General features: G+C 39.2%; 1 protein-coding gene across 3 annotated transcripts; it reads left to right on the top strand.

Annotated features, from left to right (window-relative positions):
• The first annotated feature begins 27,283 nt into the window (after positions 1–27,283).
• Positions 27,284–66,086, top strand: PCNX4 (pecanex 4). Of its 3 annotated transcripts, XM_007519262.3 has the most exons (11): positions 27,284–27,728; positions 39,263–40,007; positions 45,102–45,281; positions 45,376–45,875; positions 46,218–46,318; positions 46,425–46,544; positions 50,074–50,434; positions 54,705–54,805; positions 59,627–60,666; positions 63,777–63,963; positions 65,363–66,083. In XM_007519262.3, the coding sequence occupies exons 2-11, from the start codon at positions 39,319–39,321 to the stop codon at positions 65,609–65,611; spliced, it is 3,528 nt and encodes a 1,175-aa protein (XP_007519324.1). In that variant the 5' UTR covers positions 27,284–27,728; positions 39,263–39,318; the 3' UTR covers positions 65,612–66,083. The 3 variants fall into 3 exon arrangements, with proteins under 3 accessions (XP_007519324.1, XP_060030853.1, XP_060030854.1); XM_060174870.1 differs by lacking the exon at positions 45,102–45,281 and having other exon boundaries at positions 65,363–66,082; XM_060174871.1 differs by lacking the exon at positions 27,284–27,728 and having other exon boundaries at positions 39,567–39,685; positions 65,363–66,086.
• Positions 66,087–67,137: the final 1,051 nt, after the last annotated feature.

Here is a 67,137-nt window from a genome sequence, read left to right as displayed (position 1 = left end):
ATCAGTTGTTGTAGAGCCCTAAAGATGTAAACACAAACACTATTTTCCTCCAGTTATTTAGCTTCAGATATGTATTTTTGTGTGTATATATGTATGTGTATTTATGCATTATTTGTTCTTTCCTCCCAGCAAATGTCTTTGTAGACTTTATTTTCCATGCAGTTATATGCATGATTATATAACATACAAGACAATTCTACAACCTGAAAACTAAAAATTTGATTTTCCCCCAGAAATTAGGGAGTTTTATGCATGAATACTACCCTACAATACTGAACTGAATACAGATGGTATTAATGTCACCTTCTGATTTCTGTATATGAAGATTATCTGTAGTTAATTGTTCAATGAAACTTTTTTTTGCAACCAGCATTATTGCTGGTGCTCAGTGCCTATATGAAGACTCACGGCTACCAGAGGTCATTCCACCCCCCCTTTTTTTATTTGATAGAGGGTGAGAAAATTAGAGAGAGAGGCAGAGAAAAGAGATACCTGTAGCACTGTTCTACTGCTTCTGAAGCTCCCCAGCCCCTCCACAGAGGAAAACCAGGAGCATGAACTCAGTTTCTTGCACATGGTAGTATGTACACTCTACTAGGTGCACCACCACCTGACCACAAGAACTTTATTCTTTACTTCTAATGTTATAATTTTGAATAAAATAACTATGACTGAGAGCATACTTTTGCCCAGAATACTTAGTGAACACTCTGTGCATGTTTCCTAAGTACTCATGACTAATTTAAAATAATCCTTATACTTAAGTAACAACATTTCATGATTTACTCATAAGATAACACACATTTGATAATTATTTAATATTAGCAGACATTCAATCTGTTAGTCATGTTACAGAGTGTAAGTTTCTATAAAATGCCCTATTCAGGAAGTCCTTAGGTTCCCAAACAGACATAATGGGCCTAGACCTCAAATAAATCCCTCTCTCCATTGTTACCGGTCATCTCTATCAGGAACAACAAAATAGACCCCTTTGTGGGCCCCCATAGGACCTTGCCCTCAACTTGGATCAACAATGGTAGAGAATGTTCCATCCTCCAAAGGGAGGCTAGACAAAATATTCTATCTTCTACCTGAAGATGGGTCCTGAATTTGGGGCAGCTTGGAATGTTCCTACTCATGACCACAGAATGTGAGCTCAGGTCTACAGGGATGCAGAGGTCACATAGGCTCCTAGCTGAATATGGGCCCCAGATTACATCAAATCGATGGGGTTTACAGTCAACAATATTTATACACCTTTCTCATATTTGGGAGCTACTCTCTTCCCTGATTCAGCTTTCTGGTCCTTTTTCCAGCCATGACATAGTCTCCCCATACTATAACTAGGATCCACCTGCATATCAGATTTCAGGCTCTGGGGGAAAAAAAGAAAAAGAAAAGAAAAAAAAACAAAAACCTAGTATAGCCACAGGCCCTTTGGAATTTAACTAAAATAGGCCAACTAGCTATCCACAAAATGGAGACCAACCCCAACTCTTCATCTGCACTATTCCAGCCTTTAGGTTAATGATTAGTCAACAATTTGTTTGGATTTATATGTTAACTCTCTTTTCAGCCACCAGGTTCCAGATGTTACCATGATGCCAAACAGACTTCCCTGGACAGACAACCCCACCAATGTGTCCTGGAGCTCCAATTCCCCAGAGATCCGCCCCACTAGGGAAAGAGAGAGGCAGGCTGGGAGTATGGATCAACCTGTCAACGACCGTGTTCATGGGGAAGCAATTCCAGAAGCCAGACCTTCCACCTTCTGCATCCCACAATGACCTTGGGTCCATACTCCCAGAGTGTTAAAGAATAGGAAAGCTATCAGGGGAGAGGATGGTATACAGAGTTCTGGTGGTGGAAATTGTGTGGAGTTGTACCCCTCTATCCTATGATTTTGTTAGTGTTTCCTTTTTATAAATAAAAAAATGCTATTACATAAAAATTAGTTTTCAAAGAGCAGAAACATTCACGACCAAATACTGTTAGCTATTATCAATGTAATCAAATCAATATCTTTTTCTTTATTGGGGGATTAATGGTTAACAGTCAATAGTAAAATACAGTAGTTTGTATTTATGTAGTATTTCTCAGTCTTCCACATAACAATTCAATCTAGGTCCTCCTCTGCCATCATGTTCCAGGACCTGAATCCTGTCCCCTACACCCCAGAGTCTTTTACTTTGGTGCAATACATCAAACCCTGTCCAAGTTCTTTTTTGTGTTTTCTTATTTTTCAGCTTCTCTTTTTTATTATTATTAGTGATTTAATACTGATAGGCAAGACTGTGGGATAAGAGAGGCACAGTTCACACAACTCCCACCACCAGTGTGCCATATCCCATCCCATCCACTGGAAACTTCCTCATTGTTATCCCTCTGAAAATATAGACCAAAGATCTCTATGGGGTGCAGAAGGTCAGAGGTCTGGCTTCTGTAATTGTTTCTCTGTTTGACATGGCAAATCAGTATTTTCACTGGGATGAACTGATTGAGTCTTTATTATTTTCCTGATATAACACTTAAATGTTTCTATGTGACCTACAAGTATTTAGCTACTACTTCTTATTCATTTTTCTTCACTTATATCAATTACTGGTTTTTAAAATTTTCCTAATCATTTTACTGTGTGTGGGGTTAATGGCTTATAGTACAATTACTGATGAATAGGAATTACTGAATTTTTTTTATATTTATTCCCTTTTGTTGCCCTTGTTTTTTATTGTTGTAGTTATTATTGTTACTGATGTTGTCGTTGTTGGACAGGACAGAGAGAAATGGAGAGAGGAGAGGAGGAGAAAGACAGATACCTGCAGACCTGCTTCACCACCTGTGAAGCGACTCCCCTGCAGGTAGGGAGCCGGGGGCTGCAACTGGGATCCTTGTGCTGGTCCTTGTGCTTTGTGCTACCTGCGCTTAACCCAACTCCCAGAATTAATGAAATTTTTAAAGATTTATTTACTTAATGAGAGAGACAGTGAGAGTGAGAGTGAAAGTGATAGTGTGGGAGAGAATGAGAACTAGAGCTCTACTGCAGATTTTGTGATGTCTGGGATCATACCCAGGTCCTCAGGTATACAAATTCTTCACTCTACTGATGATTCACCTTCATAGCCATTATTGAAGTATTTTTTAAAGAAAAATCTGAGTTACATCTTTAATTTGCACTGCCTTTTTGACCTTGGTAAAAATGAAATAGAACAAAAATTATCTTACTCTGTTAAGTGCCACAGAAGTCCTGTTGAGCTATTTCACCTATGTACAACAGTGTTATTAATAATATTTGTCTACTAGAATTTTATATATGAATCATGTTCCTATATTACTCTCATATTTATTTGTGAGTAAGATTATTTTGTGAACTACTGAAAATAACATTTCTTAAATTCAATTTGTGCATTTCTATTATTAAAACTTTTAGTGATAATGTTTCTTATAATTAAGTTCAAATGAATGATAATATAATAAAAATTAAATACTATACCCTAAAAACATATTAAAAGAAACTTAAAGATAATTTAAAGTATATTACATTAAAATTAAAATTTTCTCAGTTTATTAGATCTTGCATAATTTTAATATTTTGTTTTTTATTCACTGTATTTTAATGAGAAAGAAAGCTACAGAGATAGAGACCCTACAGCACTGTTCAGTTCTTGTTTATGGCAGTGAGGGAGAGCAAACCTAGAAATTCAAGCCTCAGGCATAGAAATCTTTTGCAGTAGAAGTCTTTTGCATAATCATTATGCTGTCTCTCCCCTGATATAATCTAATTTTTAAAATATTTTTATTTAATTATTTTTTATAGAAACGGACAGAAATTGAGAGGGAGGGAGGAAGAGAGAGGAAGAGATGGGAAGAGAGACAGAGAGACACCTGCAGCACTGCTTCACTATCCTTCCTGCAGGTGGGGACCATAAGCTTGAACCTAGGTCCATATGCATGGTAATATGTGTGCTCAACCAGGTGCACCACTGCTTGGAGATTCCAATTTATTTTAAGTCATTGACCTTAGCCATCAAACCTTGGGGCTTTCCAAAAGAACCCCAAGTGTGTGTGTGTAGAGTCTAGGGTTGAGGACAGCAGGAGGTCAAGTGTGAAATGAATGTAGCAAGAGTTCAAGTGTGAAATGAATGCTTGCCTGGAAGACTCCACTCCAAGATCCCTTAGGGCAACACTTAACAAGCAACAGGTGCAGACATTAGCAAATTGCACCCCTGGCCTCACAGGGGAAAAAAGCACTGGCAGCTTAACTAGCAGTCCCTGGACAAGTAGGGTGTCATTATTCCTGTTTTGACATTTAACATATTAGCTGTTACAAATGTCTAGGTATTTCAATGAAACTATCGTACCAAAAGTATTTGAGGCATCTGTTTTTCCAGCCTACTGACAGAAAAAAAAAATCTGTCATATTCATCTTGTTTTTAAATTTGATTCCCCCCTTTTTGTTGCCCTTGTTGTTTTATTGTAGTTAGTATTATTGTTGCTGTTATTGATGTCATCGTTGGATAGGACAGAGAGAAATGGAGAGAGGAGGAGAAGACAGAGGGGGAGAGAAAGATAGACAACTGTAAACCTGCTTCACCACCTGTGAAGTGACTCCCCTGCAGGTGTGGGAGCTGGGGGCTCACTTTGCACCATGTGTGCTTAACCTGCTGTGCTACCACCCCGACCCCCATTAGTTACATCTTAATTTTCCTTTTTTAATCTTAAAATTCTTATATTGTGGGGGTTAATGAATTAGTGTATCTGTTTACACGTGTGTGCCTAACAGGTGTCTGCTGCACACTTTTATCCCCCTCTCCTTATCAAGGGCCTCAAACCCCCTCCTTCCACAGACCCTCTATTACTTTCTTTTCCCAGAATCTGTTACTTTGTTGCAGTATCCTTCCCCCAGTCCAAGTTTCATCCATTGTTCCTCCCTTCCTAACTCTGTCTTCCAACTTCCACTTACATGAGGAGTTATCCTATATATTTTTTAAATTTAAAAAAATATTTTCCCTTTTGTTGCCCCTTTTTATTGTTGTTGTAATTATTATTGTTTTTGTTATTGATGTCACCATTGTTGGATAGGACAGAGAGAAATGGAGAGAGGAGGGGAAGACAGAGAGGGGGAGAGAAAGAGAGACACCTGCAGACCTACTTCACCTCCTGTGAAGCAACTCCCCTGCAGGTGGGGAGCTGGGGGCTTGAACCGGGATCCTTACGCTAGTCCTTGCGCTTTGCACCACCTGCGCTTAACCCACTGCACTACCGCCTGACTCTCTGAATTATCCTATATTCATCCTTCTTTTTTTGACCTATCCCACTGAACAATTTTTATTCTGTTTCCAGAATAGATGAGGCAGAGATTGAGATTTAAGAATTTCTGTTCTTCTTTCTAAGCCTTTGATGGTTGGTTATATCACTCTGTCCTTTCTGCCCTCCCTTTTTCCTATATAGTTGGTCTTTTATTGCTTTTGCTTGAGTTTCCATTTATATTCTCTTACAGATTATCTCATTTGAAGTTAGAGCTCCTTTGCTTCTTTTTCAGTAGGACTCCTTTCAATAGTTCTTGTTCAACAGGGTGGGGGTGGTGAATTCCTTCAGTTTCTATATGTTTGGGAGGCTTTTTATTTCTCATACTTGAAGAATAATCTGACAGTATATAGTATATGTGGTTGATAATTATTATCTCCTAATATTGTAAAAATGTCATTCCATTCCCTTCATGCTTCTCAATTTTGTGTTGAAAAATCTGGTAATAGCTTAATGGTTCTGCTTCTGTATGTCAGATTCTTCCTTTCCCTTGTACTTTGCGATATTTCTTCCTTATCCTTACTTTTGGACAATGCTACTATGCTATTTCTTGAGGTTGTCTGTTTAGAGTGCAGTTAGCTTTGGCTTCCTTTCAGCTTCTACTGTATATAGTTTTGGGCTATTATCTAGATGTGGGATGTTTTCTGCAATAAATTCTCTAAATATGCTCTCTGTTTCTCATTCTTTCCTGCTGGTGCTCACATGAGGTGGCTCCAACCAGGGGGGATAAGCCTTCAACTCTCCCTTACCAGTTCTAGAGACTGCGTGATATAGAAAGAGGCATTGGGAGATATTCTGGTACGAACATCTGTTTATTTGGAGATGGGTACGGGCCTTTATATTGAGTTAAACAAATAACATTTTTCACATGTGTCAGAAATTACAGGATTCTTAAAGGTCAGCTTGCCCCCATGGTAGGGGGTTGGTATGACAATAATTGATGAGATACATAAAGGTCAAGACAATCAGTTTCCATGATGCAGGCAAGTTAATTATTCAAAGGTATTTGAGAAAAGCATAGGGGTTAAACCAGTAAGGTGAGGTAGAGAAGGAGAAAAACAAAGCTTGATGTAAATCACAGATATCAAAGGACACAAGGAAATAGAAAGTGGGGTCTCACTGTCAGGGTACTGGCAAGGCTTGTGATTGAGTATGTACTCTTAATGTGATCAAAGGTGAAGTTATAGTGAAGTGTGAACGTTGAACTTCGAAGCAAGCAGCCACTTAGTCTGCTAGCAGGAGAATGAACTAAGTATGAGAGGCAGTAGGCATTCTGTGAGCTTGAGATACTAATAAGGAGAAACTGAGTCTGGGAGACTTTTCCTCTTGGATCATCTCTATAAGGAGAGAGGCTAAAAAGTGGGGTGTCTTTCTAGACCTCCATCCAAGGATGGGAGAGTTCCCCTAAGCTCTACCAAGCTTTCACAAAGTCCCACACTTTCCCTTAATCTTCAGAGACCCCTGAAACATACTTTCACATTCTTCCTTCTGATGGTGTCTGCTAACTCACAGAGGATTGCTTCATTTTAAAAAAACCTTTCTTAATTGCTTTGCTCTCCAAGAGTGTAGTTTTGTTGCTAGTTTTGCTATATATATAATTTTTATTTATAAAAAGGAAACATTGACAAAAACCATAGGATAAGACGGGTACAACTCCATACAATTCCCACCACCAGAACTCTGTTTCCCATCCCCTCCCCTGATAGCTTTCCTATTCTTTATCCCCTGAGAGTATGGACCAAGGGACATTATGGGGTGCAGAAGGTGGAAGGTCTGGCTTCTATAATTGCTTCCCTGATGAACATGGGTGTTGACAGGTTGATCCATACTCCCAGCCTGCCTCTCTCTTTCCCTGGTGGGGTGGGGCTTTGGGGAAGCAGGGCTCCAGGACACATTGGTGGGGTCGTCTGCCCAGGGAAATCTAGTTGGCATCACGATAACATCTGGAACCTGGTAGCTGAAAGAAGAGTTAACATATAAAGCCAAACAAATTGTTGACTAATCATTAACCTAAAGGCTAGAATATTGCAAATGAAGATTTGGGGGATCTCCATTTTGTAGAGAGTTAGTAGGCCTATTTCATTTATATTCCAAAGGGCCCATGACTATACTAGTGTTTTTTTTGTGTGTGTTTGTTTATTCTGAGCCTGACATCTAATAATAACCTGCAGGTGGACCCAGGTTATTGTCTGGGGAGATGATGTCATGGCTGGAAAAAGGACCAGAAAGCTGGATCAGGGAAGAAAGTAGCTCCCAAATATGGGAAAGGTGTATAAATGTTGTTCACTGTATGTCGGCTTTCTGGCGGGGTGATCTCCAGGAGAAAGGTAACAGACTGGTTCTTTCTCGCTCGCACAAGGGACAACACGAAGTAAAGACACTGGAGAGACTGCAGCGTGCTCAGATCTCAGATCTCACTTATTAGCAGGTGGGCAAAGGTTAGAAAACCAAACAAAGAACATATTTCAAACATGTCAGAAATTACAGGTTTCTTAAAGGTCAGCTTGCACCTATGGTAGGGGGCTGGTATGACAGGAATTGATGAGACACAAGATAGTTATTCTCCATGATGCAAGCAACTTAATTATCCAAAGGTATAAGAGAAGCATAGGGGTTAAACCAGTAGGGTGAGACAGAGAGAAGATGGATATCAAAAGGCCATATAGTTTGGAATTTCTCGTCTGGGGTCTGAGGTGTATGATGGAGTGTGTGATAAGGTGTGTTCTCCTCTGTGATCAGAAGGTGAGGTGAACTTTGAGTAAGTGAATCTTAAAATAGGCAGCCATGTGGCCTGCAGTTAATGGGGAGAGGTATTGAGGTTTCTGTGGGCTTGAAAGTCAAGAAGAGAAGAACTTAGTCTGAGAGACGGTTATTCCCCTTTGCTCACCTTGGTTGAGAAAGACTCACAAGAGGGTATCTTCTCAGACCTCCATCCAAGGATGGGGGGAGTTCTCCCTAAGCTCTATCAAGCTTACACATAGCCCCAACAAATGTAAACCCCATCGATTTGATGTAATCTGGGGCCCATATTCATCTTAAGAGCCTATGTGACCTCTGCATCCCTGTAGACCTGAGCTCACATTCTGTGATCATGAGTAGGAACATTCCAAGCTGCCCCAAATTCAGGACCCATCTTCTTCGGGTAGAAGATAGAGTATGCCTCCCTTCAGAGGACAGAACATTCTCTACCATTGTTGATCTGTGTTGAGGGCAATAGTTTTTCTATTCTATCCTCAAGCAAGTTTATTCTGGATATAAGACCTCTCAAGTAGGCTCTCATACTGTTAAGGCTATATTTTTTCTCTTATATTTCTTTGTGGAGCTCTCTTTGTGAAATTCTTAATTCTTTGGTGAATAGGTCTCAAGGTTCCTTAATTTGTGTTTATATAAAATGGTTGAAGTCCTGAATGACCTTCATAATGGCCTCAATAATTTCATAATTTGTGAAATCATAGTCAGACATGTTTTCATAAACCTTATGGAGATTAATATTTGAATTTTTCCATGTTTTTGTAGGGTGTGGCTTTACCTGGTTGTGTTTTGTGGTGGTGTGGTGGAGGAAGAGCATCTTCTTGGTTTACTTAAGTTCTGGCTGAAGTAAAGCCTGGGTGCGGGGGTAGCTCGATATGCTTCTTTTCCCATTCCTTTACTGACTGGTTATCCCACGCTCAAGATCTTGCTGTGCCTGCCTTTTACAGACTGTCCTGTGGTCTCTAACCACCTTGTACATTCTCCTCTGCGCTGCTGCCCAGCACTCAGTATCTATAAATCAAGATGGCCCCCCACCACTGGCTACAGCTGTAGCTCTGGTCAGGATTCAAACTGCCTCTGCTCCACAAAGTTCTGCCTACCACTTTTCATGTGTCTGTTGGCAGGCATCTGATTCTCAGGCTTTGTAGGCTGTGCTGTGAGATTTCAGGTTTGTTTATTGTTGTTATTGTTTTGTTTTATTATTATTGTTAGTGTCTTTTTTCCCCTTGGCAGATCTTCTGCTACTACTCTTTAGCCATGCCCCCAGGCATCTATTTATTAGATTTTTTAACTAAGTGCTTTTTTAAAAAATTAATTTTCTTTTTTAAATTTTTATTTATTTATTTACTATTAGATAGGGACAAATTGAGAGAGGAGGGGTAGATAGGAAGAGAGACCAGGGAGTTGGACGATAGTGCAGCGGGTTAAGCACACATGGCGCAAAGCACAAGGACTGGCATAAAGATCCAGATTGGAGCCACCCCCCCCCCCCGCTCCCCACCTGCAGGGGAGTCACTTCACAAATGGTGAAGAAGGTCTGCAGGTCTATCTTTCTCTCCCTCTCTCTGTCTTCCCCTCCTCTCTCCATTTCTCTCTGTCCTATCCAACAACGGCAACATCAATAACAACAATACTACAACAACAACAAAAAAAGAGCAACAAAAGGGAAAATAAATAAATAATAATTAAAAAAAGGAATAGAGACCAAGAAACATCTACAGCCATGCTTCATTACTTGTGAAGCTTTCCCCTTGCAGGTGGGGACCAGGGGCTTGAACCTAGGTTCAATGTGTGTGTTCAACTGTAATGTGTGCACTTACCCAGGTGCACCACCATCTGGCCCCACTAAGTGCTTTCTTAGGCAAATAAAAAACCCAATTCATCAGGATTGTTCCTTTTCTTGTAAGATACTAATTTTAAAATTAGACCTTTTTACTATATCAAAAATATTTCCATAGGCATTGAATAAAAATTCTTCAAATAATGTATTTTGGTAACTTTTAAATAGTAATTGCACTTTGATCAAACATTAAAAATGAGTGTTAAATATTGTTTATATTAGAATTCTACATTTTTCATCTAACTTTTAATTCTATAATTCTAATTTATTTCTAACTGCTTAAAAATATTTCATCCCTGGGGCCTGGGAGGTGGTGCAGTGGGTAAAGCAGTCAACTCTCACATATAAGGTCAATTCCCAGCAGCACATGTACCACAGTGATGCCTCTCCTATGTTTCTCATTAATCTTAAATTAAAATAAATAAAATATTTAAAAGAAATACCTCATCCTAGAAATTTCATTTTCTTTTATTTTTTTTTCCCTCCAGGGTGATTGCTGGGCTCGGTGCCTGCACCATGAATCCACCGCTCCTGGAGGCCATTTTTCCCCCTTTTTGTTGCCCTAGTTGTTGCAGCCTCGTTGCGGTTATTATTGCCATTGTTGACGTTGCTTTGTTGTTGGATAGGACAGAGAGAAATGGAGAGAGGAGGGGAATACAGAGAGAGAGGGGAGAGAAAGATAGACACCTGCAGACCTGCTTCACTGCCTGTGAAGCGACTCCCCTGCAGGTGGGGAGCCGAGGGCTCGAACCGGGATCCTTACGCTGGTCCCTGCGCTTTGCGCCACATGCGCTTAACCCACTGCGCCACCGCCCGACTCCCCAGAAATTTCATTTTAAAACATTACAGTTGGGGGTGGGGGTGGGGTTAGTGACTATCTTAATATTTTTATAAAGCATATGGTTTAGGGTTTTGTAACACATTTATAGCCACATTCATTTTAAAATAGCATCTATGTTTTAAATAAGATAAACAAAGTTTTGTGGCTATAGAGCTGTAGTCTTTAATTACGGGCTTGCATATTTTACATTTTGCTTACTCTAAAGCATTAGTTTACATTTTCCTTGAAAACTTATCCAAAAAAAGACTAATCTGAAAAAATATGTCTATAGCATTTTTTAGTTTCCATTTATTTCTTATTCCTTCATGTAGCTCTTCCTGAGAAAAGACATTTACAAACACTAGCAGCCCATTTTCACTTTTTCTATAAATTGCTTTAAAAGAATTCAATCATCCTTAATGGTGCATTTTTAGGTAAAGAGGAAACAGAACTAGGAAAAGTCAATTTGAACTTCTTTTTATTTTATTTTTATTTTTTTATTTAAGAAAGGATTAATTAACAAAACTATAGGGTAGGAGGGGTACAACTCCACACAATCAATTTTAGCTTCTAAATGAACAATTTTCTTCAGAGAGAACAGACATAAATAGGTTTATAAAACAGAGTAAAACACAGTGAACAGGGCACTCAAGGAAGTCAGATTTAATGGAAAGACCTTTTAAAGCTACATACAACTAGAATAATGGTCTTAATCCAGCCACCTCTGTTAAACTGTTAAAAGATAGTAAAAAAACAAGCTGTTTATAAAGTTTATATGTAGCTGTTGCATAGTATTGAGGAACAGTAGAATTAAGAGCTTAAAATCTAACATGGATAAATGTAGTCATACAATAAGATGGAAATAAAGTCATTATGGTAAAAACCATAACAAATTTACCTGGGATTATATTAAAATCCAAAATGTACATAATAATGCAATTTTACTTCAATTAAAAAATTCAAAATGGATAAGTACTAGTGCAGAAAACTAGTGGAAGTGGTATGCTTATATATACTCTTTTCTTCTTGAAAATATATATATATACTTCATTACTCTTTTAATTTGTAACTTTATATCTGACATCATTTTCTTCAACAGCAAGATGTTAATGTCACATTGGAGTTATGATATGCAATGTGGAATATAGTCTTGAATTCTGAAAGCTTTACTTTTTAATTAATCTTGTAACAAAAAATTGACAAATATTTAACTTGATTGTGAGTGAAATGTTTCTACAGTAGTTTTTTATATTGTACTCCTGTGATGTCTACAGAATTCTGGCATTCCAGTGATTTTCTAATTTAGTATTTAAATTATTTTTAGAACATTTAATTAGTATACTGTTATTGACTATACACTAATGAAATTGTGTTTGGTACATTGAGTTAGATAAAATGTTAATAATGTTATTTTAACCAATTTATTTTAACTAATAATATGTTTTAAATTATTTGTGATTATCATTCTATTTTTACTGAGTAGAACTAGCTTAGAGATTTTTCAAGTCAAGGTCTTATCAGCAAAAGAAAATAAACTAGCTTTGGATTTTGAAGGGGAAATTTACTGAAGTGTAGAAAGGTTAGGTAAATTGTAAATTCAAAAAAAGAAGCAAAAGCACAGTATATAGAATGGAAGAAAATGCTTATACACCATACATCAGATAAAGGATTATATCTAAAGTGGTCACAAAGCTCAGAAAAAGGGAAAACAGAATCTTCATCAGAAAAGATATTTAGGAGGTTGAGACATAATAAAAATGCTCAAAGTTGCTGTATATCAGAGAAATGCAAATAAATACAGCAGTGAGATACTACTTCATATCTAGAACTGGAAAACACCCATTTGAAGAGATCTGTGTACACTCATGTTCATAGCAGTACTGTTTGTAATAACCCAAATTTGGAAACAACCCAAATATCCAACAACAGAGGAGTTATTAAGAAAGTTGTGGTACACATACACAGTAGAATACCTGGCTATTAGAAATAATGAAATCTTCACCTTTGCCACATTCTGAATGGAACTTGAAGGAATCATATTACATAAGATAAACCAGAAGTCGAAAGACAAGTACCAGATGACCTCCCTCCTCAGAGGTGTAACTTAAGAAGAAAGGGAAGGAAGAAAAAAGATGGTAACTGGGGAGGGGGGGTGTTAAATAGCATAATGGTTATGCAAAGAGACTCTCATACCTGAGGCTCCAGAGTCCCAGGTTCAATCCTGACTGTACCATAAACCAGAGCTGAGCAGAGCTCTGATACAAAAAAAAAAAAATCAAGAAGTAAGCAACCAATTTGCAGCTCCAGGATCTCTCTCTGTGATATGGCAACAACAAATCGAGGAAATAAACTAACAAATGCATAAATAATGCTTGAGACACAGAAAACCCAAAGACAGAGGAAGAGAAACACAGGAACCATTTGAAAGGAGACAAAGAACAAGCCAAGTAGCTACCTATCCAGATTCCCCAGACCTTAGTTCCCAGCACCAGCACCACCATCTACATTTACAAGCCTGCCAGATCCCATGCATGGACTCCTGAGTGATTCTTGCACCCTAAAATAGCTGGTCTCAGCCTGCCTGAACTGAAAAGGGCCTCACCCTAATTTCTAATCTCAGCCAGAAGCCCATGGAGTCAGACATGGGCTTCAGTGGGCACAGGTCTCACTGTTCTGGCAAGTGCCAATTCCGACTCCCACATGTATGTACGAGGAAGTCAGAGCAACCACCCATCCCTGAGAACACAAAGTAACCTGAAGTGTGTTGGCAATAGACAGTATGGGAAGACCTACAAAATCAAGTCCATCAACAAATAAAAAAACAGGAAAAAAAAAAAAAAAAGAAAAAAAAAACTTTAATAAGCCAGAGATAATCAAAATCTTTCAAGTAGAACCTGGGAAATCTAGTCAATAATTTTGCCATGGAAATGATAAAATTCGTGGAAGAAAACCCCAACAAAAAGGGAAAACCAGCATACAAACCTCCGAAGGAAAACAAGAGTCAAAACCTAGAAGAAAGTAAAGAACCAAGTGCCAAAATAGAGGAATTAATTGAAGCATCAACTAAAATGAACACCACAGTAACACAGCAAACTAGCATAATAGCAGAGCTAAAAGCCACAACAGCAGGGCAAAGTCACAATTAATGAACTAAAAGCTACAATAGCTGAGCAGAAGGACAAAATAAAGGAACAAACAAACAGAGTTGCAGGTCTTTCAAGCAGAACAACAAAGACTGAAGAAAGAATCAACAAGAGTGAAGATGAAGCAGGGAAAACTAACAAAAAAAGTGGCACATCTAAAGAAGGAATAAGAGACAATGAAAACAGCACAGACATGTGTGATGACTTAGAACAAAATTAGAATTATCAGCTTACCAAAATGAAAGGAAGAAACAGAAAACAAATAATTGATGAAATAATGACAGAGAACTTTCCCCTGTTGAAAGGTGGAAGCTTAAGATAACATTATATTGTTCTTGGGAATGATTATTTATAGGAACAAGCAGGAGAACAGGGTGGAACAGTTCTGGAAAATGAATCAGAAAAATGTGGTGGGAAAAACAGGCAATTACTGAAACTAGCAGGGACTGGATGAGAAAACCTGAAAATTATAAGAGACCCCCCTGTCCTTACTGAAACCACAGAATGTTTGCTCAATCTTTGTTGTTTGCTCAATGTACTTAGAAATTCCTATAAGAGAAGGTCAGTGGCAAAGGTTGGGGTCGGCACCAGGAGCAGTTGTGTCTGCATCCATGACGGTCCCGACCCTAGCTGGCTAGCAATAAACTCCTTTTGCTTTTGCATACCCAAAACTGTCTCATGGTGGTCTTTGGAAGACACCCCCCCATACAACATTTGGGGGCTCATCCGGGATCTGGGTATCCCCTGAGACCACGAAGGCAAGGGGTAAGGAGTCTTCTCTGAATCTGTTTCTGTATCTGTAAGTCGACTACTTAAAAGTCGGAAGAAGATCAGGTGGACGTGCCATATGATCTCCGACAGGGGCGGGGTGGAAGATGTTCCTTCCCCCCATCTGGATCCCCCTGGACGGTGGACACCATTTGGGATATTGGATAGTGGGAAATCTGAGAAACCCCCCAGGGCCTGTATTCACTGCATTTTCTGGACGCATGTTGGTAGACCTCTGGTAGGATTTGTTACAGCGCACTTGTCTGCTGTCTTGTTTGTCTGTGTCTATATGTCCCCGTTTACTTTCATTTTGCAGCAATGGGCCAAATGGCGACCACCCCTGGTTACCTCAGAGTGACGGGACCAAATTTGGTACCAGCCTGGGATCATTCAGCTGAGGTTTGTCTGTGTTTGCCTCAGTTTGTCTTAGTTTGAAATGGGTATGGTCAGAAACAAAACTTAAAGCTTTCTGACCACCCACTGCAGCTGAGTTTCCTTGTTGTTTGTTATCTTAGTCATTGGTGTCCTAGTCTCCTCTTAGCTTAGGGTTTGGTTTCTGTTACTCCCCCACTGGGAGAACAGGCTCCTGGTCATTTAACATTTTTCTCTGGAGTACCTGCTTCCTGGTCTTTTTCTGTTTGGTATGGACCTGGTCTGATTTTTGTCTTCAGTGATCTTCAGCATGCTCTTCTGACTGACAAGTTGTGTTTTGTGGGTGAGTGTTTTGAATGATTGAGTTCTTTGGTGTGTGACCCATTTTGGGTTCAGGGTAACTCTCATACTGGATGCAGACGTCCAGAAACAGTTCTTGGCCCTCTTGGGTTTCTCATGGAGAGAGGCAGAGGGAATTTTTTTCCTCCTCTTTGTTTTTTCTAGGGCTAGTTAAGTTTGCCCTAGAAGCTGTAGACCAGAGAAAAATCTTGGTGTATAAATGTGAGATGTTTTGTTTTGATGTGTGAGTGAGAAAGGCTAAGCTAAGACAGTGCAGATCTGAATTTGTATTAGACCAGATATGTTGCTGTTTATATGTGTGTTTTAAGTTTGGTTTTTTGGCCTGATAAAAGATTTAATGATGCTTAGAGTGAATTTTCTGTTATTCCCTTTCCTCCTCATACTAAGTTTTTAAAAAAAGATTATAATCATACTTGAGAGTGTATAAATAAAATTAAAAAGAGGCTGGGGAAAAGTCTTGCCCCACTAACAAAGTAAGAGAGAAGGATCCAGAGCCTTCTGCCCCACCTATTGTCTGGCCTCAGCCCTGTAGCCCAGATGAGACAGCTGCCTAAAATCATGAGAGGTTAATAATATTAAAATGTTGTGATGTGTAAAAAATAAATTTTTTTTCAAATAAAAATTATCAAATAAATGTGGGGCTGTCTAATGTAGAGCTGTATAGACGTTCTAGCTAACTAGTTATCTACCTTTTTACATTTTATTCAAGAATTGTGCCCCTGGTTTCCCCGAGAAAGAACTTTAGATAATGAAATATGGGCGAGACTAGGTGAAAAGTTAAGACTGAAATAACTCCCCTATTTAAAAAGACTACAAAAAAAAAAAAAAAGACAGTTTCCAACACAGTTCCTATGTGATCACACACCTAGAGTGTGCCTTAATCTTGACTGTGTAACAAATGGCAGAAAGGTTATTGATCAACTAAAGAGGTAAAACTGGTCTGGATGAGGGAAATATAACACAATGGTTATGTTAATGATTTTCTTGCTTGAGGCATTTGTTCTGGTTTTTTTTTTTTTCTTCTGCTTTTAAAAATTATCTGGTTTGTTTTAGGACACTGTCAGAGATTTATTCTTGATAAATTAAGTTGGTCTGACAAAAGATTTGATATTTGGCAAATCCTGATTTAGCAAAATTATTTAGTCTAAGGTGATGTAAAGTAAAAGATTATTTTAAATATTTAAGCTATGAGGTTTATGTTAGCCTTTTAAATTGCCATATCAGAGTTTTAAAGTGTACATATTGGGTATTGACTTTATATACTATACTGGTATACCTGTTTGTTAAAAAGGCCTTCTAAAATTATATAAAGATATAAGCCAATTCTAGTCATTGGATTATCAATTTTAGTGAACTCCTAATTTGGTTTTGTGTATGTCTTACTGGTTACAAATATACGACTGCAGCAGTAACACCCCTTCAATCATACTGCTAGGTTCTCCTAGGGGGTCTCCAAGGGGCACTAAAATGCCCCACAAATCTCTTTAAGGTAAATAAAATGGCACTAAATTTGGCCTTTTGTTGCTCAAATCTGCCCCAGATACTAGAAGAAAGTTACAGAAGACAGAAAGATTTAAAAAAAAAAAAAGTTGGGGCAGTGCCCACAGAGAAAAAAAAATCAGTAAGATTAGGCTAAGGGTAGGGAAAGATCAATGATTTTACTGCAAGGAGAAAAGACACTGGAAGAAAAGCTGTTTTATCAACAAGTCATTTAGACTGCTTGTAGATGAACTTAAAGGCATCAGCCAGGGAGTGTTGACCCATGAACTTGGGCCATGGCACAGACCCCTCACCTATTTGTCAAATATTGGACCCAGTGGCTGCTGGATGGACAAAAATGCCTGAGGACAATAGCACCTGTGGCACATCTGGTAAGAAAAGCAGACAAGCTATCACTGGGGCAAGTCCAATGCCCACCTAACCTGCTACCAAGCTCTGTTCCTAGACCAGCCCTGAGTGAAATTCAGCGCTGCCACCAACCTGAACCCTACCACCCTGATGTCGGAGACGGATCCTGAGGCTCCCCCCCAAAAGCATGACTGCCAAGAGGTATGCCTTTGCTACATGATGTGTGCATGAAGCACATGGGGAGAGAAAATTCCTGACCTCCACCGGGAAGAAGATCGAGCACAAGTACCAGATACTGAACCTACTGGAGCCCACATGGACTCTGCAAGAAGCAGCCGTGATCCATTGTCCCGGATATCAGAAAAGAGACTGGAGGGCAGATGCAGCCGCTTGTCTAGCTACACAGCAAGCAGGGCCAGCCTTGACATTGAAAGACCCTCACTACAGTAAAGAAAAAAAAAAAAAGAGAGATAAGACAGGTGAGAGATTAAGACTAGAAACTAAGAAAAAAAAAAGGTAAAAAGACATTGGGAAGTAGATTAAACCAGAGACTTTGGGGTATAAGTACTTGCTGGTATTTATAGACACATTTTCAGGTTGGATAGAAGCTTATCCAATAAAGTCTGATGGGATATGGATGGTGAGCAAGAAAGTTTTTAGATAAAACAGTGCCCAAGTGGAGAGTTCCCTCTCACCATTGGTTCTGGCATCATGTCCCAGCTAGTGGCCTGAGAAATGGGAACAAATTGGAAATTTCATTGTGCTAATGAGCCCCATATCTCTGGGCAGGTAGAGAGGTAAATTAGACCCTGAAGGAGACTTGAGTTAAATTAACCCTTGAAACTGGCGAGGGATGGGTATCGCTCCTGTCCCTGGCCCTTCTGAGAGTGCCCTGCTTCCCATTTGTAAACAAACTGTCTGCCTTTGAAATTGCTTTTGGCAGACTGCTCTGTTGCTCTTGTCACTTATCCCACCAATGTTACCAAGTTCTTACAGAATTTCCAGTCTATATTGCAGGATAGTTGGAATGTTGTGCAACAAACCTGGGAAAGGACCGTCATCTGTTGGTATGCTTCTAAGACCCCTTCTGTTTCATTTGCTTAATCCCCCCTGCTTAACACTGTATTCTATTTACATAACCACTGTTAACTAAACACTACCCTGCCTGCAGGGCATTGGTTTAATCCCCACTGGTTCACCATGTCTTTTTGCTCCACCCCCTCGTAGTCACCCTGATTTCTACCACTGCCTTTTCGCACCACCCTCTCTATGTCACATCCTGTTTCCACCCTACTTGGCAAGTATATATATAAGGACAGGATTATGATTAGATATAGTTTAGAGCTTGGCTTAGATTGTGCTGCGTTCCACATGAATAAAGAGATACTGCATACAGCTCAGCCATGAGTGCCTGGTCGTCTGTCTCCTGCCCGCAAAGCTAGTCTGGCAGTCACCAGCTCTCAACAGATGCCACCAGTGGTTCCCCTTAAAAAGTAAAAATGGTTGTCTTTAAAAATCAGAGGGGGCTGGGCCTGTTATTCCTGAGACAAACGAAGAGTGTTGCTTCTACACGTCTACAGGGACAAAGCTGGTTTGAGTCATGGTTTAACTCTTCCCCCTGGTTAACTACACTGATTAGCACTTTTGTAGGACCTCTATCCATGCTATCACTTGTATTAACCTTTGGGCCTTGTGTTTTAAATAAGTTCATGGCTTTTGTTAAAAATCAACTGGATACGGTGCAGCAGCGGTTAGTATTAAGACAAAACCAGCTTCATCACTATCAGCCGGGTGGGTTATGTGTGGCACTAGGAGAAGAATGCTGTCTTTATACCAGCCACTCAGGTGTTAAGAATTCCATGGCACTCATAAGGAAAAGACTGAAGGAACAAGAACAGGCGAGGCAAGAATCTCAAACTTGGTATAAAAGACTCTTCAATTGGTCACCCTGGCTGACGTCACTAATATCAAGTCTGGTGGGACCTGTAGCCCTGCTTGCTATAGGACTGATAGTAGGGCCAGGTATTATAAATAAGCTTGTAAATCTAATCAGAAGTAGGATAAAAGCAGTCCAGCTGATGGTTCTCAGAACTCAATATCAACCAATAATAGAAACAGAAATCAACCCATCCTAAGAAAAAGGGAGAAATGTTGGAAGGTGGAAGCTTAAGATAACATTATATTGTTCTTGGGAATAATTATTTACAGGAACAAGCAGGAGAACAGGGTGGAACAGTTCTGGAAAATGAATCAGAAAAATGTGGTGGGAAAAACAGGAAATTATCGAAACTAGCAGGGACTGGACAGGAAAACCTGAAAATTATAAGAGACCCCCCTGTCCTTACCGAAACCACAGGCTGTTTGCTCAATCTTTGCTGTTTGCTCAATGTACTTAGAAATTCCTATAAGAGGCCAGTGGCAAAGGTCGGGGTCGGCACCAGGAGCAGTTGTGCCTGCATCCGTGACGGTCCCGACCCTAGCTGGCTAGCAATAAACTCCTTTTGCTTTTGCATACCCAAAACTGTCTCTTGGTGGTCTTTGGAAGACCCCCCCTGTACAATACCCCAAGTAAAAAATAAGAAATATGTAAAGATAAAAGAAGCTCAGAAAACACCAAACAAAATTGATCCAGAGATACATATATCAAGGCATATTATAATTAAATTTGCAAAGACTAAAGATAAAGTTACTAAAAACAGCAAGAGAAAAAATAAAGGGTAATGTGCAGACGTAAAACTATAATACTATCCGCATGTTTCTCAACTGATATCCTAAAAGCTAGAAGGAAATGGCAAGATATCTAGAGCATGTTAAATGAGAAAGGCTTCCAATCAAGAGTACCTATACTGCTAGACTCTCTTTCAAACTGGAGGGAGAAATAAAAATCTCAGAAGAGGAGCAACTGAAACAATAAGTCACAACCAACCCATCCTTACAGGAAGTTCTAAAGGAACTTTTATAAAAGCAAATGCACTCAAGAACACTCAACAACCACATGAAATAATGGCACTGAAACCTTAAATTTGTAATTACACTAAATGTTAATAGTCTGAACTCACCCATTAAATGACACAAAGTTGAAATGTGGATCAAGGAACATGGTCCAACCACAGAAGACATACTTGACTCAACAGGACAAACATAGGTTCAAACTGAAAAGACAGAAAACAATCATACAAGCCAATAGACCTAAAAAAAAAAAAAAAACAGGAATAGTCATACCCATATCTGATACAATGGACTTCAAAATAATTTAAACAATAAAAGACAAAGATGGTCACTATATCATACTTTGGAAATCAACTAAGAAGAGCTCACAATAATCAACATAGATGCCCCAAAGGAGGGGGCAGCAAAATATGAAAATCATCTACTGAAATACCAGAGGAAGCACAGTGATACCAATACAATAATAGCTGGGAACTTCCCACTCTCTCAAATTGATAGATAATACTTCCAATTAAAAATAACTTAAAGTTCTTGACCAAAAACAAGATCTGAGAAACTCTACACTGAAATAATCCTGCAGGCTGGGTGGTGGTGCACATGACTGAGCACACAAGAACCCAGGTTTGAGCCCCCAGTCCCCACCTGTAGGGGGAAAGCTTTTGCTAGTAGTGAAGCAGTGCTGCAGGTGTCTGTCTCTCTCCCTCTCTATCTACACCTCCCCTCTCAATTTCTGATGGTCTCTATCAACAAATAAGATAATTTAAAAACTTTTTAATTAAAAAAAGAGAAAGAATCCTCATCAGGAGTTACCGTAATATTTTCAGAAGTGTAATTTTAAACATATTTACTGTATAATAAAGCTTAAAACCAATTAGTGGCAAGACTATAATTACTATAATTGCATTATACATAACTAATTTTGTGATTCTTTTTATATGTGGTATGAAATTTTTCCATATTAAAGATAATTTAACATGTGGTACACCTGGTTGAGTACACATGTTACAATGTGCAAAGACCTGGGTTCAAGCCTCTGGTCCCCACCTGCAGGGGGAAATCTTTACAAGCAGTGAAGCAGGGTTGCAGGTGTCTCTGTCTCTCTCCCTCTCTATCTCCCCTTACCCTCTTGATTTCTGGCTGTCTCTATCCAACAAATAAAGATAATTATAGAAAAAATAGTAAAGATAATTTAAATATTAAATCATAATTTTCACTCGTCTTTAATATCCTCACATAATTCAATGTTATCTAACAACATACATGCCTGTGAACAGGCTGAGACATAATAAAGTTTCTAACCACCATTTACCTATTCACATAGATCTTTGTATGCACGTACTTATCTGAAAGGTAATATAATGAGATGAATTTCAATAGCCATGTAAGAAACCAATCATATATGCCATCCCTTTCACTTTTCTTGACAGTTTGAGTCTACTAACTTTGGCATTCTTCTCCAATATCATTACTTCAACTATCTTATTTATTTTTTAACTTTCTTGCAAGTTCATATGCTTTAATCATCCACATTCCACATATTAATGAAGCCATGTTATTTAATAACCATGTTATTTTTTAATAACCATGTTATTTTTTAAATAACCATGTTATTTTTTTTTAAATTTTTTAAAAAAGCTCTCAGGAAATTTTTTTAAATATTTATTTTATTTATTTATTCCCTTTTGTTGCCCTTGTTGTTTTATTGTTGTAGTAATTATTATTGTCGTTGTTGTTGGATAGGACAGAGAGAAATGGAGAGAGGAGGGGGAGAGAAAGATAGACACCTGCAGACCTGCTTCACCGCTTGTGAAGTGACTCCCCTGCAGGTGGGGAGCCAGGGCTCGACCCGGGATCCTTCTGCCGGTCCTTGTGCTTTGCGCCACCTGCACTTAACCCACTGCACTACAGCCCGACTCCCACCATGTTATTTTTTTAAAGATTTTTATTTATTTATTATTGGATAGAGACAGAGAGAAACTGAGAGGGTAGATATGAAGAGAGACATCTGCAGCCCTTTCTTCACCACTTGTGAAGCTTTCCCCCTGCAGGTGGGGACCAGAGGCATGAACCTGGATCCCTGTGTGCTGTAATTTGTGCACTTAGCCACCACCTGGTCCCACCATCTTATTTAAAAATGTAGAATACTTCCAAAATCCCTTCTGATTTGGCCTTTCCCTAGGTCCAGTCCTGTAATTCCAGCTGTATATATCCCACCACTCCTCAGAGCACATTATGTCTGATAGTGGATTATCTTCCTCTCCTCTGTCCAATTCTAATCTTCCTACTGTATTTTTATAGGGCACCTCATAATTAATGTTCAGCTAACTTGAAAGTTGGGCTTATCTTCTTCTGTCTCACTCCACCGGACCCACACCCGATCATCAATTCAATTTTAGAAATTCTATCACTTTGCCTTGGATATTGAGTTATCTAATTTCCAGGTGCAATTTTCCCATGTAACTATTCCTACTTAGTGCTGCTTCACATTGTCAATTTCTGAGTCTTCTGGTCAGAGGTCTGTGGGTAATGTAGTAGAATAAGGGATTTGTGGGTGTGTTTGTTTTGTGTTTTGTTTGTTTTCCTCACTTTTTGGCAAGAGGTGTAAGTTAAGTGTGAATTTAAAATGGGCTATCCATTACACAGAAACATGTGCTTTGATAATGCTTAGGTGAGCATTTCCTCTGGCTAGCAAAGCAACTCCAAATTCTGGGTACTGTTTCATCTATTCATTAGCAGGGCAACAGGGAGAAATTATGAATTTTGGAAACATTCATATATGTATTCAGTTCCAGACTCATTTATTTTACTTTTTTATTAAGCTCTGATTCCTTATATTTGAAATGAACATAACAGTAAACTACATCATAAGTTTTAAATGGAATGAGGTATATAAAACATAACTCTATATCTGGTGTAAATATTTGTTAAATCAATGTGAAAAAAATGTCTTTCCTGTCATAGAAATGCAAATAAAGATAACAATGAGATACCACTTCACTCCAGTGAGAATGTCATACATCAGAAAAGATAGCAGCAACAAATGCTGGAGAGGTTGTGGGGTCAAAGGAACCCTCCTGCACTGCTGGTGAGAATGTAAATTGGTCCAACCCATGTGGAGAGCAGTCTGGAGAACTCTCAGAAGGCTAGAAATGGACCTACCCTCTGATCCTGCAATTCCTCTCCTGGGGATATAGCCTAAGGAACCCAACACACCCATCCAAAAAGATCTGTGTACACATATGTTCTTAGCAGCACAATTTGTAATAGCCAAAACCTAAAAGCAACCCAGGTGTCCAACAACAGATGAGTGGCTGCCCAAGTTGTGGTATATATACACAATGGAATACTACTCAGCTATTAAAAACGGTGACTTTACCATTTTCAGCCAATCTTGGATGGAGCTTGAAGGAATCATGTTAAGTGAAATAAGTCAGAAACAGAAGGATGAATATGGGATGATCTCACTCTCAGGCAGAAGTTGAAAAAGAAGATCAGAAGAAAAAACACAAGTAGAACCTGTACTGAAGTTGGTGTATTGCACCAAAGTAAAAGACTCTGGGGTGGGGGTGGGGAGAATACAGGTCCAATAAGGATGACAGAGGACCAAGCCATCTTCAAAGCAGCTTCCCAAACTATTCCTAGTGGGAGACGTGCTAACTATACGCCTTGTCTTGATGCTGAATGCGAACAACTACTAAAGCATTATGATGAGTCGGGCGACCCAGATGTGGCCGACCATCTCATTGCCTCCCTGGATGCAGCACACCAAGCCCGCTGGCAACAACTCACGGAAAGTCTGAACTTCACCCACTCAAGTAGGAAGGCCTGGAAGCTTCTTCATAGTCTGGGTGCCGGTAGCCAACCCTCTCCTGTCTCCCATCCTCCCGTATCTCCAAACTCAGTGGCCAGTCACCTAACTCAAGTTGGACGTGCTAAGATCGACCCAGGCTGGAAAAGAGAAATTTCCCATGAGTGGTCATCCCACTTCCATTTATCTTGTCCATCTCCAAAACTCTCTCCCTTTACACTGTCTGAACTGGAAGATGCTTTGAAGAGGGTTAAACCGGGAACGGCTGCTGGCTATGATAAGATCACCCCAGAACTCATTCTTAACTTGGGCCCCGTGGCAAAGAAGTGGCTCACTACATTCCTGTCCCACATCTTGGAATCCGAATCTATGCCCAAAATTTGGTGTCGTGCAAAGATAATAGAAGTTTTGAAACCAAAGAAAGACCCAACACTGGCCGCCAGCTATAGACCAATTTCTCTCCTCTCCGTGTGTTACAAACTCCTTGAGAGGCTGCTTCTGTCACGTATTTCTCCTCTTTCAGAGAAATTCCTATCACCCGCCCAAGCTGGTTTCCGCTCAGGAAGATCTACCTGCTAACAAGTCCTGGCCCTCTCAACTTACATTGAAAATGGATTCCAGAAGAATTTAAAGACGGGTGCTGTCTTTATTGATCTCACAGCAGCCTATGACACGGTCTGGCACTGTGGTCTCCTAGTCAAGATCTCAAGATGCCTGCCTCCATGGGTGTCCAACACTATATCGTTTCTTCTCCAAAATAGAAGATTCCAGGTGCATCTGGGTGACAAGTCTAGCAGATAGAGACTTGTCTCAAATGGCCTCCCCCAGGGCTCTGTTCTGGCTCCTACGCTATTTAATATTTACATCAATGACCTCCCAGAAACTTCTTCAAGGAAGTTCATCTACGCCGATGACATCTGTTGTGCAACTCAGGCATCCAAGTTCCACATCCTCGAGGAAACACTCACGAAAGACGTGTCTCTGATATCTGATTACTGTAAAAAATGGCGACTAATCCCTAGCACTGCAAAAACGGTATCATCTGTTTTCCATCTACACCATGCCTCGGCCTCGCGTGAGCTTAATTTGCAGCTTGACGATACGAGAATCCGGCATGAAGCCCAGCCAGTCTATCTTGGCATTACTCTCGATTGCACCCTGTCATTTCATGAACATCTCATAAAAACTGCAGCAAAGGTGGGTGCGAGGAATAACATCATTGAAGACTGGCCAGCTCCTCATGGGGCGCGAGCGCTTCCACACTACGATCATCATCTCTGGTATTATGCTATTCCACTGCAGAATACTGTGCCCCAGTATGGTTCCGTAGCCCCCATGTCCACTTGGTCGATTCCAAATTATATTCCTCCATGAGGATAATTTCTGGAACCATCCGTTCCACCCCGGTTCCATGGCTGCCAGTTCTTAGCAACATCGCCCCGCCAGATATTCGTCGGGATGCAGCATCATCTAAGTTCATTTCCCACGTCTACGCTCGACCGGACCTGCCAATATACGCGGAGATCTTCGCCCACCCTGTCCAACGCTTGACGTCTCGTCATCCAATCTGGTTCCCTACGCAGGTCCTAGCAAACAGTATTCACTTTACAAATATGCCAACAAAGATCTCATGCCATAAGGTTTAGTAATTTTAGGCTAAAAAAGTACAAACTTAATTTGGAAAAAAAAAAAATTTCTAAACCAGATATCTACAGTAAATATTTCAACATCAAACTATGTTATTTTTGACTGAATAATGCTTAAGTTTTCAGAGAAAAGAACAGCCATTGTTAGTACAACCTAAGAAATGCAAGCTATGGAAACTGAGAGCCCAAAAGACAGTAGATCATGCAAATAGTGTGTAGTGGTGTCAAGGCTTCCACCCAGGCTTCCTGACTCCACCAACTTTCCTTTTTTCTTTATTAAGCCTCCAGGGTTTTCCCTGGGTTTTGGTGCTAGAGCAGGCTCTTGTGCTTAGTACTATATGCACTTAACCGGGCACAACGCCACCCACCCCATCCACCAACTTTTCTAGCAATAGTTGAAGCTTCAAAGATGCTTGATCTGATAATACCCTGACCCATGATAGGCTCTTTCCCCAAAGAGTGAGAAACATAACAGATGAAACAAGAGCACCTCCCCTTCACACCAGTATACATGTCATCACTACTGCACAGATTCCTTCCATATGCTTTCCATAAACTTTACATTTCTTCTGCATGTACTTGTACCCTTTATATGACTTTTAATATTCTTTTAATAATTGCTTTTACTATTAAAGCGCAAGCGCGAGCGCGCGCACACACACACACACACACACACACACACACACACACACACACACACACACACACACAGAAATTCCCTCCCTGTAAAATGGCTTAAGGACCAAAGCTACCACTCCCCATAAAGTCTGAGGGAAGGGGGAGAACCAGTCAGCCCTCCAGTCATATGTCAGAGGTCTTGATGTCAACAAGCCGCCTTGAGAGTTCTCTGGGACAAGCCCCCTAATCAGTCGCGACCAATGTATGACACCAACCTCCAGATTCAGGACTTTCAATTCCCCATCTGGAAGATATCCAGAATTTGAGAAGGGAAAAAAAAAAAAATCAAACTCCATGGAAAATGGGAGCAAGTGAGCGCGGGTCATAGAGATAACTACTTGTAAACCGGCAAAATCGGTGATCCTGTGGTGGCCCTGTAAAAGACTTGCCAGATCTGAAAGGGATACAAGTAGCTCACCTGTATTAATAATAGTGCACCTGCTTTGTCGTTGAGACCCAGGTTCGAGCCTGGCCCCAAACTCACTGGAGGAAGCTTTCGTGCTGCCATAGTTTTCACACTCCCTGGAAAAGCAGACCAGAAAAACCCCAGCAATAATACAAAATAAAACTAAAGTGATGTTTTCTCAGTTGTAGGTCCTGAACTTCAATAAGACACCTTAGAAAATTGTTTCAGTGATAGGTATTCTGGTTCCGAGTATTTAAAATGCCGCCACAAGCCCACTGGGGGGTAGGGAGGATGGATGCAATGAAGAGGCTACAGGGTGATGCAGTCCTCAATTTTCCAAGCGCTAAAAACCTTTTATTTAAAAAGCATTTATGAATGAATCATTCTGAAGAAAACTGTGTGTGATAGTACAGCAAATATTTCAACATTAAAATATGTTGATTTTGGCTAAGAAAGTTCCGTCCACGCTCACATGTCCACGGTCGGCCTGAAGCTCACAAAATGGCGGCTAGAGCTCTGTCCTCGCGGAGCACCGCCCAGAGGAAGGAACGTCGCATCACCAAGGAAACGACGCTCTTGCGTATGGGCGTGGCCGGGGTGAAAGTTCAGGACAGGCGTTGTGGCTCTTATTGAGGCAGCAGCGTCTGAGTCTAAAAGGCCAAATTCTGAGCCACTTGCACAACCTCCAGCCAGACTAGCTTTGAAACGAGCCTGGAGTCCCGCAGAGTTTTACTGGGCTCAAGAGGGGGCTCGCTCCGCTGCAAGCTTAAGCCCGGGGGCGGGGCGGGGCGGAGGGTCGGCCGCGCGCGCAACCTGCCGAGGGGGGCGGTGCCGGCCAAGTTGACGTTAACCATGGAAACGCAGAGCGGGCTGGGCCGCCGCGGCTGTGAGCTGATGGTTGGGCCGCAGCATCTTCACTGTCTTTGCTCTCTGGCCAAAATCTCCCACCCGGAGGGAATGTCCAACCCGGGTTCAGCCGCAAAAATGCTGTCCCCGGGATGCCATCGCATCGCTTCTTCTCTCTGGTGACTCGAGGTACGTTTAATGCCCGACCTATTTCCTAAGGTTGTGCAAAGCCTCGTTCTTGCAGTTTTAATTGCCACTAAGTTCCTGCTCTTGCTTATATAACTTTAGCATTGCACCTTATGAAACTTACAGATGTGACGATCGCATGTAAGCTATAAAAAGAACTGAGAAGAAGTTATCACCCCAGGCTGATTTTTAGCTTTCTTTTGAAAGACTCTTAACTTTATTAAATGGTATGTTTTTTTTTTCTTTTTATGTGTTTTCTCTTTCGTTGCCCGTGTTTTTTTTCATTGTTGTTGTAGTTATTATTGTTGTAGTTATTGATGTCATCATTGTTAGATAGGACAGAGAGAAATGGAGAGAGGAGGAGAAGATAGAGTGGGGAGAGAAAGACAGACACCTGCAGACCTGCTTCACCGCCTGTGAAGCGACTCCCCTGCAGGTGGGGAGCCGGGGACTCAAACCGAGATCCTTAAGCTGGTCCTTGCTTTGCACCATATGCGCTTAACCCGCTGCGCTACCGCCCGACTTCCAGTTTTGCTTTTTTTTTTCTTTCCAAAAGGCACTTGCAAAATGGGAAATAGCACGTTGAATCTCAATTTAAGGATGGTCTTTTTATTCAAATAAAATTTACTAGGTGTGCCCCATGGAATGAAATATATATATGTATATATGTATTCATATATATATACATATATATATATATATAATCTTTACTTCTCACTCCAATTTGATCCCTTTTATTCTAAATTGGTCAGCTTGTCCCATGAATGTGAATAACTCTTTCCTTATTGATCCACACTGTCTCCACAGCCCCTGGTCTGAAGGACAAACTTTTGCTTCAGTGAGCCCTATCCCATCAGAAATTATTAATCAGATCTCTAAATTGATTATCCTCTCTAGAGCAAACATTTCTCTCACTTAGTATGCTAGGTGTTTTTTTTCCCTATTTAAAATAATTCCTGTAATAACAAAGACTGACCTCTTATTTTTTTTTTTAATTAGAGATAAAGAAAAATTAAGGGGGATAGGGAGAGAGATAATTGCAACACTGCTTCATCACTGGTGAAGCTCCCCCCCCCAAGTGGGGACTCCGTCCGGTATGAACCTGGGTTCTTGCCCCCAAGGTAACATGTACCTCTGTTGGATTTGCCACCACCTGGCCCTTCAGTCCTTTTTGTTCTTGAATATCTACTGAATGTAAACTCCTTTAGAGAGAAACCTTTCTACCATCACCTAGCACATTGTAGGTACTCAAAAAATATTCAAGTTTGAATTTATGCAATACACTAATTTTTCATTGAAGTATTTTTTAATTGTATTTCTTTACTATTGGATAGAGACATAGAGAAATTAAGAGGTGTTAGAGAGGAAAAGAGACAGAGACACTTATAACTCACCTTCACCACTCAGAAGCTTTCCCCCTACAGGTGGAGAAACCCTGGTTCTTGCACACTGTAGTGTGTATGCTTAGCCAGGTGCGCCACTGCCTCCCCCCCCATTGAAGTCTTTATAAAAAGGAGAGCATATTTAGTCTATGAAAGGAAGGATGACATTCATTCTATTAGTTGATTGTTAGCAAAATGTCTTTACTCCTCACCAACATCATCCACTAATTGTGCCCAAAAAGTTGAAATCAGAATACTTGCACTCCTGTATTTATTGCATCCTTATTCACAATAGCCATGTTTCTGCATCAGGTTCATTCTCTGTTTTTATTAGGTTCAAGATACTGGGAAGGCAGAATTTTCCTCATAATACTCTCAATAGATGCCTTTATCCCATAATAAAAATAAAGGAAGATACTTTTCCTATATCTGAAAATTGAGAGCAAAGTGTGTGGGCTTATTGTTTTAACGAGGTATTTGGCATTTTCAAAAATAACAAATACAGTTGATCTTTGAACAACACAAGGGTGCACTGCTTTTGTGGATATTTTTCAGTCTCTTCACTCCTCTTCAGACTACTCAGTGTGAATACAAGGAATTTGAAGACCCTTATGATGAACTACTTATGACTTTATTTTCTCCTTCAGCTGTTAGAGGTTGTACACAGGACCTTATACAAACAGTGCGCCTGTCTTTTTCTGTAGTGTAGTGGTTATCACGTTCGCCTCACAAGCAGTGTGTTTTATCTGCCACTGAACTACATCACTGATCCCCCCCAGCTTTTGATTTTTCTTAGTTTCTTTAAAAATACAGTATATAATACTTGCAACATGTTACACAAATTTATGTTGTTGGTAGGGCAACCAGTCAGTAGTAGGTTAGTAGTAGTTAAGTTTAAGGGCATTCAAAGTTGTATTGTTATTATTTGTAGTTTTCAGCTGTGCATGGGGCCAGAGCCCCTAACCACTGAGTTGCTCAAGGATCAGCTGTACTTCCAACTTAGTCATAAATAGCAATATTGCCCATAACATACTGTGTGTTCAGGAGCAGCCTGCTGCTAGATCCTTCTTAGGCAATAGCCTCTGTCTGGGTGAGGGCAGCTTCCTGATTGTGATACAGTCAGTGCCAATCATCAACATGATGATTGTAAAAAATAAAACAATATAAGTAAATGAAGAGCAATAGCTGATGTTTTAAAATTATTTTAAGGTCATACCATTATTGTAAGGGAATCAAGAAAACTATAATAGTTATTGTTGGTAAGGTGGGGGCACAGAAATTTTGTGGTGGGTGTGGTATAGAACTAATAGCCTATAACCTCATTATTTTGTAAACCACTGTTAAATCTCTAGTAAGAATTTTAAAACAAAACAAACAAAAAAAGAATCTCACTATTTTGCCCCTACCCACAAAATAACATATGAGGACTTTGGTGGGTTGTGTGACTTTCATGCACTCTGTATGAGTATGAAAATACTCCTGGAGAGGGCCTCGGTCTTGTCTGGGATAAGCCACCAGGTTCCAGATGCTACCATGATGCCAACCAGACTTCCCTGGACAGATGACCCCACCACTGTGTCCTGGAGCTCCAATTCTTCAGAGCCCTGCCCCACTAGGGAGGGAGAGAGACAGGCTGGGAGTATGGATCGACCTGTCAATGCCCATGTTCAGCAGGGAAGCAATTATAGAAGCCAGACCTTTCACCTTCTGCACCTCATAATGACCCTGGATCCATACTCCCACAGGGTTAAAGAACAAGAGAGCTATCTGGAGGGGATGCATACAGAGCTCTGGTGGTGGGAATTGTACTCCTCTTGTCCTATAGTATTGTCAGTGTTTCCATCTTATAAATAAATAAATTTAATTTAGAAAAAAGAAAGAAAATACTACTGGAGCCTGACAATTATGTAAAGCAATGTTAAATCACTGGAAAAAAAAAAGAAAGGAAGGGAGAAAGAAATGCATGTGAAAAGATAGCATGTAAAGTGGGGCAATACCAAAAAAAAAAAAAAAAAGGTCCTAAGTTGAGACATGCTACAGAAGAGAGGACATGAGCAGAGGGCACATGTAGGAGGAAGACTACAGGTGGTATTTGCAGTGCCTGGGCTAGAGAGTTGTAGAAGATATTTGATATTTTGAAAAAGTGTCAATGTTTTGTGCAAAATACACAGACTCTCGTATGCATGCCAGCTAAAACATGGTACATATACAAACTATACGAAACCATGTATACACACAAGTGCATGCACTGTTTTTTTTTAAAATAAATGGAATAAATGTATTTATTTTACTTTTTAGTTATCGTAGGAATTCTTCCATGTTTCCACCCCAACAATGGATCTTTAGACTATCCCATTTGGAACTTAGTCACAACATTGCACTGAGTAGGTGAGAACATTTAAACTTAAGACTCAATACTACTAAAATGTAAAACAATAAGATAATAAATATAACAGCTAGAAACCCAGTAATCTGATTTATAAGGCCAAAATCGACCCAGGTTAGTAGTCTGATTCATTTTACTTTCAAGTAGTCATCTAATCCATTTTTTTATCTGATGGCCTCTTGCAAAGATACTTAGCAACAGAATGTTCTCTCTGTGTCTGTGCTTACAGAAATGTTCCCTTACCTCTCCTCTGTGACTTCTACAGGATGATTATGTCCGAATACAGTATACAGAGCCTTACATCAGTACCAATGATAAACTCATTTAGAGGGAGGGGAAGCAAAGTTTTTATTTCCTAACATGGAACAATCACCAACTAAAATGTTCCATTTGATTTTGTAATCCTGTCATTTTTTGAGTACTTACAGGACTATTGTGTGTAAAAGCTGTGACTTGTTCTCTGCAGAACAAAAACCAATGATTAGAACACATAAGTACTTATTAACAAATGCTTATTAACTTACTAACAATATAGCAATAACAATATAGCAAGAGGTTCTCTCAGTAAGTTATTCTTAAACCTGACCCAGAAACCTTCTGGGTTACCCAAAAGCTTCCTCCAGGGTTGATAGTGGTTAGGTAGAACTGACTGGCACAAAGACTGTTTTGTGTTGTTCCTGATGGAGATGACCAGTAGCAATGGAGAGAGGGATTTATTCAAGGTCTAGGCCCATCATGTCTGTGTGGGAATCCCAGGACTCCCTGACCCCAACTGATGTGGGTGGCCTGATAGTGACTAAAGAGTCATTGTTAAAGTATTCCAGTCTCTTGTCTTTATTCAGCTTTTGCAGTCCTTGCTTGTTGTTGCGGCGGTCTGGTGTCGGGCTGCACCACGGAGAAGAGAGCGGACGTCCAGAGCAAAGGGGTACACAAATCTTTATTATAGGATGGGGGGGAGGTTTGGTTCAGACCACGTGGAGCCAGCCGGCAATGGCCGATCACGGGGGGAGAGCAGGGAGCGAGGCCTCAGAGAGGGAGAGCTGAGAGCCCAGAGAGAGAGAGGGGAGGGGTGAGGGGGCTTTTTATTGGGCGACAACCAGGGGTGACGTGTAGGGCCAGGATTGGTTGAAAGGGGGCACTCTAGGATTTAGCGGGGCATAGAAAAACCTGGGGGCGGAGACTGCATCAGAATAACTCCTCAGCAACATCTCCTCCTATCCCTTTATATCTAAATGGACACAGTAAAGAAAAATGGAATGGAGCAGGCTTAAATGTTTTAGAGGAATGCCATGAACCCCGCCCCTGCCCCTGCCGTCCTGGTTTCAGCTCCGCCTGCAGCTTCTGCGTTTCTGAACCCCGCCCCTGCCCCTGCCATTCCGGTTTCAGCTCCGCCTGCAGCTTCCGTTTTCCTGACCCCGCCCCCGGCCCCTGCCGTCCCGGTTTCAGCTCCGCCCCCGGCCCCTGCCACCGAGGTTTCAGCTCCGCCTGCAGCTTCTGCGTTCCTGAACCCCGCCCCTGCCCCTGCCATTCCGGTTTCAGCTCCGCCTGCACTTCTGTTTTCCTGACCCCGCCCCCGGCCCCTGCTGCCGCGGTTTCAGCTCTGCCTGAGGCTTCCTCATCCCTGACCCCGCCCCCTGCTGATACGTCACCATTAAGGGACCTAGTGGCTGAGATACGAGAGCTAAAGGATATTTTTTCAGCATTTATGGATTTTAAACCATGTGCAGTCCACCCTGGGAGCTCCGTCCCCGTAGATATGCGTTTAGTCTCCCCTGCAGCCACTACAGCAGTTTCTACTGAACTTTCCACTTCTGTAGCTCCCTCTCCCGCGCCATCAGACCAAATCCACACATTCCCGGTAAACTTGGCCCCTTCTAAACAAAACCCTCAGCCGTGGCAGCCATATTCCTCTAAACAACTTGGAACACTCAGACAAGCAGTCAGGGAGGATGGAATGCATTCTCCATGGACCAAGTCCGTCTTGAGAAGCTTTTACCAGCATTTAAATACACCACAAGACTGGAAAGATCTGGCTCGTGCTGCACTCCCAGACCCACTCAATCTTCAGTGGCAGGCGTGTTTCCGCGATGAGTGCTCTAGGCAATCGCAGGAAAATAGTAACAAACAGGTAGAATGGAATTCTGATGCTTTGTTTGGAGCAGGAGCTTATGAATCTGGAGCTCAGCAGGCAGAAGCCATGTTTCCAACCGGTTATTTTGAACAGGTACGCATCTGTGCAACACAAGCATGGGAAAGGGTGACCACACCTGATGTAGATCCATCAGCTCCCATTAACTCTTTTCACCAAGGCTCTGATGAGTCATTGGCGAGCTTCATCTCAAGGGTGAAGAGAAGCTTAGAGAGAAAGGTTTATAATCCTGACGTCCGCAAACTACTCCTGCGCTGTATTGTCTGGTAAGGCATGACACCACAATTCCGTCAGGTATGCCTTAATCTTAAACATCTACACCCAGATAATTGGATTCTAGCGACACAGGAACTTACATCAGGCAATTATGGGGCACCCGCTATGACGCAGGTCTATGCAGTTGCCCCACGTAAGCAAAACGGGGCCTGCTTTCAGTGCGGTCGCCAAGGACATTGGCGTAACCAATGTCCTGATAAGTTGTGACCACGCCTCCAGTCAGGGAAACCACGCCTTCAGCCAGAGCAACCCCGCTTTCAGTCTGGGAGCCAGAGACCACGTACTGTTTGTCCAAAATGTCATAAGGGGTTTCATTGGAAGAGAGATTGCTGGTCCCAATTTCATAAAGATGGTTCGCCCCTGAATGGTACAAATTCGGGGCCTGAGATTTTGTGGACCACTCCTGTTTTAGAACAAGGTCACCCTTCTATGACAGTAAAGATTGGCAATATTCCTTTTAAATTTTTGATTGACACGGGGGCAGCAAAGACGATTTTAAGGCAAGAAGAGGTTCCCCAAGATTGGGAACTCATCCCTGGACCCAGTTTACATGGAATAGGAGGGATGACGAGAGCATTTTGCACACGAGACTCGCTTATGTGGGAAGACCCAGAAGGTTCTACCGGACACTTCCGCCCTTTGGTAGCTAATATTAGCACCAACTTACTGGGCAGGGATTTTCTGGAATGTCTTAATGTTAGGATATCCACAGACGCCTCTGCAGAGTGTAAAACTCATTCCCGTGATACCAGGTCTATTCAGCACCCCCAATACTAAATGCCACTGTTCGTAGCCAAACACCCCGCTTAAGCTGGCTTTCTAATGAGCCTGTCTGGGTGGAACAGTGGCCTTTACCTAGGGATAAGCTAAAAATTTTAAAAGAGCTCGTCCGAGAGCAGTTGTCCTTGGGACACATTCGTCATTCTCGAAGCCCATGGAATACTCCTGTCTTTGTGATTAAAAAGCGCTCAGGAAAATGGCGCCTCCTTCAAGATCTCCGTGCAGTAAATAAAACCATGCAGGTCTGGGGCTCCCCCCAAAGGGGTTTGCCTCTTGCTTCTGCAATTCCCACGGGAATTCCAATCATAGCTATTGATATACAAGATTGTTTTTTCTCTATCCCCTTGCATCCGCGAGATTGTAAACGTTTTGCCTTCTCTGTTCTGTCTATTAATAATGCCAGCCCTGCTGATAGATTTGAATGGGTGGTGCTGCCCCAGGGTATGGCCAATAGTCCTACAATTTGTCAGGAGGCTGTTAAATCTGCCCTTGTCCCATATATTCATAAGGGCCTTAATATTTTTCATTATACAGATGATATTTTAATATGGGGAAAATCAGATACAGATCTCTATGCCTTACGTGATTTTCTCATTCCTGCATTAAAGAAAAGCGGCCTTAATGTAGCCCCTGAGAAGATACAGCTAATCCCTCCAATATCCTTCCTAGGTTCAGAGATTTCTCTAATGCAAATTCGTCCCTTAAAACCTAATGTTACCTTCCCTTCTAACCTTACTCTTGCTTCTTTACAAAGTTTTCTAGGAAATTTAAATTGGCTTAGGCAGTATCTCTATCTGCCCACAAGCTGCCTCCAACCACTGTTTGACCTGTTGAAAGGAAACAAACAGCCCTCTTCAAAACGTAAGTTAACTCCTGAGGCCTCCTTGGCACTGGAAAGGGTTAACCAGGCCCTCCAGGACATGCACCTTGTTCGTTTCTCCCCCTCCTCTCCGGTAAACCTTCTAATCTTCAACTCCACCCCCACAGTAGTAGGGGCACTGTGGCAAGACCATGGGGTTCTCGAATGGCTTCACACGCCAGTAGGAGGAGCTCCAAGACTCCTCACTGAGATAGATGCGTTAGCATTCATGGTTCGCCAAGGGAGAAATAGGTCTGTGCAGGTCTTAGGGAAAGAACCGGATTTAATCATTCTGCCCTTTTCTCTCACAGATACAGAGTGGCTTATACGCCATCATTCCCGCTTTGCCATAAGCTTCATGGGGTTTCCAGGACAAATAGATAACCATTTTCCTTCTAATAAATTGATAGCTTCTTTACCTCTTCTGCCTCTACTAGCACTTAAACTTTTCTCTCGGGATCCCATTCCCTCTGCTCCTACAATCTTTACTGATGGCGGAAAAAGGGGAGCTGCTGCCCTTATATATTACCCAGACAAACAATCTCCTAAACCTCTCTTTACTGAGCTTCCTGAGAATTCCCCTCAGTACAAAGAACTTTATGCTGTTTTTCTTGCACTAAAAACTGTACCAGAATCCTTCAACCTTTTTTCTGACAGTGTGTATACTGTTAACTTACTTCCATGGCTTGCTCATTCGTATGTGAAAATTGATGACAACCCACTTTCCCCTCTCTTGATTCAAATCGCCTCTATGCTCTGTTCTCGAACCCAACCACTGTATATTCAACACCTTCGTTCCCACAGCCCTCTTCCTGGTTCCCTGTCCGAAGGGAATGCCGCAGTTGACCGCCTTGCCTCCACAGGAACTTTCCCAGTCTCTGTCTCTGATCCTGCTAATTTTCACTCTCTAACCCATGTTAATCTTAAAGGCCTTCAAGCTCGATTCCCTGATGTTCCTGTATCACAGTTAAAACATATCCTCGCTACATGCTCTTCTTGTGCAAGTCTCATAAAGACACCTGCTATCCAGACCCTTGGGGTTAACCCCCGAGGTTTAAAAGCTAATGCTATTTGGCAAATTGATGTCACCCACATACCAAACTTTGGCAAACAAAAATACGTGTTTGTCTCAATTAATACCTTTTCTAAATTTATATGGGCTACAGCTCAGACAGGAGAAAGTGCTAAAAAGCTTGTAAGCCATATGCTCTCTTGTTTTGCCGTTATGGGGGTCCCATTATTTTTGAAAACAGACAATACACCTATGTTTACAAGCAAACAATTTAAAGATTTTTGTTCCCTCTGGAATATTACTCATACCACGGGCATTCCCTACAATCCACAGGGACAAGGCATTGTCGAGAGGGCCCATCAAACTCTGAAGGCTCAACTAAATAAAGATAAAGGAGGAACATATCCCCCCAATATCCAGCTAGCAAAAGCCTTAACTACGTTAAATCTCTTTAATATTTACAATAACTCGGCCTTACCCCCTATTATTCTTCACTGGCAAACACTATCTACCCTCCCATCTATTAAGGTCAAATGGAGAGACCCACTCGATAAAGTTTGGAAAGGGCCTGACCCATTATTGACCATGGGAAGGGGTTTCGCATGCATTTTCCCTCAAAATTTCTCTAAACCTGTCTGGGTTCCTGCCCGCCATGTCCGACAATACCCGCAGGATGGCGCTGTTATTCCTGAAGAACAAGAAATACTACAAGAGGACCAGATGCAGGATACATCCCAGGACCCGTAATACGACATGGCAGAACCTGCAAAATCTGGCTCACAGAGACCTCTCTCCTACCCTTTCCCTGTATGTCTTATGTTATAACTGGCCAGTTGTTTTTGTGAGTGAGTGTGTTAAATGACAAAAAAATTTTTTTTTGCATGACCCATCTGCTTGGAGTACTCTAAAAGGTAATTGGCTTTATATAAAAATGCTGGACGCAGCCAAAGTTTCTGGAGACGTCCAGAAACATTCCAAAATTTTTTTTCTTTCTCCCTCTTTTGAATTTTATATATAGTTTTGGTATATATGTAAGTGTTTAGTCTTAAACTGTGTGACTAATGACAGATTTAAATTTGTTTTTAAATAATGTGTTTTTATAACAAAAGTTCTTTTTCCTCCAGTTTGTTATAACTAAATGTTTATGGGTATGTCTCAAGTTTGGTAACACTAACTTAATGGTCAGAAGTGTAACCCTACAGCTACACTTTTACCAGACAAGGTAAAAATTAATTGTTAAGGTAACTTACTATTTAGGTAAAAGTCTAAATGTTCAACGTGACTATTCATTCCCAAAACTAAACTATATAAATTTTATATACAGGACACCTTTGAAGGGCCCCCAAAGGTGCCCTGTAAACTATCTTGTGGAAATTAATCCACAACAGATCTGGCATCAATCTGGCACTGTTAACGTTAAAATCATTGTCACGAATATGCATTAACTCTCTAAGCAATTTGAGTCTGTTTAAAATACATATTTTAGCTAAAATTGGTCTCAAGATCCTGCGGTAGAGGCTGCTACAGGAGGTCACATTAGATGACCTTTAAATATCCTGAATAAAGAAATACAGCTTCCCTGCCCAGCCGTTGTCTCTGCATCTCTGTTACCCGCCCGTGAAGCTAGCCCGGCCAGCAAGAGCCTTCCGAATTTTAACAACACTTGCTTTCATAAGTTAGCTTTGGGATAACTGAGGGAAGTATAACAGGAAGTAGGTGAGGTGGGAATTGTGTGGAGTTTTGCCCCTCTTATCCTATGGTTTCTGTCAGTGTTTTCTGTTTATAAATAAAAAATAAAGACTTTTACACATACTGGAAAAAATACTATTTTATAGTGATCTTAAATTTTGTAGTAAAATACACAGCATAAAGCTTACCATCTTCACAATTTTAAAGTATACATTTCAGTGGTATTAAATACATTCACATTAGTATGCAACCATACCTATAAGCCATTACATTAAACAGTAACTCTCCATTCTTTCATCCCATTCTACTTTCTATCTTTGATTTTGATTAAGTACCTCAAATAAGTAGAGTTACATAATAATTCATCTTAGTGTTACTGGCTTATTTTCATTTAGCTTAATATCCTTAATGTCATCCATATTGTGCTATATTGCAAGCTTTTCTTCCATTTCAAGGCTAAATAATATTCTGTTGCATATATATATATATATATATATATATATGCAACAGAATATTATTTATATATATATATATATATATATGTGCCATATTATCCAGCCATCCTTTATCCATCCTTTAACAGATACTAGGATTACTTCTGCATTTTAGCTATTGTAAATAATGCTGTTATACACATGGGTGTGTAAATATCTCTTTGAGGCCCTGCTTTAGTTTAATTTTCTTATGTAATCTACCACAGTATTCCTGAGGTACTCCTTTGCTAACTGATTTTGTGTCTGGCATCTGTTTTTCAGAATATATGCTGTGTGTAGGAAAAAATTAAAGATAGTCCATATTGGTTGGCACTTAAATTACTATAGCTCATAAATAAAAATAAGCCAAGGAAATAACTCAGTACTTAAATGCTGAGGTGTGATCCCTAATGCTGCCTGTTCCTGAAGCAATAAACTAAGAGTCAAAATAGAGACGGTGGGTGGATTCTCTTGCCCCTCCCTCCATGTTTTTAAGTATGACATTTTCACATAGTAATTTTCTTTTCTTAGAGACTGCCATGCTATGGAAAAGGATGTGATTCTCAGAAGAATCCCATGTAAGAAGAATGAGTCCAAATGTGCCACTGCTGAATGATTACAAGCAGGACTTCTTTTTGAAGCGCTTTCCACAGACTATTCTTGGAGGCCCTCGATTCAAATTAGGCTATCGTGCCCCTTCTTACATATATGCTAATCAGATTATCCTTTTTCTGATGCCATGGATTTGGGGTGGAATAGGAACACTTTTGTACCAATTTGGCATCCTGGAAGACTATTACACAGCGGCACTTTCAGGCGGACTAATGCTTTTCACAGCATTTATCATCCAGTGCACAAGTTTACATGCAAGAAACAAGTCAGTGACAGTAGAAAGAATGCTCGCCACAGATATCTTAGCAGAGGAAGATGAACATGAATTTACAAGTTGTGCTGGTACTGAGACTATTAAATTTCTAATTCCTGGCAAGAAATACATAGCCAATACAGTTTTTCATTCTTTTCTTGCTGGGCTAATGTGTGGTCTTGGGACATGGTATCTGCTTCCAAACAGGATAACCCTGCTATATGGCAGTCTAGGAGGCACTGTTCTACTGTTTATCTTTGGCTGGATAACATTATGTATAGGAGAGTATTCATTAATTGTTAACACAGCTACCGAGACTGCAACCTTCCAACCCCAGGATACTTATGAAATAACTCCTCTAATGAGACCTCTTTATATTTTTTTCTTTGTTTCTGTAGATCTTGCACACAGGTAATAATGCTCAAATATAATTTGCAATATGCTAAGCTTACATAGTGATAGATTTTTCTTAGTATTAAAAAAGAATCTGAATGAAACTCATGATTAATCTCTTAGGATTAGTCTCTGATAAGCACTCATACTAAAACAGTACATTTATTGAAGAAGAGTAAATGAAAATAAGAGAAATAGAAAAAAAATTCAATCCTCTTGTTTCACTTTTAAAATGGAGTTGTGAAATCAATAAGAAAGTCTGACCTTGGGAGTCGGGTGGTAGCACAGTGGGTTAAGCGCACGTGGCATGAAGCGCAAGGACCAGCTTAAGGATCCCAGTTTGAGCTTCCGGCTCCCCTGTGGGGTTGCTTCTCAGGTGGTGAAGCAGGTCTGCAGGTGTCTTATCTTTCTCTCTCCTTCTCTGTCTTCCCCTCCTCTCTCCATTTCTCTCTGTTCTATCTAACAACGATGACATCAATAACAACAACAATAATAACAACAACAAAGGGGAAAATAAATAAATACATAAATATTAAAAAAAGAAGAAAGTCTGACCAGAAGCCAACAGGATAGCTCACTTGGGTAGTGTGCTTGTTTTGTACTGGGTACAACCCATTTTCAAAACTAGCGAATACTGCACTGAAGTAAACTTCTATATTATGGCATCTTTCTGTCTCTATGTTTATCTCTTATCTGAAAACGCCAGCCTAGAATGATGAAAAAAAAAAAAAAAGACCGAATGAAAGCCAGCCAGCTAGCCAGTCAGCCAGACTAAAACCTATAAAAAGAGATAAAATGTCCTCGTGTGGGGAGAGGGGTGAAAAATTACTTATGCAAGTTAATACAGATTGAGTAGAATTAAAATGAATAGAGTAACTGATTTATAATTTTGTCATAGTAACTATATAGAAGGAATAGAATGTACCTTTAACCAGTTCACTACAGAAGAAAGAAAACAAATTTGTTTATAAATGTGATCCCTTTTGCTAGCCTTTTCTAAATTTGACTTTTCTTTCTCTGTTCCTGTCTATTGCAACTTTCTCTTTCCCTGGTTAGTGCTTAGCTAGAAATGTACAAACATGTTATGGACTGAATGTATCCCTCCAGAACTGATACAATTAAAATTCTAACCTCCAGTGTAATAGTGTTTGTTAATGATGTCCTAGATACATTACTACTATTTACTCACTTTGTACTGTAGTACAGTTAAATGTCTGATTTTAAACATTAGCAGTAAAATTGAGTTCAAGTGCATTTGTATAAATTTTTCCCCTTTTAAAAGATTTACATTTGGGGGCCGGGTGGTGGCACACCTGGTTGAGTGTACATGTTACAATGTGCAAGGACTTGGTTTCGAGCCCCCAGTCCCCACCTGCAGGGGGAAAGCTTCACAAGTGGCGAAGCAGTGCTGCAGGTGTCTCTCTGTCTCTCACCCTCTCTAGTCCTCTCGATTTCTGACTGTCTCTATCCAATCAGTAAATAAAGATAATAAAAAAAAAGATTTACATTTATAAGATCATTGTGTTAATGGGCTGGACTGTCACACAGCTGTTAAATCGCACAGGTTACCATGAGCAATGATATGGGTTCAATCCCCTGGTCCCCACCTACATGGGGGAAACTTCATGAATAGTGGAACAGCCTGCTGGTTGGGCGGTCTCTCTCTCTCCTTTTCTATCTCTCCCTGTCTTGCTCTATTTCTTTCTCTCTTTGATAAAAAATATAAAATGACATTAAAGAAAAGATTTTTAATACAGATTTTTAGTTACTGTTAACATGTATTTCTGACTTTAGAAATTAAATACCTGTGACAACATATCTGCTTTTAAGATGATCCCCTAACTTCTTTAAAATTTCTGTGTCTCTGAGAGTTAATTTATAATTTAATTCTCTGATTTCTCTAATACTCTTTTCTAAATGAATGAGCATAAAGACTTTTGTCTACTACATCCTAATTGGATGTAATATACACTTTTAATGCTTACAGTTTGATATTTACAGTTTTTCTTTTAAATTATAACTCAAAGATAATGGTAGCCTCCAAATCTAATTTTAAAGAGAATAATATACTTCACTGCAGAAAAGTTATCTCCCATTTCTGTTTGAGAAAATGTTAGTGTGGGGTCGGTGAGGGAGTGTGGATGATGGCGCACCTGGTTAAGCACACACTTTACGATGCGCAAGGACCTGGGTTCAACCCCCTGACACCCACCTGCAGTAGGTAAACTTCACAAGTGGTGTAGTAAGGCTGTAGGTGTCTCTCTCCCTCTTCTCCCCCTCCACTCTCAATTCCTCTCGCTATCCAATAATAAGTGAATAAAAACATTAAAAAATAAAATATTAGCTTGCAATAAATAAAAATTAAGATGGCCTTTATACAACATGTGCAATAGTGCAGCTGACTAATGTCTGAAATGTTACACACTATTCATATCTGAATCATCAGATATATCAGATTGTGTCAGTTTTATTTCAGAGAATGAAGATGTATGTCCAACAATTAGTTTCTTTCATTCTTTAGTTCGCTAAGTATAGTTATATATTAATAATTTTAAATGATTTTCTCTTGTGTGTTTTTATCAGACAAGTATTATACCTACGATGCCTGTTAGTTCATAGGCTCTTGTAATGAGTGATACATATTTAGGTCATCTTAAAGAATTATATCATTACTATAAAGGACATCCTTTTTTATGAATGTGTGGATGTCAGTGGGTGTGAGAATTTGAAATATTTTTATAATTGTTAGATTCAAATCAACATATTTTTCTTGAGAGCTTGGATTTTTTTTTCCCTAAAAAAAATTGGTCACAGATATCAGCAACAATAGAAATTAAGCATGTTCTATATACAAGACATAACCACAGTAGTCATCATTTAGGGCCTGAGTTGCACACACTGCAGAATAGTTTCAATATTTCATTTCTTCAGTTATGTATAGTCATGTTTGTTTGTTTATGCTATCCTGTTTAAAAATATTTTTCTCTGCTATTGTTTGTTGTTTAAGAACGAAAAGATTTTGGAGTAAGTTAAATCTAGATAAAATGTTTCCTAAATATACATTATTCTTCTATAAGTCAGCTTTGAAAATGTTGACCAGGAAAAAAAAAAGTATGTTGTGGTTGATTTTCTTGTTCCTTCAGTGTTTTCTTTTTAGAATGAGATGACATTAAATCCACACTCTAGAAAGTGCTGTCATTTCATTTGGCACCACATTGTTAATTGGTGTTAATTTTCTGCATTCTGAGACCCTGCTTTGGCTGGCACTGCCCTGGTATCTATGTGAGCAAACACAATGTGTGAATGTAATAATATCCATGGTAGTAACATATTTGTTTCTGGACTGTTAATGTATACTTAAGTGGATTCTTACTATAGAAGTTGCCTTTCTTCTTGCCTTTTATTCTTACTAGCTCATTTATTCAAGTTTGAGTACTAAGTATTTTGTTTTAAAAGTCATCTTTGGAACCCTTCAAATACTACGAAGCTTCTTCTTTTTAAATATTTTTAATTATTTTTATTTATTGGATAGAGACAGCCAGAAATCAAGAGGGAAGGGGTGATAGAGATGGAGAGAGACACAGAGATACCTGCAATACTGCTTCACCACTTGCAAAGCTTTCTCCCTGCAGGTGGGGGCCAGGAGCTTGAACCTAGGTCCTTGTGCATTGTGGTATGTGCACTCAACCTGGTGCGCTGCTGCCCAGCCCTGAAGCTGTTGTTTTCTACACAAGGTGTTTGGTTGCCTTACACTAAAAAATTAGCAACATACTTAATAATGTTCCTTCTATACTCTGCTTTTAACCTTTTATTTAATTTGAAGATTTTCTTAAATTATTTGGAATTAACCAGTGGTATTTTATTTAACTGGAAAGTACTCTGCAAAGCACCAGTTTCGTATTTTTCAGTGATAAAGAGATGGTATTGTACAAATTTGTATTCTAAGGTCCAGGTGATGGTGTACATGTTATAATAGTGCACAAGGACCCAGGTTCAAGCACCTGGCCCCTTGCTACCTGCAAGAGTGAAGCTTTCTCCCCCATCAATTTATCTGTTTCTATCCAATAATATATAAAATTAAACCTTTAAAAGTCTTTTATCCCCACTTTTATTGGACAGGACAGAGAAATTTAGAGGGGAGAGGAAGAGAGAGGGAGAAAGACACCGGAAGACCTGCTTCACCATGTGTGAAGTGACCCACCTGCAGGTGGGGAGTTGAAGGCTCAAACCCGGATCCTTGCGCGGGAGCTTGCACTTCGTACTATATGCACTTAACTCGGTGCGCCATTGCCTGCCCCCCCCCCAAAAGTTTTTAAACAATTGCATTCTAACGTCCATGTCACTGCTTATACAAACTAAAAAACAGTATTATAACTGCTACTTAACTCCTCAGGTTAACCCAGAGACACTCTTATTTAATCTCTTACTCCTGGGTCCTAGAATTTGAAGCCGGTGGAACTAATATCAAAAGTTGGCAAAATTAGTTCTACCGACTTCAAATTCTAGGATATAGGAGTTAAGCGATTACAGAAAAGAGTAAGAGAAAAAAAATATTTTCATTCTGCTAGATGCTAATATATGAGCAGTAGGAAAGCTTTGACTTTCTTAGTTACTTGTAATATTATACTTAAACATCTTAAACTGTAAATAATTACTGGTAGAATTTCTGCCATTATAGTTTACATTTGAGGGTGAAAGAAATTCAATTTTATTTGTTAAATATATTATTCCTTCTATATTTGAATCCACATAATCTTAAAATGCTATTTTTACACAAATAAGTAGGGCTAGTTGCTGACTTAGGGAAAAGACACTCATGACAATTTATATAATCAGTTTATGTCCTTTTTGTGTTGGAATAGGAATTTTCGATAAATGTTGTTTATTGGCTTGAGGCATGTTATTTTCTTCTGGACAGATCTTCATATATACTTTGATATTTGCATGTGCACGTACACATGCACACATACAGTTTTGCTTTTGTTTTTCTCCAGAGCTGTATTGAACCTGGGATTTCAGAGACTCTGGCTTGAAAGTAATTTGCATAACCAATGTGCTAGCTCCCTATCCCAATGTTATGTTGTATCATTTAAATGTGTTTTTTTTTTACAGGTTTATGGTAAATATACAAGCTCTAGGACATATGAATCAAATTTTACACATCTTATTTATATGTTTACCTTTTCTGTGGGCACTTGGTACTCTGCCCCCTCCAGATGCACTTTTTTTATGGGCAATGGAACAGGTTTTAGAGTTTGGCCTTGGAGGATCATCCATGTCAACCCACCTACGGTAATCATTCTAAATACTAAAGTTGTAAGTAACTGCTTCAAGACATATTTTTTGTTCATTTGCTTCAAGCAATAATTTTTTCTTTCCTCTTCAGGTTATTAATAATGTTCATCGTTTCTGCTGGAACAGTTATAATATCATATTTTATTCCGAACACTGTTGGTGTGGTTCTTTTCATGACTGGACTTGGATTCTTACTGAGTCTTAACCTAAGTGAGATGGTTTTTTCCTTCAAATGTAGAATTGAAACCAAATCCAAGGCTTTACCCAGTGGTTCAGATAAACAGTTTATTTGGAAAAGATGCTTTTTCTACATCATTGTACTAGTCTTGGCTCTCTTAGAAACTGGTTTGTTGCATCACTTTGCTGGTTTCTCACAGATTTGCAAAACCAGTCCTCAAGCAATCGTTGGCTACTTATTGACAATACTACTTATAGCACTATGGATACTTAGAGAAATTCAAAGTGTCTATATTTTTGGAGTTTTCCGAAACCCTTTCTATGCAAAGGATGTACAAACTGTGACTTTATTCTTGGAGAAGCAAACAGGACTAATGAGGATTGGTGTTGTCAGATGGATTTTGCTAGATCTAGGTAAGAAGAAGATAATACTAAAGAAAACCCATATTTGTGTGTTACTGTCTATATATATATTTTTTTTCTTGTCATCACTGGGGCTTCACTGCTCCAGACCAATTTTTTTTCCTTCAGATAAATAGAAAACAGAAAGACACCACAGCACTGAAGCTTCCTTTAGTGCAGTGGGTTGCTGGGCTCAAACCTGGGTGGTGTACATGACAAAGCAAGCACACTAACCAATTCAGCTATCTTGCTAGGCAATCTGCATATTATTTAAATGAGCTCATATTGGCCAAAATGAGTGTGGCAGGAGGAGTTACTTTGCCATAGTTAAATTTGTCTCTTTTGTTGTTGTAGTGTCACCTTTTGCTATGATAGCATTTCTTTCATTGGATAGTTCCTTACAAGAGCTTCACTCTGTGTCCATCTCAGTTGGATTCACAAGAGCTTTTAGAATGGTAATTCTTATGTGCACTTAATAGCATTTTCTTTTACTATATTTAATTGTAATTTGTTTAGGTGACCAAATTCTACCTGTTAAAGTAGATATTTTGTATATTATAGGTGTGGCAGAATACAGAAAATGCTTTGTTGGAGACGGTCATTGTGTCAGCACTGCACTTGCTTTCTAATGCTGATGTGTGGTGGAACAAAAACTTGGATACAGGGATCAGACTGTTACTGGTAAAAGTATTTTTAATATGTTCATTGAGATATAGCTAATGTATCATAAAATTGATATTTGGTTTGCTTCCACCTTTGACTGTTATAAAAATAATGCTGCTATGAACACTTTGTGGGTCTATTTTAGTATGCTTCAGCTTTCTCTAATTTAATTTCTTTTAAAATATATTTTGAATTATTAAATAGAAACAGTAGGGAAGTTGGAGATAGAGAAGGAGAATTGCTTCACCACTCAGAAGCTTTCTCCTTACAGGTGGGGACTGGGGCTTGAACTTGAGTCCTTTCTCACTGTGATATCTGTATTCTACCAAGTGTGCCACCACCCAGCCCCACTAATTCAATCTCATTACTTACTATAGGTCTTTTTAGATTATCTGTTGAGTTAGTTTTCCTAACTTATGTCTATATAGTGGTATCCTCTAAGTCAGGGGTAGGGAACCTTTTTTTCTGTCAAGAGCTGCTTGGATATTTACAACATCATTCACGTGCCATATAAAATTATCAATTTAAAATTAGCACTTAGGGCACCAAAGGCCCCAGGTTCAATTCCCAACACCACTGTAAAGCAGAGCTGAGCAGTTCACTCTGGTTAAAAAAAAGAAGAAGAAAAAAGAAAAAGAAAGCACTTAATGTTGCTATGGAAAAAGTTCCTAGATTTATTGAATTTTGAGTCTTGGGAGGACCAAATCCAATTATGTCGTGTGTGGTATCTGAAAGCAGGACATTCCTAACCCCTTAGTGACTAATTTATTGGCATATAGATGTTCAAGGTACTCCTAACTTATAGTCCATTTATCCTTTTCTTTAATATTGGTGATAATATTAATTCCTTCACTTCTCATTTTAGTAATTTAAATCTTCTCCTTTTTTTTTTTTTTCCAGAGCACTGCTCAGCTCTGCTCAGTGGTGCGGGGGATTGAACCTGGGACTTTGGAGCCTCAAGCTTGAGAGTCTCTTTGCATAACCATTATGCTATCTACCCTCCACCCTCTTCTCCTTTTTTTATTGGTTAATCTAGCTTAATTTTTGTGAGCTGTCCTCATGAGTCAAACATTTTATGAATGACCGTTTTCCTTACAGTTCTTTTTTTCTAAAGTTTTTAAAAAAATATTTATTCTCTTTTGTTGCCCTTGTTTTATTGTTGTAGTTATTATTGTTATTAATGTCATTGTTGTTGGATAGGACAGAGAAATGGAGAGAGAAGGGGATACAGAGAGGGGGAGAGAAAGATAGACACCTGCAGACATGCTTCACCTCCTGTGAAGCGATGCCCCTGCAGGTGGGGAGCCGGCAACTGGAACCCCTTACAGCGGTCCTTGCCCTTTGTGCCACCTGCACTTAACTGGTGCGCTACCTCCTGACTCCCAGGAGTTACTCTTTACTTTTAAAGCTTTTATTCAATTCCAATTTGAACTAGTTTGTTTATATTGGTTTTCTGCCTTATCTTTCTATTCTCTTTGCTACTGATTTCTACTTCAGTCTTTTCTCTTTACTCAAGATTTAGTTTACTCATCAGTTTCTAGTTTCTTTAGTTTCTTTTCTTTTTTTTTTTAATATTTATTTATTTTCTGTCTTGTTGCCCTTGTTTTTATTGTTGTTGTAGTTATTACTATTGTTGTTATTGATGTCGTCGTAGCTGGATAAGACAGAGAGAAATGGAGAGAGGAGGGGAAGACAGAGAGAGGGAGAGAAAGACACCTGAGACCTGCTTCACCACTTATGAAGCGACTGTCCTGCAGGTAGGGAGCTGGGATCCTTATGCAGGTCCCTGCGCTTTGTATCATGTACGCATAACCACTGTGCTACCACCCGACTACCATTTCTTTAGTTTCTTAAGGGTATTGATTTAAGATAATACTCTCTTTCTTATTTTTAAAATATTTATTTAATTATTGGGTAGAGACAGAGTAATTGAGAAAGAATGGGAAGAAAAAAGTGTGGGAGAGACACCTGCAGCACTGCTTCACCAATGTTTCACCTCCCCCACCTTTTTCTTTTCTTTTTCTTTTTTCTTTATAAAAAGGAAGCATTGACAAAGCCATAGGATAAGAAAGGTACAACTCCACAGAATTCTCACCACCAGAACTGTATCCCATCCTCTCCCCCGATAGCTTTCCTATTCTTTAACCCTCTGGGAGTATGGACCCAAGGTTATTGTGGGATGCAGAAGGTGGAAGGTCTGGCTTCTGTAATTGCTTCCCCGCTGAACATGGGCATTGACAGGTCAATCCATACTCCCAGCCTGCCCCTCTCTCTTTCCCTAGTGGGGCAGGGCTCTGAGGAAGCAGAGCTCCAGGACATATTGGTGGGGTTGTCTGTCCAGGGAAGTCTGATCAGCATCATGCTAGCATCTGGAACTTGATGGTTGAAAAGAGAGTTAACATACAAAGCCAAACAAATTGTTGAACAGTCATGAACCTAAAGGCTGGAATAGTGCAGATGAAGAGTTGGGGTGTCCTCCATTTCGTAGATAGCTAGTAGACCTATTTTAGTTATATTCCAAAGGGCCTGTGGCTACACTAGTGGGTTTTTTTTTCTTTTTTCCCCTGAACCTGAAATCTGATATGCAGGGGCCCACAAAGGGGTCTGTTCTGTTGTTCCTGATAGAGATGACCGGTAACAATGGAGAGAGGGAGATAATATTCTATTCTAAGGAAACTCTGTTTGTTTGTTTAATGTTGTGTTGAGGCAGGGGACTTGATTTAGTCCTAGAGTCATATGCCTTGCATATGTGAAGCTGTGGGTTTAATACTAGTACTGGAAGTGTCTCCTCTTTTTTTTTCTCCCTCTCCCCTATATTTCTCTGTGTCTGTCAAAAAATAAATAAATAATATAAAACTTTATGCAAGGATCATTTCCTAAAAAATATTGGGACAATAATGAAAGTACACAGTTTACTTTTATATAGCCAAGGGAATTCATGAGAAATCTTTAAGGATAAAAAAAAAGTTTGGAGTAGGGCACCAAAGTAAAAATCTCTGGTTTGAGGGTGAGGGCAGATGTTCAGCTTTTCACTGGAGGGGTGAGGAGGGAGAATGGGATGGAACAGTCTTTTGGTGGTGGGAATGGTATTTTGTACTCTCCTATTAACTTGTAGTCATATAAATCACTACTTAATAAGAGAGGGGGGAAAGTTAACTAAATGTCTCAAGCTTTCTAATGCACATAGGCTGAGTCTTTGAAATGTTGATTCTTTTAAAAGCTTAGACCAGGGAGGATAGAAGCAACCAGTGGCATTACTATATGCAGATAATGTCAAATGTTATAAATTATGGTGATGTTGTGTATGGTACAGCAAGTCCTAACAAGGGGATTTTCAAAGTTAACTCAGTTGCCAACTAATTTGATTACAACAATAACTATCTGTTGCCTTCTTAAACCCTAAGACAGCAGGAAACTCCCGCTTCCTCTATAGAGCTTATATTTCCCCTGGTCCTGGAACCTCTAGGGTGGGGCTCACTTTCCTGCATGCTTCTCTCAATTAAAATTTAAAAAAGGATTTAAAAAAATCATGCTTATGTCTCTATAGGTTGGAATCATTCGAGATCGTCTGATTCAGTTAGTCTCTAAATTGAAGTTTGCTGTGACTGTACTTTTGGCATCATGGATGGAGAAGAAACGTCGAAAATCAACCACCAGTTTATGTATATTCAACATTGTTTTCTCTCCATTTGTGTTGGTCTTAATAGTTATTTCTACACTACTCTCTTCTCCCTTACTCCCCCTCTTCACCCTTCCTTTGTTTTTGGTGGGGTTTCCTCGACCTCTTCAGAGTTGGCCAGGAACAGTGGGTACCTCAGCCTGCTTGTGTCCAGATACAGTGTACTACTGCCAGATGATCCCAAGTTTGACCACTGCACTGCAGTCTGCAATGGCAGCTGGAAGTTTAGGTAAGTAAATTGGTTGCACTTAAGAAATTCTCACTAATATATTTTAAATACAAAAAGTGAGCACACAAAACTCTTGATACTGCCACTATACAGATTCTGTTACATTGATGAGTAGGTAGAAAGACTATATGTGGGAGATATATATATATATATATATATATATATATATATATATATATATACACACACACACACATATATCTGCTGCTTTTTAAAGTACATAAAATATTAAAGGAAATTTTTAATAAAGAACATTTTCTTGAGTAAAATAAGTTTATAGTCCTATTGAAGCAAAAAACACTGTTAAGTCACTAATAAAATCATATTTAAAAAGAGCATGTAGATAAAAAAAAAACCTATAACTTTTCCAAATATCCATGAATTTTTTAGTTAAATTATATGCAATAGGAGATCGCTAAAGAATTAAAGCTAACTTTTATTCTTTATATTTGCTCATATCTTACTAGCTATACACCATAACTTCAGCAGTCTGACAAGGACACAGGGCATGATAATATATAAATCCCAAAATTAAGGTGCAAGTATTAGCAAGAAAAAACATTTTTATGAGAATGAATTAGTTTTTTATTGTATAATTTTTTAAACTTTTTTTTTACTTTTTTAAAATTATATTTATTTTTCCCTTTTATTGCCCTTGTTGCTTTTATTGTTGCTATTGTTATTGATGTCCTTGTTGTTGTTGGATAGGACAGAGAGAAATGGAGAGAGAAGGGGAAGACAGAGAGGGGGAGAGAAAGACAGACACCTGCAGACCTGCTTCACTGCCTGTGAAGCGACTCCCCTGCAGGTGGGGAGCCGGGGGCTCGAACTGGGATCCTTACGCTGGTCCTTGTGCTTTGCGCCACGTGCACTTAACCTGCTGCGCTACCACCCGACTCCCAATTGTATAATTTTTAATGCACTAACCATACACAAAATTTTAATCAGTGACATAAGATATTGCATCACATATGCAAGACAATCATTCCCTACAAACTCTCAGCCCTCTGTACTACAAATTTTTATGAATAATCATTTTCCTTATAGGAATTATTCTTATACTTTCACTGTATTATACAATGCTATCCCACTGTAAGACTCACATCTGGCATAAGTAGTAAAATAGAAGTGATACTTTATTATTAAAATGATTACACTTAACTAAAATAAAATATATTTCTTTTAGGAGAAAAGGACATAAAACTTCACATCTGATTGGCAAAAATAGAGGAAATAAATCTGAAATTATCAAATATTTGCTAGGATATAGAAAGCAGGAATTCTCAAATCCTACTGGAAATGATTGTAAAGTCATACAACCACCTTAAAAGATAAATTAATAGTCTATAATAAGAATTTAAATACCATGGCCTAGGGATTGTGAGGCCCAATAACAGAAAAATTTTTACACATGAATTTTAGAGTTCTCACTACCATCCCTAGGTTTGATAATTCACTAGTAGTATTTACAGGACACATTACATGTACTATAGAGGAAAGAAGCAGAACTGTATCAATGAAAGGAAAAGACATGGTGTAAAAGACCAGATATAAGCTACTCTGATCCAGCCATCATCTCTCTGTAGTCATATAGAAAGTTTCACTAAGATGTTGTAATATGTGCTTTGTTCATTACTAAGGAAACTTATTTGGGACTTGCTGTCTATGTCTTAGGTTAGGGACTGCTTGTGTAGCCAGATTGTTATGCCTAGTACATAACAAAATTCTAGACATCTCCAAAGAAAGCAGGTGTTTAGATAAATTGTCTTGTTTGCAACCAGTTTAAGCACAGTGACAGAATCTTTTATCAGCTAAGGTGGTTAAGAACTCTCCTGAAATCCAAGTTTCCAGGTGCCTACCAAAATTAACCTGTAAGCAAGACTTTCAAAGGATAAAAGTCCTGTTCACTTTTCTACACAGCACATTGTGCCAGCAGACTTATGCAGATATATTTACTCTAACATTATTTATAACCATGAAAATCTGCAAACATCTGAAGTGCCTAGTAAACAGGAATGTGAATATTCAAATTCAGCTATATTTATATAAAAATTATCCAGCTAGGAGATAACTCAGTATGTTAAAGCTTAAGATTTGCATGTCTGAGGTCCCAGGTTCACTCCCTGACACCAGTATGGGCCAGAGTTGAGCAATGTGTTCGTCTCTGTGTCTATATAGTAGTATCATCCAAGTCAGGGGTAGGGAACCTTTTTTTCAGTCAAGAGCTACTTGGATACTTACAACATCATTCACATGCCATATGAAATTGTCAACTTAAAATTAGCATTTAGGGCACCGGAGACGACCTAAGTACACTTAGGAATTGAGAAGGTAGGGCACGGGAGGTGCTGCACCTGGTTAGATGCATACGTTACCATGCTCAAGGACCCAGGTTCAGGTTCTCAGCTCAGCCTGCTGGGGGGGGGGGGTGAGGGAAGGGGGTGAGAAGGAAGCTTCATGAGCAGTGAAGCAGTGCTGCAGGTATTTGTTTCTTCCTCTCTCCCACTTCTTTTTCAAATTCTCTTTATCCTATTAAATAAAGCTAAAAGAATTTATAAAAAGAAAAGAAATTGAGGGAATGGAGAGATAGAGAAAGAGAGAAGGATAGACATTTCCTTGTGAAGTTACTCCCTTTTAGGTGGGACCAGAGGCTTGAGCCCAACTCCTTATGCATTGTGATGTGTGCTCTACCATGTGCCCCATCACCTGTCCCCCAAAAGAATTCTTAACAGCAGTTATAGTGAATGATGTTGATCTGCTTATAGTTATCAGAGATAAATCTCAAGTGCATCGTGCTGAGAGAGAAACTTGTTTTAAGAGACAGTACATTGTGGTTGTATGTGTTAAGCATTTTACGTAAATATTTAACAACACAAGACATTTCATATGAATGTTTATAAAAATGTCTAAAATGCTTTCAGTCATTAACAAATTTGTGCTTTATATGTTTACTTCCTCTCCTAATATACTCCATATATATTCAGGAATTGATATAGCAGATTTGGTTCTTTATTTTTCTTAGAAACATATATTCTTGCTTTTTTATATATTATCATCAGTAGATTCTCACTCTCGCTGTCTCATTGCCAGCAGGGTTGTTACTGGGGCTCAGTTTCTTGTTTGTTTTTTTTGTTTGTTTGCCTCCAGGGTTATTGTTGGGGCCCGGTGCCTGCACTACGAATCCACTGCTCCTGGAGGCTTCCCCCCTTATTGTTGCCCTTGCTGTTTATCGTTGTTGTGGTTATTATTATAGTTGTTATTGCTGTTGTTGTTGTTGGATAGGACAGAGAGAAATTGAGAGAGGAGGGGAAGACAGAGAGGGGAAGAGAAAGATAGACACCTGCAGACCTGCTTCACCACTTGCAAGGCGACTCCTCTACAGGTAGTGAGCCAGGGGCTGGAACTGGGATCCTTGCGCAGTCCTTGCACTTCAGGCCATGTGCACTTAACCCGCTGCACTACCGCCTGAACCCCAGGGCTCAGTTTCAACACTATAAATCTATCACTCTGGGGGCCGGGCAGTGGCACACCCAGTTAAATGCACATATTACCAAGTCCAATGACCTGGTTCAAGCCCCTGCTCCCCACCTACAGGGGATCCATTTCATGAGTAGTAAAGCAGGTCTGTAGGTGTCTTTCTCTTCCTTTCTCTATATCCCCATCCTCTCTTAGTTTCTCTTTGTCCTATCTAATAGAATGGAGGGGGGGAAATGCCCACCAGGAGCTGTGAATTCATAGTGCTGCCACTGAGTCCCAGCTACTGGAGGCAAAAAAAAAAAAAAAATATATATATATATATATATATATATATATCACTCCCAGGGGCCATATTTTTCTTTCTTCCTTTCTTTCTTTCCTTCTTCCTTCCTTCCTCCTTCCTTCCTTTCTTTCTATTTTATTTGATATGACAGAAAGAAACTGAGAGGGAAAGAAGGAAAGACAGAGAAAAATAAAGGTAGACATCTACAGCTCTGTTTTACTACTCATGAAGCATCCTGCCTGCATGTGCGAAATAGGGGCTCAAACCCAGGTCCTGGCTCATGGTAATATGAGCACTCTACTGGGTACACAACTGCCCAGCCCCGATATTTCTCTTCTAACTGTTCTTATAGAGAGCATAATTCGGTGCTTCCTGATGCAGTGAATAGTTGCTTCTTTTCTTGACATAATGTCAGCGTAGAAGGTAGTTATAAATAACTTCCAAATGTGTTAATCAGTTTTGAAGATTTGCATGACAAGTGACTTAATTTTTATTCTTTTTTTTTTTAAGGTCTCTTACCTGGGTCTCATTACTTGGGCCGTTTTCAAGATCGTGTAATATGGATAATGATTCTGGAATGTGGTTATACTTACTGTTGTATTAACATTAAGGTTAGTGTGAGTTTAAAACGCCTCATTTTTATTATATGTGTGGAAATTTTACTTGCTCTGTGCATGTCAAACACAAATTTAAAACATATATATCTTTTTTAATCTGTGAAAATACCTAAAAACTTTCAAAGTATATTTCAATATGCATGTATTAATAAGAAAACTAGTTTTGATTGTGTAATAGAACATAGTAGCAAAAATACCTGTTTGCTTACAGTCCTGTTCTTTTTTATTTTACTTTTTATTTGTTTTTAAATAGTTTATTCATACTGAGGAAATGCTTTTACAAAACTGCTTATGTTTTTAGAGGTATGTATGTAACCTGTATCTCACCACCTAAGTGCCAGTCTTTCTTCACCATGGACCATTGAACACCTGTCCCCTTTAAAACCTCCTACCAGAGTGCTGGGGAGATAGGATGGTGATTGTACAAAAAGCAAATTATTTCTGAGGCACAGACAGTCCCAGTTCAATCTCAACACCCCCAGACGCCAGAGTCTAACTGTGCTCTGGTAGTAAGTCAATAATTATCTTCGCTACCTTTCTCCCCCTGGGTAACCTGGGATCTTCAGTCATTGACTAAAAGTATGTTTATATTTTACTTACCCAATTCCCTTAGTTTGTTTCTTAATATCTCATATGAGTGGGATCCTTCTCTTTTCTAATTTATTTTGCTTAGCATGATGTTCTCCAGTTCTGTTTACATCTTAGCAAAAGGCAAGCGCTCATCCTTTCTTATAAACGAGTCATTTTTCATTGTGTATATATCAAATCTTTATCTGCTAATGTGCCTCTGGGAAACTGGTTTGTTCCCATATCTTGGCTATTGTAAAGAGCATGGCAGTTATGCACATAATTTAATGTGCACATAGGTATAAGTAGGTGTGCACATATTTTTAAATTATTTTTTTGTGTCCTTTGGATATATCCTCCCAGGAGTGGAACTGCAGGATCATATGACAGATCTACTTGTACTTTTTGAGATCTCTCCAAACTGGTTTCCATAGAGACTGGATAAATGTACATTCACACTGGCAGTACATCAGGGTTCCCATTTAGCCACATCCTCATCCATATTTGTCTTTTGAGATCTATTTAATATAGACCATTTTGACAAATATAAAGTGGGTCCAGGTGGTGGCGCTACTGATTGACCACACCTGTTACAATGCACAAAGACACAGGTTCTAGCCCTTATCTCCATCTACAGTGGAAAAGCTTTGTGTGTGGTGAAGCAGTGTTGCACATGTCTCTCTGTATTTCTCCCTCTTTGTCTCCCCTTTCCCTCTTGATTTCTGGCTGTCTGTATTCAATAAATAAAGATAATAAAAATTATATATATGGTGACATTTTATATTGTCTTGATTTGCATTCCCCTAGTAATAAAGAATAATGAATTTGTTCATGTTGTCAGCATCTGTATGTGAAGACCATTCACACCTGGTCTTACTTGATCTGTCACCATTGTCACGGTTGATCTCTTCTCTTTGCTTATTGCATGAGTCAGCCGTTCTTAATTTTCCTTGATGGTTCTTTCGCTTTAATTTGTTCTGTTAGTATTAGAGTGCCCCAGACCTCAGCAGTCCTTCATGACAGCTCTTATTATTCTGCTTTCTTAACCTAAAACAGGAGTTTTGTAGAACTTCTTATTAACTTCTAAATCCAGCATTCCATTCAAATTCTGTTCCTCTCCCTTTTAGTCATATCCTGTATCTGACTTCTTACCATCTTGCTCTTCAACACCCACCTTCAGCCCTTCCATGAATAACTGCAGTGGTTTCTAAATTGGTCCCATCTCCTGCCTGTGCTCTCCTGCAACCTGTTGTCAACCAGTGATTTTAAAAATCTGAGAACAGATTACTTCTGTAACCAAAAACCTACAGTAGAACTCTTTAGGAGAGAAGGAAGGAAGGGCTGCAGGCAGGCCTGAGTCTGGGGAAACAGCATAATGATTATGTAAAAAGACTGTTGTGTCTGAGACTACAAGGTCCCTGGTCCAATTCTCATCACCACAATAGTCCTAGAATATCACCTCCCCAGATCCCTGCCCCACTAGGGAAAGAGAGAGACAGGCTGGGAGTATGGCTTGACCTGCCAACAACCATGTTCAGAGGAGAAGCAATTACAGAAGTCAGATCTTTTACTTTCTGTACCCCATAATGACCTTGGGTCCATGCTCCCAGAGGGATAAAGAATAGGAAAGCTACCAGGAGAGGGGATGGGATATGGAGTTCTGGTGATGGGAACTGTGTGGAGTTGTACCCCTCTTATCCTATGGTCTTGTCATTGTTTCCATTCCATAAATAAAAGAAAAAAGGAAAAAAATACAAAAATTATTAAATACCAGTTATTGTTCCAAGGGTTAGGATATATTTCTCTAATAAAAACAGAGACCCTTGCCGTCTGATATTCACAAGGGAAGTGGAGAGACACACGCAACCAGCAAAAAATAACAAATTATTTAGTGTGTTAAAAGGTATAAGTACTATGAAAACCAAGGAAAAGAAAGCTATAGAAAATGGACTAGGAGAGGCCAGGTGGTGGACCTGGTTGAGCACACATGCTACAGTGTGTAAGGACCCAGCTTCCAGCCCCCAGTCTCCACCTGCAGGGGGAAAGCTTCACGAGTGGTGAAGCAGAGCTGCAGGTGTCTGTCTCTCTCCCTCTCTGTCAACCCCTACCCTCTCCGTTTCTGGCTGTCTCTATCTAATAAATAAATATTTTAAAAAATGTTCCCTACTAGGGAAAGAGAGAGGCAGACTGGGAATATGGATCGACCAGTCAATGCCCATATTCAGTGGGGAAGCAATTACAGAAGCCAGACCTTTCCGCCTTCTGCAACCTCCTTCCCTCCCTCCCTCCCTCCCTCCCTCCCTCCCTCCCTCCCTCCTTTCCTTCCTTCCTTCCTTCCTTCCTTCCTTCCTCCACCATTCTCTCTCTGTTTCTCTCTGTCTTGTCAAATAAAAGAGAGAAAGAAAATGGTCATTAAGAATAGTGGAGTCCTCCTACAGGCACTGAGCCTCAGTGATAAACTTAGTGGCAACAAGAAAAAAAGAAAATGTCAGAATTTTAAGGACACATCCATTACTTTAAATTTCACAGCACTTCTTTTTTTTAATATTTATTTATTTATTCCCTTTTGTTGCCCTTGTTTTAGTGTTGTAGTTATTATTGATGTTGTCATTGTTGGATAGGACAGAGAGAAATGGAGAGAGGAGGGGAAGACAGAGAGAGGGAGAGAAAGACACCTGCAGACCTGCTTCACCTCCTGTGAAGCAACTCCCCTGCAGGTGGGGAGCCAGGGGCTCTAACCGGGATCCTTATGCCAGTCCTTGCGCTTTGCACCACCTGCGCTTAACCTGCTGCACTGCTGCCAGACTCTCTCACAGCACTTCTTACACAGAGAAAAGTTAACTCATCTGTAAAAGCTCATGGTTTCTGATAACAAACATATGGTAAATAAAAAAACTATCTCAACATTACAACTTAACACAAACAAAATGATAACAGATTTTAACTTGGATACTTTCTCTGTGTAAATTGTGCTACAATATTTTTTTGAAAGAGGAAAAAAGAGAAGGTTCTAATCAAGATTGTGTACTAGTACCTGATAGATGCATATTTTAAAACAGGTTCTAGTATTGCACTCTGGTTTTTATTGTTGTTGTTTGTTTTGGTATCATAATACAATGTGACACCACTGACCTGTGAAAATGGTAGTTTTGCATTTAAAAGCATGCGGATTAGTGCATTAACAAATAATAATAAAGAGAAGCATGTTACATTCTCCATAAGTGATTACTTCTAGAGAAATAACCAATTTGAAAATCATAAGAACTTATTGACAGGGGCTGGGTGGTAGTGCAGCAGGTTAAGCGCACATGGCGCGAAGCACAAGGACAGGCATAAGGATCCCAGTTTGAGCCCAGGCTCCCCACTTGCAGGGGAGTCACTTCACAGGTGGTGAAGCTGGTCTGCAGTTCTTATCTTTCTCTCCCCCTCTCCTCTCAATTTCTCTTTGTCCTACCCAAAAACAATAATAGTAACAACAACAATGATAAACAACAAGGGCAACAAAAAGAGGGAAAAAAATGGCCTCCAGGAACGGTGGGTTCATGGTGCAGGCACCGAGCCCCCAGCGATAACCCTGGAGGAAAAAAGAAAAAAAAAAAAAAGAACTTACAGACAATATTCATTTTTTCAACATACATTTGTTATAGCCCTTACTGTGTACCATGTACTAGTTTAAGCACTACTGGCATAGTAGTAATTTAAAGAGAGCCAATTTATTGCATCTGCATTTACTTGGAAGAGACTGTTCTCCAATATATATATATATATATATATATATATATATATATATATATATATATATAGACAAAGAAAAATGGTTAAGTAAATAATGACATACACTGAAATAAAGCTCTCATATTAAGTAGGTTTGTGAGGATACAAAGCTAATATAGCTACTATATAATTTCAATATTGCTTTTTTCCTAAAAAAAATATTTTTATAATTTAATAACATTTTACTAATGGGGATTCAACCTTGACTAAAGATATTCTCTTCACAAATGTCCATTTGCAGACAAGTTGCTTTGCCACCTCTTGTAATTTCTTATAAAGTGGTGTTATTTTTTTTATCCCCATATCCAAATTAAAATCTGGTATCATTATGTTTGTGTTAAGTTGTGATGTTGAGTTAGTTTTTTTATTTACTCTATGCTTGTTATGAAAAACCATGAGCTTTTACAGACGAGTTAACTTTTCTCTGTGTAAAAAATGATCATGGACCCATGTTGTTTTTAATTTCTTCTCTAGGGGTTAGAATTGCAAGAAACATCTTGTCACACCACTGAAGCACGAAGAGTTGATGAAGTATTTGCAAGTGCCTTTGAACAAGAAGAATACACAAGAGTATGTTCCGTTAATGAACACTTTGGAAATGTCTTGACACCCTGTACTGTTTTGCCTGTGAAAATCTATTCTGATGCCAGGAACATCTTATCTGGTATAATTGATTCTCATGATAATTTAAATGAATTTAAAGGTGACCTTATTAAAGTGCTAGTGTGGATACTTGTTCAGCATTGCTCCAGAAGGCCCAGCATACAAGACACTGCTTACCAAAACGAAAAGATGGGAAAAGCCTCCCTGACAGCCCCACCTGCTTTAAATACTTCACCACAAACTGAATCTTCAGAAGACACAAAGAGTATAAATTCAGAAACTCTTGATGACTGGCCTGATGATAATGTTTTTGGTGACGAGACAACTATCAAAAAAGGAAATCAAGAGAAAGACCAGTTGAAAGCTTTTCCAGGTATACACCTGCCTATTCCAGGTTCAGTGGAATCACGAGTGGTAGACGATCATTCCATAGGCACAGCTCCTGAAAGCAGCCTTTATAAAGCCGTTATGTTGGGATACCCTGCTGTCGACAAAGGGAAACAAGAAGACATGATGCATATCCCTCTCATGGAGTTCAGCTGTTCTCAATCTCATTTGTTAAGCTTACCTGAAGAGTGGACTTCTAGCTGTTTGCCTAATTCCAAAATAAGAGAGATGAGCTCATTATTTCCAGAAGACTGGTATCAATTTGTTTTAAGGCAGCTGGACTGTTTTCATTCAGAAGAAAATGCCTCAAATGTAGTAGAAGATATTGGAAAGGACAGTGTTTTAAAAGACTTTTATATTCATGCAGTAATGACTTGCTGTTTTAGTTTATTTGGCATAGACAATATGATTCCTACTCCTGGCCATATTCTCAGAGTTTACAGTGGTGTGTTGCCTTGGTCTCTTGCCTTGGATTGGCTTACTGAAAAGCCAGAACTGTTCCAACTAGCACTGAAAGCTTTCAGGTAATTCATTTTGATTACATACAATTTGCAACTTTGGTAGGGAAAAAAAACATATCTTCACTTATAACTTTAAAACGTAATGACTTTGGGGGACTGGGCAGTGACACACTGGGTTAAATGCACATACTACCATGTACAAGGACCCAACTTCTTTTTTTTATTTATTTAAGAAAGGAGACATTAACAAAACCATAGAATAAGAGGGGTACAGTTCCGCACAATTCCCATAACCCAATATCCATATCCCATCCCATCCCGATAGCCTTCCCATTCTCTATCTCCCTGGGAGTATGGATCCAGGGTCATTGTGAGTTGTAGAGGGTGTAAGGTCTGGCTTCTGTAATTGCTTCCCCGCTGAACATGGGCGTTGACTGGTCGATCCATACTCCCAGTCTGCCTCTCTCTTTCCCTAGTAGGGTGGGGCTCTGGGGAAGCGGAGCTCCAGTACACATTGATGGAGTCATCTGTCCAGGGAAGTCTGGTCAGCATCATGCTGGCATCTGGAACCTGGTGGCTGAAAAGAGAGTTAACATAAAAGCCAAACAAACTGGAATAGTGCAGATGAGGTGTTGGGGGTATTCCCTGCATGCTCTTGTGTACTTTTGCTTTCAGATATATATTTTTCCCCTATTTATGGGCACATGTGAACCTATGCTCTGTCTCAGGGGACCTGGACTATATCTAGGTTTGGGGACTTTATTGGGGAGTGGACCACCTGGAATGGAATTAGAGAATACTATGAAAGGAAAGGTCTCACCTGAGTGATGAAGCTGAAGGGTTGTCGTTCCACACCTGAAGTCTCTGGACACAGTCTGAAGTGAAGCATGTTGTGGTGGCACTCGTTGCATTGATTAGGTTGCAATCCATGGATGCAATATTATTTGATTTGAATTAAGAGCAGCATGCAGGAAAGTGGGCCCCACCATAAGGTTCCAGGACTGGGGGAAATATAGGCTCTATAGTGGAAATGTGAGGTTCCTGTTTCTTAGGGTTCAAGAAGACAATGGATAGTTATTGTTATCATCACATTATTTGGTAATTGGGTTAACTTTTGAAAGTCCCTTTGTTAGGGTTTGTTAGCATCTTATATGTAGCTGTGCTACTGGTTGTTTTTGTTCTCCCTGGTCTAGGCTTTTGAGAGAGTCCACATATCAAAGACTCAGCCTATGTATTAAAAAGACTCTGTGTTTTAAGAAGTTCTAGACATATGATCAATTTTTCCCCTCTCATATTAATTAAATAGTGGTTTATATATTTACACTTTAATAGGAATGTACATAAACACCATTTCCACCACCAAAAGACTGTGACCCATCCTAACCCCCGCACTCCCTGCCGCGCCAGGAAGCCCAATGGCCACCCTCCCCTTCACCACAGGATTGTTACATTGGTGCCCTGCCCTCAATTTAATCAGATCCTGCTTTTAATTTCCCTTTCTGTTCTTCTTTTTCAACTTCTGTTGATGAGTGGGGACATCCCATACTCATCTTTATCTTTCTGACTTAGCTGACTTAACATAATTCCTTCTAGCTCGTCCAAGATGGGTCAGATAAAGTGGGCTCATTGTTCTTAATAGCTGCATAGTATTCCATTGTTTCTATGTACCACAGCTTTCTCAGCCACTTATCTGCTGTTGGGCACCTGGGTTCCTTCCAGGTTTTAGCTATTATGAATTGTGCTGCTATGAACATAGATGTACACACATCTTTTTGGTTGGGCATTATGGAATCCTTGGGGTATATCCTCAGGAGAGGAATTATTGGGTCATATGGAAGGTCTATGTCAGTTCTCCAGACTGCTCTCCAGAGAGGCTGGACCAATTTACATTCCCACCAGCAGTGCAGAATGGTTCCTCTGTCCCCACAGCCTCTCCAACATTTGTTGCTGCTGCCCTTTTTGTTGTATGCCATTCTCACAGCGGTGAGGTGGTATCTCGATGTTGTTTTTATTTGCATTTCTCTGACAATCAGCGACCTGGAGCAGTTTTTCATATGTTTGTTAGCCTTTTGGATCTCCTCTGAAGTGAATGTCTTGTTAATATATTCTGCCCATTTTTGGATGGGGTCATTTGCTTTTTTGTCGCTAAGTTTGATGAGTTCTTTGTATATTTTGTTGATTAGTCTCTTGTCTGATGTTTGGCATGTGAAGATCTTCTCCCATTCTGTGGGGGTCTCTTTGTTTGTGTGATAGTTTCTTTGGCTGTGCAGAAGCTTTTCAATTTGATGTAGTCCCATTGATTTGTTTCTGCTTTAGTCTTCCTTGTGATTGGGTTTGTTTCATCAAAGATGTTCTTGAGGTTTAGGTGGGAAAGTGTTTCACCAATGTTTTCCTCTAAGTATTTGATAGTTTCCGGTCTGACATCCAGGTCTTTGATCCATTTGGAGTTTATTTTTGTTTCTGGTGAGATAAGGTGGTTCAATTTCATTCTTCTGCATGTTACAACCCAGTTTTCCCAACGCCATTTATTGAAGAGAGTCTCCTTCTTCCATTTAATACTTTGGGCCCCCTTATCAAAGATTAGATGTCCATAGGTGTGGGGGAAGGACCCAACTTCTAATTCCCGCTCCCTACCTACAGGGGGGACACTTCATGAGCCGTAAAGCAGATCTACAAGTGTCTGTCTCTGCTCCCCTCTCAATTTCTCTCTCTCCTGTCAAATAAAACAGGAAAGAAAAAAAAAAAAGTAATGACTTTGAGGCCAGGTGGTTGTGGTGCACTTACTTGAGTGTATGTATCACCATGCACAGTCACCTGTGGGAAGGCTGGGGGTGCTTCACAAGTAATGAGGCACTCCTGCAGGTGTGTCTCTTTCTCTTCTATCTCACTTCCTCCTCTCAATTAACCTCTTTCTAGTCAATAAATAAATAAAATATCTCTAGAAAAGTAATGATTTTATGATTATATCACAGTACACAGTTGTTTGTTTTCCTTTTATTTATGTTGTGGACTTCTTTTTCTTCACTTTAATTACATCATTTCCCTCTGATCTTTTTATTTTGTAATAGATATGATTCTAGTGTCATTAAAATAGTGATATTTCAAAAAAAAGTAATGATATTTCATCTGTAAGGTTGATTAAAAATCTAAAAATCCTGTTTTTTCCTTTCTAGATATACTCTGAAACTAATGATTGATAAAGCAAGTTTGGGTCCAATAGAAGACTTTCAGGAGCTGATCAACTACCTTGAAGAATATGAAAATGACTGGTATATTGGTGTAGTATCTGATGAAAAGTGGAAAGAAGCAGTTTTACAAGAAAAACCATACTTGTTTTCTCTGGGATATGATTCTAATATGGTAAGGTTAAAAATATGTTGTTCAACATTTTCATACATTAACCTTCAAGAATAGAAATCACCTATAAAGCATTTAAACTAAAAGAGAGCACTATAGCATTCCAGGCATGTATGTAAGTGAATATACAAAAATATATACTTGTTTTGTTTCTTGTTTCTCATTTAAAAGATAAAAAATTATAATTATATGTTATTAGGTCATATTAGCTTAGAACATTTATAGATATAACAGTATAACAGTAAAACCACAAAAATAGAAAATGGTGAGGATAGAACTACATATAAAAATATATAGAAATAGCATTTCTGTATTTCACTAGACTTAGGTTAGTATAAATTGGAACTACTCTGTTAAAGATATAAAATTAAAGATGTATAAGAGTAAGTCCTGTGTTAATCACGAGAAACATTTTTCGCGAAGACAAAATTAGAGGCCAGGTGGTGGCGTACCTGATTGAGAGCACATATTACTATGCACATGGATCTAGATTCAAGCTCCTGGTCCCCACCTGCAGAGACAAAGTTTTGTGAGTGGTGAAGCAGTATTGCAGGTATCTCTTTGTCTCTTTCCATCTCTATCACCCCCCTCCCAATCAATTTCTGTCTGTCTCTGTCCAATAAATACATTAATATAACAATTTTTTTAAATAAGTAGTTCCTAAGATATGCTATCTTTACAAAAACTTACAAAATTAAAGCTTTTGATGGAATAATGTATTCAGCACAAATCAAAAGAAAGCTGAGGTAAAATGAACTTTAAAAAAAAAGGACTATAGTAAGAAATTAAAAAAAAAGAAATCACATTTTAAAAAAAGGTGTTAATTCACAAACAGCGGTAACATTTGTTAATATTTAGACATCCAGCACAGGAATTCCTCAACACAGAAAGGTAAATTAATTAACTGTTAATTAATTAATTAATTAATTAAATGTTAATTAACTACAGAAAGGCAAAATAGCCAACACTGTCCACAATAGTGAAGCTGTAATACCTCACTTATGTTGATGAATAGATTAGCCAGACAAATCAGTCAGGAAAGCAATGAGTGACACATTTAATCAAGTAGACTCAACGAACATACACTGAGCATTCTATACAAATGCAGCATCATACACATTTTCCTCAAGTCTATCTTTCAGTATTGTTCATATGTTCAGTCACAAAATAAGCTGTACTAAATTTGAGAGGACTGAAATTATATTAAGCAACTTTTCTTGACCACAATGATATGGAGTTCTGGTGGTGGAAATTATGTGGAATTATACCCCTTCTTATCCTATGGTCTTGTCAGTGTTTCCATTTTATAAATAAAAACTTTGAAAAAAAGAAGAGAAAAGAAACTAGGTATATATAAGTCCTTAATCTGATCTTCTCCCTCTTTTTTTTTTAATATTTATAGGGTGTTTATACTGGGAGAGTACTTACCCTTCAGGAATTATTGATCCAACTTGGAAAGTTAAACGCTGAAGCTGTCAGAGGTCAATGGGCCAATCTTGCATGGGAATTGCTTTATGCCACAAACGATGATGAGGAACGTTACAGTATACAAGCTCACCCACTACTTTTAAGAAATCTTACAGTGCAAGCAGCAGAGCCTCCCCTGGGATATCCAATATATTCTTCAAAACCTCTTCATATACATTTGTAATAGAATCAGTTTGACTGTGACATATTATCATCAGATGTGATGTTTTATTTTTTCATTTTAGAAAAATATAATTGTGATTCCTCATAACTTCACTGACATCCCTCGCTTCTGCTGCAAGTCAGATGCCTGAGAAAAGCTTAGGCCTATAAAGATGATTATGTTAGCTGTCTTAATGATTGTGTCCAACAGAAGTTAAAACTAGTTGGGCAATAGCTGTACCCTGTGCAGTGTGATAGGCCTTCCAAATATAAAACATTTTTATAAAATTAGGTTATGAATTTTTAATGTTTTTTTAAATGTATGATAAGGTCACTTGCCTTACAGAAGTCAAAAACTGTAATTTTCTATTCTTTATACTCATATCAGTGTTTTTTATTGAGACTTATGTAATGTGTATATATACATATGCTTATTTATTTGAAATTAAATTTTATATGATTTTAAACTTTGTGTTTTATTTTAACATTTAACATAGTTTGAATGTTTTCATATGCTTCAGAAACCTTAAAATTTAAACAAAATTAAATATTTTTTTCCAATAAAGCCTGTCTCCTTCTTCCCAAGTATACTTCTGATATACAGTTTTCATTCCACTTACCAGGTGACTACTGACAGGATTCACAGCAGTCAAGTAATCTGAGTAAGACTGCTAGAGATCATTCCATAGACCTGATTTCATGTTTTTCAACTAACTATAAGGCTTCTGAAGAATGACTTACCCAGTAGGACTGTCAGTTAACTAGTGTGTTAAGGTCTCAGAACTAAACGACAAAAGTATGGGGTAATTTTTCTCATTGCTTGATAAAAATTTCCTTTTTTCCTTTTTTTTTTTTTTCCTTTTTTATTTTCTGTTTAGGAACTGATAAGGAGGATGGATTTGCTTCAGTTGAGACATGAATTTCCTCCACACCTTACTTTGTTTGCAACTAGTAACTTTATAGATGTCTCCCTAGAATTGTAATATAATGTATATATTAGAAAGTAGACATTTACTAATTAGGTTTGATTGTTATTCTGTATGCAGAAAAGTTCAACATACTAACATTCAGGATAACATTCTCTGGTAGTTTTTAGACATTTTTATTTAAGGGATTAATGGTTTATAGTAAATGCAGTTGTTGGTACATGTGTAAAATTTCTCAGTTTTCTGCAGAACACTCTCAACCCAGACTAGGTCCTACACTACCATTATGCACAGGGACCTGTAATGCCCCCACCCCACCCCACCCCAGTCCTATACTTCAGTGCAATACACTAAATCCACTCCCAAGTTACGCTGTGTGTTTCCTCTTTCTGTTTTCATTTCTCAACTTCTTTCCATGCATGAGATGATACTGTATTTATCCTTATCTTTCTAGCTTACTCACTTAACATGATTCTTTCAAACTCCATCCAAGGTGAGGTGAATTCCTAATACTTGAATAGTATTAATATATATATATATATGAATATATATATAATTTTCTTAGCCACACTTCTGTTGTTGGACATTGAGGTTATGTGTAAGTTTTGGCTATTACAAATTG

This window comes from Erinaceus europaeus, chromosome 16 (genome assembly GCF_950295315.1).
Source record: "Erinaceus europaeus chromosome 16, mEriEur2.1, whole genome shotgun sequence".
NCBI lineage: Eukaryota > Metazoa > Chordata > Mammalia > Eulipotyphla > Erinaceidae > Erinaceus > Erinaceus europaeus.
Note: the sequence above shows the minus strand (reverse complement) of the source record. Positions and strands in the feature narration are given on the sequence as shown.

Coding starts and splice junctions, on each gene's coding strand:
- PCNX4 (XM_007519262.3), top strand. CDS start 39,319: ATGAGTCCAAATGTGCCACTGCTGAATGATTACAAGCAGGACTTCTTT. Junction 46,319..46,424: donor TCACAAGAGCTTTTAGAATG/GTAATTCTTATG, acceptor TGTATATTATAG/GTGTGGCAGAATACAGAAAA. Junction 60,667..63,776: donor CTAGCACTGAAAGCTTTCAG/GTAATTCATTTT, acceptor TTTCCTTTCTAG/ATATACTCTGAAACTAATGA.